The following is a 72,089-nucleotide window of genomic DNA, read 5'->3' as shown; positions in this document are numbered from 1 at the left end:
AAATACTTAGTTCCTGAACTTGGTGATTCAGATAGCAGGAAGCCCAATGTAGCTTCCTTCCAGTTTCTATTCTAAGCCATCCGTGGCTTGCTTCATATTCTGTCCCAGCAGGACTCCACAGAGGCCAGGATTTTGCCACTTTGGACCATTATAAATAAAATTGATCAAAATACCTCCTACAAATCATATGACACAATCGGGAATTAATAGACCTTTTATTAAATGATTACACATCATACTTAAACATATAAAACTGCACAATATAAAACTTTAAAACATGCATATAAATTGATATAAGAAGACACTTATGAAGTCCATACAGTCCAGTTTATTTACCTGTATTTATTTACGGGATCTTCAGGGAATGTTTCAGGTGGAGGAAAGGGCTCTTGGTCAATGAGCCTGAAGACTGCATGGCAACCTTTGCCAGCTTTTGGCCTGAAAACTCAACTTCTTCATTTGAGATAATTCCTGTTTTATATACTTTCATTTGAGATATTCCTGGTGTATCAAATGAAACAAAATCTATGAAATACCAGATTCACAAAAATACATTTTGAATATTGAATGTAGATAGATGTATTTAAATCTTTCCTGCTTTTTGCACTTTCATAACATATTCCGTTCTTTATTTTTCTACTAATCATGATGAATTTACAGTATCTCAGGGCCTCATTTTTGATATCTTAAAGCTGGATTTTTAATAAAAATCTTACTGAATAGGTAACACTTGTTTCCAAAAGCTATGCTCACCTGTCAATGATTCAGAATTCGTCTCTGTCATCCTCCTGCTACTTAGCATTCAGTGTCCTCTACTGCCCTCCTCGACTCCACCAAATTTCTCTTAGGTCATGACAGTGGCATGGATTCTGCTCTTGATGCTTTCTTCCACTTTCCTGTCAAAATGCATTTAAATCCCAGTCGCCATGAGTATTTTTATGAGCTGCTTCTCACTAGAGTGATTACGACTGTCCTTGAATGTGGCTTAATGTTTGCCCTCTGAAAGAATTTGTATTTTAACAGAGAGCTTCTGAATACGCAAAACCTTCACCCCAAATAGTCAATCTTTAAGGGATTTCGGGCACCAACTAGAAAAGTAATAAGGGCACAGACTGATCTATTTGTATCTGCTAATAGAAACATGGATTTTCGTCTATCAAAAAGTGATAGAAATGTCTATGATTAATGTTTTCTTTCCTATGCCACATCATGAGGTGCTTGCACATGGTTTTATGCTTGACTTCCCATTGGTAAGGATAAAGAATCAAATTATATTAGAGCTTGTTTTTGGAAACCCAAGGGGTACATATAGTTAATTAGAGATATGCCCTGTGTTTATTTTCCCTTTTTTTTCCTAAGGGATGTAAAAAACATTTTCAATAGTATTCCTTCTGGAAATCTTATTTAGCCAGTGGGTAATTTCCCAGTGTTCTAATCAATTTAAATTGATGCTTTTAGAACTGTAAGCTTAATATTCATTCTAGAGTCTCTTTTTACTTAGGTAAAATTCTCAAATTGCTAGTATAAAAAGATATTTCCTTTTATTAAATGGGATTCAACATCTCCTCACTCCTGTAGCTTCAGTTCAGAGACATGGATTTAAAATACATTTAGTTTATTTTGGCCACGTTAAGTGGATCTGCTTTTTAAATTTTATGTAATTATGACACATGTTTTATTGATTATTCTTTCATAAAGTGCACAATAAAAGAGGCTGAGTATCAGAATAATTCCATATAATTTCACATGCTCCCCCAATGTTTTTGCAGAGCTTAAATCCATAAAATTGTTTTGAAGGATTTTAATTTCCTTTTTTTTTTTGTTTGGCAGCTGTCCCATGTTTCGAAAGAGCCATTTCCTGGAACTTTGTCAGACTGTTTTTACTGGCTTATCTATATCTGTATTTTCTTATGTGTGACCTTATTATATCCAAGGGGAGGTAGCAATACTGAAGTCAATAATATTCTTCATAATTTCATAATAACATACATCTTTTGTTCTTTTATTTCTATCAACACTATTTTTTTTTTTTTTTTGAGATGGAAGTCTTGCTATGTCCCCCAGGCTGGACTGCAGTGGCGCTATCTCGGCTCACTGCAAGCTCCGCCTCCCGGGGTCATGCCATTCTCCTACCCCAGCCTCCCGAGTAGATGGGACCACAGGCACCTGCCACCGTGCCTGGCTAATTTTTTATATTTTTAGTTGATACAGGGTTTCACCATGTTAGCCAGGATGGTTTCTATCTCCTGACCTCGTGATCCGCCCACCTTGGCCTCCCAAAGTGCTGGGATTACAGGCGTGAGCCACTGTGCCCGGCCTGTCAACAACATAATACTGTCATTCAGTGCTATTCATTTGCCAGTTTCCAGGATCATAGGTGTAGGTTGAGTGTCTGGGTCAATTTGTGCTGCTTTAACAGAATACCATAGTGGCTTGTACAACAAGGACTCATTTGTTACAGTTCTGGAGGCTGGAAGTCCAAGATCACGGTTCAGCTTGGTCAGGTTCTGCTGAAGGCTCTCTTTTGGGTTGCAGATGTCACCTTCTTGCTGTGTTTTCACATGGTGGGATGGGGGAGGGAGCTTTATGGGGTTCCTTTTATAAGGGCACTAATTCCATTTATGAGGGTTCCATTCTCAAGAACTAATCACCTTCCAAAGGCCTGACCCCATAATAACATTACAATGGGGGTTAGGATTTCAACATAAGAATTTTGGTGAGACATAAAATTCAATTTATTGCACTGAATATTTTTATAACAACCTACTTACTCCCATACAACAGAGGATGCATGACTTCAGGTTCTTAGCATGTATGTTTATACAGAATGACATGAGGGACTTGAGATTAAGAAGGGGTATCAGTTAAGACTGCATTTGGCTTCATGTCATAGAAACTCAACTCTAGAAGCTTATCTGAATAGGGTTTTCTTTCTCTGCTTTTAAAAGAAGAGTAAACTCAGTAACCAGGGCTAATCAGCTGCTCAAGAAAGTCATCAAGCACCTGAGCTTCCTCCTAGCTTCCTGCTCTGCTATCATTAGCATGTAGTTTTCACCCTCATGATTGAAAGAAAAGAGCTCCTCCTCCAGTCATTCAAGGGAAGGTGGGCAGAGGGCATAAGCACAGCTGATTTAGTCTTTTGTTATCAGGAAAGTAAAAACTTTCCTGGAAATTCTATTGAGTCCATATTTGCTTGTATGTGGTTGAGAAGGACTAGGTCACAGAGCTAAGGCAATCTGGAAAGGCATGTTTTAAGTTGGTACATTGCACATTTAACCAGGATTATGTTAGAAAGGAAGGGATACTGGGTAGGCAAAGCAGTGTCTGTCACAAAGGGATTTAGGGCAAAGTGAGTGTATGGAAAATAAAGCATCCCTGATCTAAAGGTCAGTCCTGAAGCTACTATGATGAATAAAGAGGGTGTTTCCATGAAGTAGGAAACACCTGAACCAGGTCACTGCAGGATTATCATCTCACCATGATTTTGAACTTGCTGATGCAGAAACCTGAACTATAGACACATCAGTGGTGATACCAGCTTTAGGATGTATGTTCACCTGAAGCTGCAGAGGCAGGGGAACACTGGAAAGATACTTTATTTACAATGAGAATATAGCTAACAAGTGTTTCAAATATTGATGCTTACTAACCAACCCATCTCTTCCAGTAGGTAAATGTACATGTACAGGCAAATAATTATTAGAAAGAAATCAAAGAGAAATCCAAGTTGGAAGACCTTGATAGCTAATCTAGTAGAACCAAACCATGGTAGCCTGTGCTTCCATCCTTCTCCTGTCCTGCAGGTTAACAGGGCCCAGGAGTAAAATACTGTGTCCCAGGCAGGGCAAGGGATATGCTGCTCCTATTTGTACCTCTAGCTTTCCCTTTACTGGCTTTAGGAGTTGACTGCTCTTTACTACATTCACATTCTTTCCTTTGATGTGTTAATATAGTCACTCTCCTTACCCTCAAGTCTTAATCTGGTGAATCAGTCAGGGAACTGACAGGAAACAGATGGAACAATTTACAAGGATGAGGGCAGGGAACCCACCAAAGGGGTGATGCACTCTAGAGCTAACCAAAGTAGAGAAATGTCACCACCCTCAGAGTGATGTTGCTTTGACTTTAGCTGTAGGTGAGGGGGGCCTGGCAGGAGCTGGGGACTTTGGTAGAGGAATATAGCCATAGCCAACCCATGGCCTGGCAGGTAGACAGCTGAGTTCCTGTAGACATCTGCCATTATCCGTATCAACCAGAAGTGAGGGAGCATGGGGAATCCATGAATACCATCCTAAGAGGCCTACCTCCTAGGGTACAGAGCAGTGTGGAGGAGGCTGGAGAGGGAATCTGGAGCGATCAAGGCTGAAAACCCAGCATCCCTAATCAATTGACTGTTCTATCTTTTCATGCTAATATCCATCTCTCTCCTCTGACCCAGTAGTTCTTATTCAAGGATCAATCATTTTCCTCCCTTTCCAAAGTGCTCCCTATGTATGGCATCTCAGTCCAGGGAACAGGCTGTTGTGATGACATCCTGTGTCTACGGTCTCTCCTCTAGGAGTTCAGTACTTCTCACGGTGGCCACTCAGCCCTCAGTTAGCTCACGATTCAATTATCTGCTTTATCTTTTTACCTGGATGCCAGGAAGCTACAGATAAATCTGTAGCTCATCTTTATCAAAGACACATGTTTTGCAATATGTATCTTTTAGCTTCTTTCCTGGCTCCATTTTTTTCTTTCCACTTTGTTCCTTTATTCCTTTACACTTTCTTTTAATGTATACACACATTTCTCATATTGGGGCATGAATATCTCTAGGTCAGGGTTTCTCAGCCTTAGCTCTGTGGAAACTTGGGACAGATAATTCTTTGTTCTGAATGGCAAATAACGTATCCTTATTCACAAAGTATTTTATTCATAGGCACTGTCCTGTGCGTTGTAGAATGTTTTGCAGCATCTCTGGCCTCTACACGCTAGAGGCTAGTACCACCCACCCCATAACAATATCTCCTGGCGGGGGCTGCGGGGGGTGGGGGTGGGGGCAAAATTTGCCTCTATTTTGAACCTGAATGAGAACCTGATTGAGGACACTCAATGAAGTGGTATATGAAGAGGTGAAGTAAAAACATGAGTCAAAATTGGCACCTCTCTTGATTGTGCCAGTTTTGCATTAAAAAATTGAGAATACATTTATTAAAACAGGTATGTTATAGAGTAGCCTTTACTACTACTACTACAACTTTTCAGAATAAAAGATCAAGAGCTGCAGGCGACAATCCTTGGTGTAAACACCAACAAATACATAGAACAAAGCTATCAGGTTGGATTTTTCTGTCCTTTGCAGATGTGTGACTATGGCAGAAGGTGCTGTAAGTGCTGTCTCCAATTCAGTACCAAGCATAAGCATCACTGACTCTGGAGGAAGACACTGGCACCAAACGTTTAGTAACTTTTCCACAGGCTTGAGGGATTGATTACATGAAGCTTTGGGAAATCTTCTGTCACCTTTCTGGCTGCAACTCAACTTTCTTCTCCCCTCACTCCTCCCCATTTGGGTGCAGAGCAGTCAGGCTACATCCAAGATTCTTTCTATCCCCAAGCATTTATATGTATGTATATATGTATGTGTGTGTATACATATGTGTGTATATATATGGTGATAAATGTATAAATATATAAAACACTTAAACATTTAAATATTATAAACTATTATACATGTTAATATTAAAAATATATGTATGTACACATACATATCTATAAAAACATTCTGCAGCATTAGCTTATGAGAGAATAATTTCTCTACTTCATTATATAAATATATGTAACAGAATGAGAGAAAATTTGTAGCACAATGAATTTCTAATGGAGGAAAATTGCAAGTGTCATTTTAGGTCTAGGAGCTTGACACAGGTTTAAACTGAAACAGCCTTTCTCACATATTTTCTTTTTTATTTACTGAACTTTCCTCTAAGTCGTGATCATTGGGGTTGTGGTTCTTACAAATTTAACTCCATTTTCATGCTCCATTTTAATAATCTGATATTTAATCTTGATTTTGGTTATCTATTGCTATATGAAAAAAACACTGCAAAATTTCATGACTTTCAACAATAATAATTTTATTATTTCATAATTCTATGTGTTGGCTGGGCTCAACTGGAAAGTTCTTTTGTATAGACTTGACCAGAGAACATCCTAGATGGCTCATTCACGTGACTGGCACGTGATGCTCAGTACTGGCTGGTTGCTGGGGCTCCTGAGTGAAAAGGCCACACATGCCCCATGCCTGGTGGTTTGGTTCTGAGAGAGGGTGTCCCAAGAGAGCTCATTCGGAGAAAGAGGAAGTGGAGGCTGACAGTCTTCTAAAAGACTAGAACCAGAACTGGCAGAGCATCACTTCTGCCTTCTTGGCTATGCAGTCACAAGGCCAGATTCAAGATGAAGAAAAATAAACTCCCATTCTCGACGGGAAAAATGATCAAAATTTTGTGGCCATCTTTAGTCCACTGCAACCTCCTGCTGGTTTTCAGAAGCACAATTTTTTTTGGGTGTTTGGGCCACTTTGGTTGTCATGATATTTGGTATCTGAGCAGCACCTCTTTCACTGATTTGGCCCCTGTCCCACTGAGTTCTTCTGCTTCAAAACTGGCTATTTCCTTTCCATTTTTCTGCCTTTATCTTGATCTTAGACTTTGTAACATTTCAAACCAGAGGCTACACCTCATCTTTGATTTCAGTTATCAGGTAAACACGAGGGTGTGTTTACTCATCTGCTCTAGGAAGTTCTCATTGTCTTCTAATAAAATACGTTCATTTTCCATAAAACCTTCCAACCGGGGGGCAGGAGTGCTGTGACTTTAATCCATAATCACATCTTAGGGTACAGGTGTCAAAGAGCAGTTTTTCAAGTGGGGAGACTTGTGTTTGTTTTATCTGGGTACTCCCCCACAGTTTAAAGCCTAGTTTTTTTGCCTTGCCCCTCTCCAATCATTTTCTTGACTTAGCAAGTGAATACTTAAAAGGCGCTAAGGCGATGAAGATGGAGGGAGTGAAGTTCTGGGAAGGCTGGAGGGGTATGCAGATTTGTAGGGGTTATAGATATCATGTTGCATCTGTGGAAATGAGGATTCAGAACCAAAGGTGGGTAGGCAATAAATGTGGATGTGTGGATGTTTCCTGAGGTTAGGGAGGAGGACGGGATAAGGGTTACACTGACTACACATCAAAGTTTTTCCAGGATATGTATTATGTTTTATTGTCCAAATATAATGCTATGGTGTTCCTTATAGCCATGAACATGTCACCTATTTGTATGATTTAACTCCCTTATTTTTGAGGGTCAGGCAAGGCAACCTGTTATTAGAGGAGAAAATGATGGTGTATATATCTAGGTTTTATTAAAAATCATTCCCTACCGGTGGCTTATAGTTATTTAAATTGTTTTCAGAGTTAAATTAATAAGATTTTATTTTGGTAATAAAATCAGTATGATGGCCAGAAAGAAGATATGTATGTTTGGAAAAATTGGAAATATCATTTTTGAAAGAAATGTGACAATGCACATATATAACATCTTGCGAACGGTATTGTATATCACAAAACCTGCTCACAGCAGAAAAACTAGCCATCACTTCTCACAGTCAATGAGAAGTATAAATCAAGGACATAGCAGTAAGCTGTGATGCCCAAGCCTCATGGATACATTTTCCTAAAGAATAATGCACTAAAAACAAAACTACATGACCAAAAAAAAGCACTAATTGCAAATCACTGTGAAACAGTAGCAAAAATCTTTATGTTGTGCTACTAGTGATAGCAACAGGAGACAGTCAAATACCTAGGCAGATAGAGGCAGGTCCCTGGTGAAACCTCACATCCAAGCTAAAGACAGTTTAAAGCCTGAAAGCCAAGCTACAAGTTAAATTCTCAGACCAGATTGAGAACTTGTCTTCCTGTTTGGCACGCTTTCCTCTGACCCCCACCCTTCACCTATTTTACATATACCTACCCTTTCTAATTGGTTTTCTACACTGTCGTGCCTGCCTTTGAGTGGTGTCTTCGCTTAAACCTTTTTTTGCAAACTCACAAACCAATCAGTATGCACTCCCCATTCTGAGTGGATAAAAGCCCCAGGCTCAGTCACACGAGAGGTGATTTTCCCACTTTTGGGTAGGGGAAACAATCCCAGCATTCCCTCTTTGCTGAGAACTTTCCTTTCCCTTAATCAATTCCACTCCACTCACTCTCCAGTGTCTGTGTGCCTAATTTTTCCTAGTTGTGAGACAAGAACTTGGACCTAGCTGAGCTAAGGAGCAGAAAGACCACAACACTAGGCTACTTGTCCCAGTTTCAAACTATTATCAATACCAATTGAAAGCAATCAGCTGGGAGTAGTAGCTCATGCCTGTAATCCCAGCACTTTGGGAGGCCAAGGCAGGTGGATCATTTGAGGTCGGGAGTTTGAGATCAGCCTGGCCAACATGGTGAAACCCCGTCTCTACTAAAAATATAAAAATTAGCTGGGCCTGGTGGCGGGTGCCTGTAATTCCAGCTACTCAGGAGGCTGAGGCAGGAGAATCGCTTGAATCTGGGAGGCAGAGGTTGCAGTGAGACGAAATCATGCCACTGCACTCCAGCCTGCGTGACAGAGAAAGACACCATCTCAAAAAAAAAAAAAAAAAAAACAATTTTTTTTCTTGGTCCCCAAATCTTAACATTTTTTTTTTCCAATAGGAATTGGGTAGAAGCACTATGTCTCATTATAACGTTACGATAATTTTTTAAAATCTGTTTTAGTAATATATTTCAATAAATGTATGAGTTAGTGTAAAAGATCTTGAGGCCGATGTCCTTCAAAGTTGACCAATGATGTAGCCACTTTTCTTGATTCTGAGTATAGTAGGATTACTCAAAGTTTTGTTGGCCTGGCAGCTGATAATGTTAATGCTAACTCTGGAAGTCCAGAAGACATAGGTCAGAACATACAGTTGTTTGTGAATATTTACACTGATATTCAGGTTTTAAAAGAAATATATTCTAAGTGGTTTTGGTTCAAAGCAAGAGAATACTGAAAACAAAGTGCCACATCTTTCACTATTTTACTGCATCATCATTCAGTCATTCCTTCATTCAACCTACCATGTTTCCACTCCCATTCCTTCTCAATACTAGAATTAGCTTTTAAAAACAACCACACGACTTAAAAACCTCTACTCACTTATTACAGACCACGGGATAAAGTCCAAACTCCAGGTGCTGTGCATGAGGCCCTTCTCATACTGACTCGGTTTCATTTCATTCTCCAGTTTCATTTTTCATCCTGTCCCTACTACATGCCACAAGCTTGAAGGCCACACGCTTCAGTATTAAAAATGCAGATCCTTAGGTCCTACTCAGATCTACAAAATTAGAATCTTTTGGAGGTGGGACCCAGGAAACTTTTTTTTTTTTTGAGACGGAGTCTTGCTCTGTCGCCAGGCTGGAGTGAGTGCAGTGGCGCGATCTTGGCTCACTGCAACCTCCACCCACTAGGTTCAAGCGATTCCCCTGTGTCAGCCTCCTGAGTGGCTGAGACTACAGGCGCGCGCCATCACGCCCGGCTAATTTTTTGTATTTTAGTAGAAACGGGGTTTCACCATGTTGGCTAGGATGGTCTTGATCTCCTCATCTCGCGATCCGCCCGCCTTGGCCTCCCAAAGTGCTGAGATTACAGGCATGAGCCACTGCTCCCGGCCAGAATCTGCATTTTAACAAGCAAACCAGATATTCTTACCCAAATTGAAGCTTGAGAGTCACTCACTTGCCTTGATACTCTCAGCACATTGGTATACCTTTGTGAGAGCTTCTCAAATAATTAAACATGTCAGGGCATACATCATAATTTTCAGGCTAGAAAATGTCACGGCTATTATCTAAAGAAGAAGGAGTTCCTCCCAAAGAGGAGGGTCTGATCTTCCCCTAGAAAAAACTGCATAGGTGTAGAAAAAAGACTGTAATTCCACTGGCTCAGGGTGGAAGGAGAATAAAGCCTCGGGCGCTCTCATGTGTCTGTAAGAACTTCAATCCTTCTTTCATGGTTTATTTCCAAATGTCCTTTGCTCATGTTTCACTAAATATCTGCACTCCCACCAAGAACTGAGGCAGCCCGAGATGCGAGGTACCTCCCACCTCTGGACCCTATCTAGACCGCTGGGTTCCACTCTCCCCAGTTAAGACACAATGCTCCAGGAAGCCTCCCCTAATTCTAGGTCATAATGTATCACTTCACCCCTCGCACTCCCATCCAACTTCACTTACGTGATTTTCTCATGTATTTGGGATGTAACTCAAACGTCCTCAAGTCCCACAGCCTGTGGGTGCAAATGCAGTCATGTTAGCGATAATACCTGAATTATTATCTTGGTATCCTTTTTGCCCCAGGAACTCCACGGCTGTCTTCTTGTTACTGGCTCCAAAGCTAACAGTAAAACCCCTTCACACAAATCGTCCTTTGGCTACAGACCTCAAGGTCCGTGCCATCTCCGCAGGAACCCTCGTGGGGTTGGCGTGCACAGTCCCCTTCGCTGCGCGTGCATCCCTCTCCGCTGACAGCCACTGCTTTGAACTCCAGAGGTGTTAAATGGCTTGGGAACATAATTTCAAAATTGACAGTTGGATAAATACCAGAATAAGCACCAGAAGATGACAGCGGAACCAAGGCTCGAGATGGGCCGGCTGACACCACTGGGCGCTGAACCTGGCTGGAAGCTTCCTGGCAGCGACAGCGAAAAGGGAACACCTGTCGTGGGGGCCCTTGTTTCATGTCAGTAAGAAGTAGAGCAACTGCTAGACGCGCTCCAGAAAACCCTGGACGCACTTGATACATCCCAACCAGCAAGCTCAAGTACCCTGCGAACCTGGGCGCCCGCCACCCCCAGGGCAGGCAGCGAGGAGCTCTTCAAGGGGTAAAGCGACCCCTGTGGGGCCAGCGCCCGTCCTCTCTCCTGCTATCCGCGGGCACCCGGGCACGCGACGACTCGGCTGAATTAGGGCGTCCTGCAGCTCCCGGGGCGAGGAGGAGCTCGGCCTTTCTGTTCTGCCCTCAGAAGGGAGAGGAGAGGTGGTCCTGGAGTGGGAGTCAGTTCAGGCTGCGGGCTGTGCCACGCGCGGAGGTCCGGGGACCCCACCCCCGCCTCCCCGAGGCCCGCCCCGCCCCTTACGACCCGACCCTGCAATCCCTCTGCGCGGGCTTCCGGCCGCGGCGACCCCGGCCCGCGCTGTTGCGCTAGCTAGTTCGCTGCCAGAGGTCTCGAGGGCGGCGGGGCGGGGCTTCGGCGGCGGGGGCGGGGCCTCCAGCGGGCGGGCGGGGTTTTGGCGCCGCGAGGTGGCGGCAGCAGAGCGGCGCAGAAGGGAGGGGGCGGCTGGCCGCGCGGAAGGAGTGAGTCACCTGACCGCTGCCCTCGCCGCCCGCCAGGCGCTCTCGCTGCAGTCAGTCGGGCCGCGCCGCGCCTCAGCTCCGGTGAGTGGCTCGGCAGTCCCGCCGGCCCTTCTCCGGGAGGGTTGGCGCGGTCAGGGCCGCGGGCCTGTGAGGGGAGGCCCGCGGACAGGTCCGGGGGAGGCGCGGGCGGGCCGGGGGCGGCTCTTTCTGGGCTGGGCGGGGCGCGGGGGGCGCGTAGCGGGGCTCGCTGGGGGCGCTGGCGGCCGGGATTCTGGAAGTGGCCGCGACGCCGGAAGGGGCGTCCCGTTGGCGCCCGAACCCCCTGCACGGCAGGAGCTGTTGTTTACCCGCGCGCGCCGTACTTTACCCGGGGCGGGCGGGGACTAGGGGCCGCGGGGTCCCTGCCCCACCCCCGCTCCCCGCCCTCAGGCGCCAGCCCAGCCCCTCGCCCGCGGCCCGTCCGGGCTGTGACACATCAGCACCGCCCTCGCGGCTGGGGCCCCGTATTGTCCTCCGCCGCCTCCCACCGCTATGCCCAGCCTCGCGTCTACTCAGCCTGGTGCCTGTCGCGCGTGGAATCGCGTAAGAAAAGCCGAGTTTGTGCCTGGGGAGAGAAGGCCACCGTGCTGAGATGGATTTAGCGAAGACTGGTTTTGGGGACCGGAGATCCCAGGACTCCCTTTGTTGGAGTTTTGCCCACGCGTTGTAATTAAGCCTCGCACAATATGGTGAGAGTGGGCGTTGATTCTGGAGACACCAGCTTTGTGCTCGTGTAATGTAACACGAGTGCCGTTGCTTCCTCATTCTTACACGGCAGTTTCATGTCATTGAGTAGAATTGTGCGGAATGCTTTTATGGAGTGAGGCTTCTGCGTTAAACTTGTTTTGATTCCAGGTAAAGTGTAGTAGTAATTGTGAAAGAACGTGTATGGGGAAAACGAGCTACAGTGTCAGGCTTGGAGGAACAAAGAATGTTTTGTAGGATGCTTTGCTTTTTGGAAAATTGTATAGGGGTATGGACTGTTACCCATGGAGGATGCTATGGGAATTTGGTCACATATTTGAACACACTTTACATCAGAGGGTTTGTATTGAATGCAGTTCAGAAGGATAAAGGGTGGAAATCCCAGATGTGTTAGTGGCAGAGCACTTGAGCGCTTCACATAGCCAAGCAGAGAAATGGGAAGAGGCTTGCTTCTTCCTGGTCTTTGGGTAGTGGTGCAAGGGCTGGGCTGGGCTGGGCTTGGCTTGAAGGCACTTGCCACTTCTGCCTTTGGACATCTTAAGGAAGGTTAGGGAAGAAAGGCTCCTGGTGAGTCAGCTTGGAGTAGGGTGGCTTTGGTGTAGTGAATCTTGTATTGCTGTTTAACCTATGGTTCTGTCAAGTGGTTTACTATTGTTCAGTATGTTGGTTGATTAACAAGGTAGGATGACTCTTTAAAAAGTTGGGTTGCTGAGTCATTCGCCCCAGCTTGAGAGGTAATTAGAAACAGCTGGTGCAGATACTCATCACATGCCTCCACTATAAAAGGCCAAGGAGCGCTCTAGAGGGGTTGCTTCAGAAGGCTGAAGGGGACCCAGCTGGGGTTGTTTTGATCCAGTTTATCGGTGGGTGAAGTGGAAGAGCACTCTTAGGCAGTGGCCAATAGCACTGAGGCGGTGTTTAAACCCAGAGTCTCGTGACCTGCTGTCTGAGAAGAAATTTGCGCTGGAGAGAGCTGAAACTGGGGAAGAAATTTGCAGCTAGGGGTAACCCAATAAAAAATATTGTAACAAAAATATTTGCTACTCTTACTGGACTTAGTTTCCTTTTTGTGGTTTTTGTTACGTGGTCTATACATTTCAAGCAGTGAGCTTAATTTGTGCTTCATAAAAATTTGGTTATGAGTACACAGAGGGGACTTGCTGTTTCTCAAGACCCTTGGCTTTTCATGCATACACAAGAAGTTTCAGGAGTCAGAAGAGGGTAAGCACAGTATGGGTGGAATTAACAGGTCTCATTGGGTCAAGTCTGGAAAGAGCTGTTTAATGAATGGCCAACCATAAATACCTGTCTCATTGTCTTGATTGTGTGACACTACTGCCTTTACACCTGGTGTCATTGCTTCTTGCTTTAAAAAGGAGCACACAGCCCAAATATTTATGAATCCTCATTGCAAACAAAGTTTAGGAATGGGCAATGTAGAGCTGGGAATTTGACCCTTTGGTGGAAAAAATGATTCCTATTAATGATAGTTTATTTAAAACATTTTATATTAGGAAAAACTTTTTTATATATAAATATAAATTTTTATATTTATTTTGTTCCTTTATGTCTGGGACTAGAGGAGATTAGAAATTATGAATATTGTAAGTATTAGGGCCTCTAAGGTGGGGTACAAGGAGTTTCATGTGGAAACACTATATTAAAACTTTTAAAACCTTCTATTTAATATAAGAAAGACATTAAACTTAAAAATACAGACTAACAATAGCGCATTCATATTATATAATGCGCGTGCATGCCCTCCACCCGTTTGTTGTTGGGGGAACATAGCCTGTTAACCACTGTCAATAACATTCTTTCAGCAACCGGAATGCTTGTTCTTTTATGGTTTCCTCCTAAGAGTTCTTTCATACTGTCCTTAATATTCCATTTAAGTTTTATTTTATAGGTAGTTCTCTTGTCTGTATATTTTACTTTAAAGATTAGAAGTTTGAGTGTAAACTTCTTGTTACATTGTTGATATTGGGGATGGAAATACAAAAAATACAGAATTTCATTTGGTAACCTGTATTTTGAATTTGGAGACAAGCTCACTGGTTGGTTTGTTTAAATGTTTGTTATCTGAAGTGCAGTGAAATGTAAAAAGGTGCAATGGAAATACTCGAAGATGATCCACACATTGGAGTGTAGTATGTATATAGAGTGTAATATGTATATCACACATTCTGTAAAAATTACTTTGTACTGTCACTCCTCGAAGTCTTGTTTTTTTTGTATTTTTTTTTGGCCAAGCTTACACTTGCTTAATGAAGATTAATAAGACGACAGATTCAGTGAATCCCTTGGAAAGTAGCATTTATTCTGAATATCAACCTCCTGCTAGTGCTGGTGGCGGGTGGCGGCAGTGAGGGTAGTATTTACCATTCAGTTAAATCTCATGTGCCATGTGGCTTCTACACACCTGTACTGTGAGAGATGATGCTCAGAATAACAGTTGCAAAACCCTTTAAAATTACCACGTGTCAGAGATTCTCTTCATTGTGCTGATCTCTCTATGACTTACGTTTTAGGAATCACCACCTCTTCTAATTTTCTGACTTATGTTCTGTTAATGAGAGAATTGTCTTAACCCTAAAACCTGCACTCCCTGAGCATTCTAAACAGGGTTTATTTTATGTGGTGGAACGATGATTTTTGAGATTGTTTTGTTTTAAAATACATGTCAAATGAGGTAATGTACTGATGGCCAAGGTATGGGTAATTTGAGTGCAGTTTGCCAGAATCCACACCCCTCAGGACTGCAGATAAAACATTGACTTGTCACACTAGCCTGCAGCCCAGGCACCTGACTTACACAGTGCATTAACATAACTGAAGTCTGGGTTTGATCACTGTACGGTTGACAAAAGAAGCAGTAAGCAGAATGGTTAAAAGTAGATCTGGAGCCAGACTGCTGAAGGTCAGGTTCTGGTTGTGTCACCCACTTTAAAGCCTTGGGCAAGCCCTTCTGCCTGGTAACTGGTACCTCATTGTTTCCTCTGTAAAGCAGGGATGGTGATAGTAGAATCTTTATCAGAGAGATTGTTGTGAGGATTAAATGTGTTAATACGGGGTAAGTGTTTAGAACAGTGCCAGCTGTATGAGAACCATCAATAAGTGTTAGGTGTTACTATCTGTTGTTCAGAATCAGGGAAGTACTTAGTTACACAGCAGTGTTTCGTAGCTGCTGAGAGCTGATTTGCCGCCATTGATCACAAGTGAGACTGAGGAGTGCAGCGCAGGTTGCTGCTACTGGAAAAACAACTCGGGGAACACTCTTAACGTTAAGTCAGTAGCACCATCTCAAACATACATTCAACTTCTGAGGGCAAGGAACACAGGACATAGCTTTTTACTTAAAGGAATCTTAGTCTCAGCAGAGTGCTTGAGGTAGTCACTAACCAGTTAATTGAAACTGGCTTTTACGAAATCAAAACACTTGCTATTCTTTCGCTAGTCTTTTCCATGTTGTAGTTGACATTGTGGCCTGGCAGCTTTAGTAACCTGTCCACCCCTCCCTTCTTGTTAACACCAGAACAGAACTAGCTTCTCAGTACATATTCCTGGGCCCTATCCAGTTTGTTGGAAACATTTGGAATGTAAATTTGTATGCCAATTTGTTTCTTCTAAGTATTATGTTTTCTTTAGATGATATGCCCATACTAATACAGAAAAATTATCCATGAAATGGATATGAATACAACGGATGTATTTATCATATAGCTTTTTGTACCTGTTAGTAATTCAGAAAGGTTGTGTTATTGACCATTCTTTGAACCAGAGTGTAAGTTTCCTGATGGTGAGAATCTGTGTCTTTCTGTTTTATCTCCTATGGCACACTGAATATACCTTGGCTGTGTTTCTTTAATAAACTGTTGGTTGCTGAACTGGGTGGTATGATATGTGTTCATTCTAGTTCTGTGGTTTTGAAACTTGGGAATGTTTAACAGATTAAAGGAGAGAACATCGTGTATTGTACCTTGTAAGTGTACACTGAGTTAAAATTCTTTTGATTGTTTAGCTTTCTACTTTGTTTTTTATCATTGGTGTGATTATTGAGAAAGCAGCTGGAATTAAGTAATTCTAGTTCATCTCCTAAGATAGATATGAAACTTGTCTTGTGACTTATTTTTACCCATAATTGGCTTAGAATTGAATTGAGCACAATATAATTTGGTTTTCTAGATGTTAAATGTCTTATACGTCTAATACTTTGAATATCATCACTCCTCTAGGGCAGATTCTTCGTTTTATTTAGGATCAGGGACAGGTTAGAAAATATTCATTGGAAAATAAAAGCTGTCTTGAAGCAAACATGAGGAAGAAGAAATAGTGGTAGCCAGAATCTTGGTTGTTAATGACCAGTGTAGGAGCACAGTGGGCATGTAGTGAAATTGGCTGGCAGCTGGTTCCTTTCTCAATACCGGCACAATTTAGAAAATGTTACATTAATATAGCTGAAATTTTGTGCAGATCATGTTATCTGAAAAGTAATTGTAAACACTTTTCTCAATGCCTTAGGAAAGTCATCGTTCAAGTTAATATTTTTGTAACAAACTATTCCCAGTTTTTTTTTTTTTTTTTTTTTTTTGAGATGGAGTATCACTCTGTCGCCCAGGCTGGAGTACAGTGGTGTGATCTCAGCTCACTGCAACCTCCGCCTCTTGGGTTCAACCAATTCTCCTGCCTCGGCCTCTGTAGTAGCTGGGATTACGGGGCACTCCCCCCACCATGCCCAGCTAATTTTTGTGTTTTAGTAGAGATGGTTTTCACCGTGTTGGCCAGGCTGGTCTCGAACTCCTGACCTCAAGCAATCCACCCACCTCTGCCTGCCAAAGTGCTGAGATTACAGGCATGAGCCACTGTGCCTGGCCCCTAATTATTCCCAGTATCTATCAGGTAAAGTTATTTTCACTTTTTAAATTTATCATTTTTTTAGATCAGATCGGTCATAGTGGACAGTTGCACTCTACTTCCCCATCCTTCGTTAAAGTGGAATTACACTAAAAAATGCTTTCAATTCCTTTGTAGCCTGGACATTAGTAATAGCCTACCTCCAAGGCTATAGAGTAAATAGTATAGTAAGGAAAGTGTCCCTCCCTCCGCCTGCACACCTTTTTTCCAGTTATCTCTTCTTTTTATTGACTTATCTGTCTCCAGGACCCTAGGGAGGTATTTTTGTCCTAAGGAGGTGAACTCCTCAGGGTCCTATTGGATGGTCCTATCCATCCAACTTCCTCTTTACTGATATCTTCATATACTTAATGCCTTATTCCTTTTCTAAAGTGTGCCAGCGTCTTTTGGAAGTCAGCTAAATTAGTGCAGTGGCTCATCCATCAGTTTATTATAAAATGTGTAACTATAAAAGATTGAATGATTTATTAGGTTATGATTTCATTAATGTGTATTTTATATTTAAATATTATTTTAAAAAACGTACAGTGGTTATCTGATGTTGGCGCAGACCTCTTCAATTTCCAGCGTACCTGATGTCTCTTTATCGACTGTTTTTCTGAGGTATATTTTTGGCCTGGCTCTGGGTACTCACCTAGGTAAGAGTCATCATTCAGGTTAAAAGAAGTAAGAAAAAAAAAGCTTTTGGCTCTTGTAATCTTTTTTTTTTTTTTCTTTCACATTAGCAAGAGACTGTTGAAGTAAAAAGCATTTTGCCCAGCTGACTCGGGTTCTTTGCTGGCATGCCTTCAATTTCAGTTGTCATCCAGAGAAGTCAAAGGAAATGCTACTTGGGGATGAGCATGTAGTTATGATTAACTTTCCCTACTTCATTGTCTTTTGGTGGTAAAGGACTGTCACAAGTGCTATTCAAGCTGTAGGTATATTTTGAAGTGTGTTTTGTCTCTGAGGGCCTCCTGTCTTTGGACTAGTTTATCTTTTCCAGACCCCAGAAGGGCTGGGCCGCCTTTTCTTCTCTGAGCAGGTTGGCAACAGTGGTCACAAATAGCGGAGGAGCTGAGATTCTAGAGAGCTATGCTACCACTGCTTCTCACATGCCAGTGTGGAAACAGCCTCTTCTTTTTTGTTGAATTAGCTTGGAACAGCTCTCTAATCTCTGATAGTGAGGAAGAACTGTGTTTTTAAGTTTCAAGGCTAAGGCCCTTTGTTCTCATTTCTCCCTGTTCCTGCTGCTGTTCTCCCCAAACTCACACAAACACATATTTAACTTTCGGTGTATGTGGACAATAGGGTTGCTAAATTCATTTCAGTATTTTTGGCATTCCTACATGTTAGGCATTTGGTTTACATTTAACTTATGAAACAAATATTTAGGCTTTTATAAGCTGGGAACTTTTCCAGATACTGGCAATAATGAACTTTTCAGAAGTTACAGTCTAATAGGCAAACCATTCCCATATCATGCTATAGTAGCAACATAGTAAAACATGCTGTGGAACCATAGACTGTTAGAAGCCTAAGTTTTGGGAAATCAGGAAAGCCTTAGGGATGTTTAATGATGAATGCATAGGTTAGTGGAGGAAACAGCTTGTTTCAACTCAATTTGAGAAGCTTAGTTGTGAATAAGAGTAGAGAGATAGATTTTAGTAGGGGGAAGTTAGGTCAGGAAGTGTGTGTGTGTGTGTGTGTGTCTAAAAATCCAGTCAATGGAAAGGCAGTGTCCTTGTTTTGTCCTTGGCAAGTTCCTCTTATGGTTGCAAGATGGCTGCCACAAGTTCAAGTGTCACAAGAAAATATGACTAAGTTTCCTGGAAGAAGAGACACTTTTTTTTTTCCTAGCTTGTTTCTATCAGTGAGAAAAACTTTCCCCTAAAGCCTCATAGTAGATGCTACCCTATCCCTCTCTCCTCTCTTCGTAGGTCATCATTGCACACCAGCCAGTGCCTAAATGAGTCAAGGTCAAGGGGAATAGCACAGCTGTGATTGGCATAAATGGATTGTGATTCATCTTAGGTTGTGACTGGGGTCTGCTTACTGGGAAGTTGATGGCCTCTGGTTGAGAGAGATATGTGAGCACAATCAGGGTTTGGTTAGAAAGTGAGGGGGTGAATGGTATTGTGCAGTTAACGGTGACATCCTTGTCTACTAGCCACCACTACACATAGATACAAACTTCTGAGGAGAAAAATAAAATATGCTTGTCTTTGGATGTGGAATTTTAGGTGACTTTTTTTCCTTTTATATGCCATTTCCTTCTATGATCAAGTAGCACTTTTACAATCAAATCAAATCAATGGTTTATTTAAAAATTATTTAAAAATTGAAAATGCCAATTTTGCCAATAAATATATATAAAAGAAAGAAATTTTTTTCAGTACTTTAAACATTTCAAAAGTTCCCTGCCATTGTCTTATTCCTTTCAGGGAGAGGAGAACATATAATTATATCTGGTAGTTTCTGATTATGTGTATACCAAGAGGACTACTCTGTCCCTCAGTCGATAGTGCACACCCACCTGTGGTCTATATGGCTTGCACCGAGTGCTGAGGCCAACCTGGCTCAGATAGAACGGTTAATTCATTGGCTAGATGGGTCAGGATTCTTTAGAACCCAAATTCTTGAATCAGGAGTACAAACAGGAACATCTTCCCTTCTCTACACACTCATTCCACTCCTCGAAGGGAAAGCTGTACCGTGGTTAGCTTATTAGTCATTCTTTTCAGACTTCAAAATTAATGCCACCTTAAGTTTATACAGTATTCTTGTAGTACTCCTAACTTTTCTGTTTTGCTGTATGTGTACATTGTAGAAAGATTAAATCAAGCTAATTAACATGTCCATTACCTCACTTACCTTTGTGTGTGTGTGTGTGTGGTGAGAACCTTTAAATCTACTCTCTTAGCAATTTTGATATACAGTAGGCTTCTCACCCACTGTTTCACTTTCAGCAGTTTGTTACCCGTGGTCAAATGAAGTCCAAAAATACTAAATGCAGTAGATATTTTGAGAAACATCACATTCACATAACTTTTATTACAGTATATGGTTATAGTTGTGTTTTATTATTATTAATCTCTTATTGTACTTGATGAAAAAGCATAGTATATATAGGGTTCGTTACTATCTGCAGTTTCAGGTATCCACTGGGGTTCTTGGAATGTATCCCCTGTAGATAAGGGGGACACCTGTGTGTGTTGTTACAAGTATGGTCACTGTGTAAAAGCACTTTTATATTTCATTCTTGTTCCTTCTCAATCCCAGGTTTGGGTGCTTCCTGTGCTGTGAAACACAGGCAGACAAATAATGTAAATCCTAAACACTTGAGTGTTGTAAATTTACAAAATGCAAAGTAATTGCTTAATGGTTGTTTCTTTTTGAGAGTAACAAATAGACTGTGATAAATGGCCAGAATAGGCTTCTGAACTGGTATTATTTTTTTGGATAGAATTTAGAAAGACTTATACTACCAATGTAATTTTTGTCTCAGATAAATGCAGTAGTATTTACCTACTTAGTAGTTCCTTAAATGCTATTTAAACTGAGATATATTTCAGCTTTATTTATAGGCCACATATTGTTCCTTATTTGGCTGAATCTTGTGGTTATCATATAATGAAAAGTAGTTACTGAGATCACTGGTGCAAAATCTGTAGCTTGGAAATCTTCATTTTAGAAATAATTATTTTGACTCTCAAGTTAAATAGTGAAAAATAGACTTACGTTTTTAGTTTTAGCTATGTATATTGAGAAACTGTGGCCCTATGGTGGCTGTTAGGGATTATTGGATTTGGTTGTTTTTAAATAAGGCATTTCAATTTAGTATCTCTACTTGAATAAAACAGTTTCAGATTTGTGATTCATGTGATATAACGATTGCTGTACGGTAACTTCTGCTTTATTTAATTAAAATTGTTAACATTCTTTTTATACTCTTAAGCACCTCCCCCCACCCCCCTTTTTGACTCATTTTTATTGTGAGTTGGTGTATAATTAGGAATTTGAAGAGCACTTTTTTTGTTTATTTTGTCTTTTCAGTTACTGTGCATACTGTGTGTGTCAACTCTTAAACCTATAGGGGGTCATTTTGGCCATCAACTAGTTTTAGGGCTTTCACCTCCTAAATAATACGAATTATGGTTATAATTTTTACAGTTTGAAAACAAGATGGCATCTGAAGAATCTTTATTTCATTATGAAAATAGTACATGGATGCTTAATCCTCTATATTGAAAGTAACTCATAGTGAAATACTTTCTAGCGTTCTTTTCTTCTAGTTTTCCATATGTAATTTGTATAACTATAGACCTTGATGATTTAGGTTGAGCACAGTTTAGTGTCAGGTTCCTTTCAGTGATGCATGAGATTGGTTATATAATCTAGTGAGTGTTATTTAGAAATTAATTCACCAGACCCTGATGTGGTGGCTCACGCCTGTAATCCCAGCAGTTTGGGAGGGCGAGGCGGGCAGATCACCTGAGGTCAGGAGTTCGAGACCAGCCTGGCCAACATAGTGAAATCCTGTCTACTAAAAATAAAAAAATTATCTGGATGTGGTGGTGTGGTAGTGCTCGCCTGTAATCCCAGCTCTTTGGGAGGCTGAGGCATGAGAATCACTTGAACCTGGGAGGCAGGGATTGCAGTGAGCCAAGATTGCACCACTGCACTCCAGCCTGGGTGAACAGAGTGAGACTCTGTCTCAAAAAAAAAAAAAAAAAGCCACCAAATACTGATAAATAAGGGGAAATTTGTTGTTCCACAAATGTCCATTTAATCTGTTTGTCTAATAGCGTTCGTTCTCATCACACACAGGATACTTGGGGTATGTCTTGTACTCCTTGTTCTTCCATCCCTCCTCAGTTTTACCTATTCCTCCCCTACATACCACTTGAGTTGTGTAACATGAATTGAAATGTAATATTTGGACTTGGGAGCAGAGAGCTTTTCAATCTTTAAATTATTGCCCTTGTCAAGGCTGTAGTTTCCTTATCTGTAACAGAAGCGGGTCATCCTGGATGAATGTGCTCTTTTAATTGGAAATTCTTTAGGTCTGTGAAATTAGCAGTTATTTTGGGCAGACTTGTGCAATTTTAATATTTTCATTTTATCTTGAGATACTTATTAAGCTTAACTGAATTTTTATTATAGGAAGTGTTAAGCCAGGTAATTTACGGAAGACCACACAGTTGATGATACCAGTAGAGCGTTAATCTGATTATTCAGGGCTGCTGGTAGCCTTAAAATAACCTAAACCTTGATTTCCTGTTGTCCTTAATAATTCTGTGTGTTCAACACTTCATATTTTTCAAAGAGCTTCGTGAGACAGATAGGGTGGGAGCTACCTACTTAGGCTATCTGTTCAGTTTCACACATGCGCATTTGCCCTTGTTCACGTGGCTAGACTTGCCTTGATGGGTCTTTCCTCCTCATTTTCCTATAGCAGGGTTCTCTCATTTTTTTTTTAAACACCAAGTCTTCTTTTTATGTTAGGTTTCTATAAAATTTAATTTATTCTTTAGTAATTTATTGTGAAGAATCTGTTAAGTTTTAGAGCCTTACCATGTAGTGACAAACCAATTGTCTGTAGGAAATATCTGCTCTAAAGGGGGAAAACATAATCGGCAATCTTTGGGAGATTTCAGTCAAAATAAATGTGAACTATTTTTTTAACCAGGGCACATTTTTTGTTTGTTTATAGTTATTTATTCCAGCATTTTTCTGATTATGAAGTAATATGTATTTATAGTTAAGAATTTGAATGCAGAAACAAAAAAAATAAAAATTAGCTAGATCTTACCATGCTAATATTTTAATAAATATCATAACAAGGCATGGTGATGAGGGTGGCAACCAAGATTTCTGGACCTACTGAATTTGTGATGCCTGTTAGACATACAGGTAGTAATTTGAGTGTGCAGTTGGCTGTATGAGTATGAAATTCAACAGAGAACTCAACATTGGACCAGATACGAATATGAGAGTGTTCAGCAAGTCTGTGCAGTAATCATGTCTCCACTGTGGGTCCAGATGTGTTCACCTAGAGAGTGTGTGCAAAGAAGAAACTAGAGGATCCTGGAAGCCAAGTGAAGACAAGGTTTCAGGAAAGGAATGATCAACCTGTTAAATATTGCTGAGATGCTGTGTAAGAAGACTGAACATTTGCCATTTGGTGATGTGGAAGCTGTTGAGCTTCACTAAATTGTTTCTATGGAGTGGAGGGCAAAGGCTTGTTTGAGCGGGCTCAAATGAAATTGGGAAGAGAGTGTGAGTATAAATGGTTCCTTTTGGAAATTCAGTACAGGATAGTAAAGAATTACAGATCAAGGGGTATAAGGAGGGTCAATAAATTTTAAGAGAGGATCCACTATTCATCAGTTCCATTAAAGGCAAATGCAAAATTTTATTATTTGCTTAGTTTTCTGGTGGAAGTTCAATAGATTTCATCAGATTCTGTAAGGCGGAGAACCGGTGCTTTAGTGATTTGGCGGTTCAACAGCTCATTTTTCTGGAGGATACCCTTAAATTTTTAACTGATTTAAATTAGTATTTGCCAGTATTAAATAGTATGTATAACATCGTACCCAAACAAGATGTCTTTCTGTATTTTTTTTCTTTCCATCTCTTAGTTCTGTTAAAATCATTTCAGTTCAAAATTTTCTCTCTCAAATGCCTTTTCTACTTGAAGACTCCTAAAAAGTTACACTAATACTTGCAACCAAGTTATCAACAATTTACATTTAACTAAGTTTTGCTACTTTTGTTTACTATTTAAACATTTTAAGTTTGTTTTTAGTCAAAGTAATACATGTTCTTGGTTTTTTTTTTTTTTTTTTTTTTTTTGGTACAGAGAACAACCTTATCTGCTACACCTCACCCCCTAATTCTGCTTCAGAGTTATGTGCAATGTTTACTGATTTCTGCTATTTAATTTTTTTGGTGGATACCTCTGTCTAAGATGTTTATATCTCATTTTATCAACCTAAGACATTATCTGTTGACTTACTGTGGACGATGATTTCCTTTACTATCCCCCCACGTGTATTTGTAATCTTATTATTAATTCCACTTCTACTCTTGATCACCTCTGCAACTCCAGCTCTAAACATTTTTTTTCTATTTCTTTTTCTTGTCTCATTAATTGAAGGCAGTGCCTTTTGACTTTGCACATTGTAAGTTGTATGGAAATACTCTTCCCATTCTCCCTGATTCTGTCTCCCAGCCTGTTTTATTTTGTCAAGGTTAATAGTATTTACATTCTATGCTATAGTTACAATTAAGTCTCCCATTATTTGTCTATTCTAAAAGTTGAAAACCAGTTAGCCAGTTTTGTTTGTGTTACAGCAATGCTGTGTCAATACTGGGCACTGAGCTGAGTAGTGGAGTCTTGTATTTCTTTCCCTACAGTTTCAGTGCTGCCCTGTGCTACTCAAAAAACATTTCTAGCATCAAATTCAAATAATAGCTGATGATTATTAAGCACTCATTATGTGCCAGACATTGTCCTAAGAAGATTAAATATATTATTTCATTTGGATCTCCCCCAAAAGTACTATTCTTGTTCCTAGATTGCCAGAAAAGAAAAATTGTCACAGAGATGTAAAGTGACATGCTCAACTAACAGTGGAGTCCTCAAGTTATAAAGTGCTGTTAATATTTTGTGCTGTCCCACCCATAGGTATCCCTAGAGCAGCTAGCTGCCGTTTGACAGTTTCTGGAAAAGTCTTTATGTCCTTACTTGTGCTCCCTGATAACAACTCTCTCTTTATCTTCAGCCTATGATTGTGGGATTTTAGGGGTATCTGAGGTGTAAGTATTTAGAAACTGGTGTAGACAAACCTTGGAGGAGGCTGAGTTGGGAAATTTTATGCGTTGGGGGAATTTTCATTCTTTGCTTTTTTCCCCTCCCCTCTTTCTTGTGGGAGCCTTAAGTGGGATAGTAACAATTGCACCCGCCTCTCTGCCCATTAGTTGCTCATCTTAGAAAATCTACAGTTAACATCATATTTAGTGGTGAAATACTTAACACTTTCCTTATATGGGAATGAGATGAGGATACCCACTGTCACCACTCTCACTATTCAGTCATTGCAATAAGGGAAGAAAAAGAAATAAGCATAAGGGTGGGAAAGAAGTAAAATTGTCTGTGTTTGCAGATTACATGACTGTGTGCCTAGAAAATCCTATGGAATCCACAAAGCAGCTATCTGAACTGGTAAGCAAATTAAGTAAGGTTGCAGAATTCACAGTTGATATTTAAAATGATAATTTTGTTTTTACACAATAGCAGCAAAAAAAAAAAAATGAAGTTAAAAAACCCAACTCTATTTGCAGTAACTATAAACATTAAATGCTGAGGAATAAATTTAGCAAAAGCTTCACAAGCCCTCTTTAATAAAAAGATCATAATAATGCTGAGATAAAGAATGCCTACGTAAATGAAGATAGATGCCCTATTTATATACTGGAGGACTCAGTTTTTTAGATGTTGGTTCTCCCCAAATTGATCTATATTTTCACTGCAGTCCTAATCAGAATTCAACTAGCTCTTACGGTAGAATTTGATAAGAATTAAAAAGCCCAGAAGAATTAGACATTTCACAAAAGGAGATATACAAATGGCTAATAAGCACATGTAAAGAGGCTCAACGTCCATTACTGATCAAGAAATGCAAAGTAAAACCACAGTGAGATACCACCATACATATTAGGATAGGCAGGATTAAAAAGATGACAATACCAAGGGTTAATGAGAATGTAGAACATGGCTGTCCAACCTTTTGGCTTCCTTGGGCTGCATTGGAAGAATTGTCTTGGGCCACAGATAAAATACACTAACAACGATAGCTGACGAGCTACAAAGAAGAAAAAAAAAAAGTCCATGCATGATTTTCATGCTATCTACCACCACAGATGAAGCAAAACAGTCCTCACATTCAAAGGGATGGACACGTCTTATGTAGCGCATTCTCATTAATTGCCATACATTGGAATTGTCATACACTGCTGGTAGCAAGATGAAATGATACAGTCATTTTGGAAAACTATTCAGCAATTTCTAAAAAGTTAGACATGTGCCTGTAATATGACTCAGCTCTTTTACTCCTAGTTGTTTACCCAAGAAAAATCAAACACGAAATATATGTCCATGCAAATGTTCATCAAAGCTTTATTGCAATAATCCCAAATTGAGAACAATGCAAGGGTACGTCTTTATTACAGCAGTCCATCAGAGTCAAATGGATAAACAAATTGTGGCATATCCATGTAATGGAGTGTTATTCTGTAATATAAAGGAACATCTGAGGTATGCAACAACATGAATGAACCTCAGAATCATTAAGTGAAAGAAACCCGAAGAGTACATAATGTGTGATTCCATTTATATAAAAAGAAAATGCTCATTAATCCATAGTGACACTAAAGCAAACTATTGGTTACCTGGAATCTAGCACAGGGAAGGGCACATGTCACTGCCCTTGGTGGAAGGGGTGTGTGAAATTTTGAGGACTGATGGAAATTTCTTTGTCTTGGTTGGAGTGGTGGTGGTGGTTTTATGCACATATACAGTTGTTAAAGGTCATTGTATTGTATGCTTTAAATAGATATGGCTTATTTTATATTAAATCATACCCCAAAGTTGCTTCACAAATAGTGACTGACAAATGCATGACAGAAAATATGTATTCAGTGAATAAGCTTTATTGATGTGGACCAATTCTAGTTACTAGTTCACATTTTCATAACAGATAACAATCCTATTCAGAATCAAGTAGCAGCCAAATATGTTAAGCAAATAAAAGACTTCATTGTTTCTTAAATTCTTTGTAGTAAAAAGGTATAACAGTGGAATCTGTTAGTCTTGTTTTGGTTCTGGAGCTTGGATTTCCTATGTTCCTTCTCATCTTTGTTCCTGTGTTTACTTCCAAGCTCTTCTAAACTTATGACCCAGAATTATCAAAGTTGGATTTGTTCGTTTGGGAAGTAAAACACCATTTATTTTTGATCTCTGAAGTAGTTTTTCAAACTTCTCTAACAGTTCAGACTCCTCTCCTCTAAGCTTAACCTTAGTTTCATAATTTCAAATATGGGTTTAGATCCAGCAACTATAACAAAAGGTCCATGACTTAACTATATGGTTTTTAATATTAGGAAAAGTCAATGAAAAATATTGCCTGTATGGGACCTCACATGATGTTGTAATAATCATGAGCTGCAATAATTGTAGTGATTGCCTCCCACCCCATTTTTTAAAAAGCAGTGGCATCTTTAGTTACGTAACAGTTTTAATGTAAATTGCCAGGTTATTTACTCGTCTAACAATGTCGTCATTTTTGGTGTTGCTATAAGCTCCTCTGCTACTTACCTTAGTTCAAACTTTTTTTTGTTTCCCATTTTCATTCAGCCTTTTCAAAATATATTTGTCGGTGTACCTTATCCAGTAATACTTAAGGCTTTTCCTAAGGCTGAGAGAAATAACTTTAGAAAATGTGATTATCAAATCACAGATGTTTAAGCAGTTATGATATTTAAGCCTGTAAACGGTTAAAGAAAATAACAACTTGGTCACGGAGTTACTCTTCCAGGTGCTCCTGGCAGGCGAGTCGGGTCTTGGGACTTTGGGAAGAATGTTGTCTTAAATCACTGTCCTGAATTAAGTTTCCACAGACTTTTTGATGTTAAGTTTTTTTCAGAATTATAGAATGATGAAGAGCCATGTCTTTAGAAAGAATTTTTCTTATGGAAATATCCACCTTAAATTTAAAATCATTTTAAAAATAAAGACCCTTAAAGGAGAGTCAAAGGTATAGACACAGGATACTGTTGGATCTTTGCCATCCACTTGAAACATTGAATATAAGGTTCACCTAATTTCAGAAGAACACTCAGACTTTGGGTATCTTAGGTATATTGTAACAGAAACTGACTGGCTTAGGGGATTTTGAAGCTTGGGCTTAGGGAGCTAGGAAAGATGTCATAGTAAGAGGAATTTGCCTGTCTTCTGAGTCATTGAAGATCCTGCCCTGAAATTGAGTGAGGTGAAAATAATTGACAGGTTGATGAAGGTGATGTTAGGCAGAATTTTCAAAGGTGGAAATTCCCAACAGCCACTAGAAATGGGAGAAGGCAGGTTTTGAGGAATGGACTGGGCTGCAGGTCACGGCACTGCTTTTATAAAAAGGCTGGAACTTGCCCATATGCACTGTTCCTGATGTCCACTGGCCACCACTTGTGGCCGGCCACACACACACACACACACACACACACCTTGACTAACAGAGAACTGTTTGTGAAATAATTGTTATCATTAATTGAATATTATGGTTAAATGAAAACTGACCAGGAAAGTAGTTTTTGTTTGAAGATTTACTTCAAATAAATACCTTTCCAGATATCCACACTCCTGTGTAAATTGATTATAATGATTATTATTATCTTTTTTACCTAGAGGCGTCGTTCTCATTTTGAACATATCTAGGTTATATTCTTGAAGGGAGTCTTTTATTTGTGTTTTCATGGCACTTAGTGTATCATGTGGCACAGCTAACACTTGTAGGAAGAACATTTGTCATTGTTCAATGAAGATAAAGTGTGGTAGCCTTTTTTAAAAAAAAAAAGTTTGCAGTGTTATTTATTGTACCCTTCTACATTGAGAATTAAAACACAACATAGTCCATTGACTTGAGGTAGATAAAATTCCAGCTCTTTTGCACACACGGAACTTTATAGAAAGTTATCTTCTGACTTTCTGTTACATGAACTATTGTAGACCTGGTTTCATGATCAGGTGTTCACCTTAGGTTTTTAAAAGTTTTTTTTCCTTTAAATAAATTATCTTTAAAATTATATAATTTGATAAAGCCACAGCATCTTGTTTCCTGTATGATTTTGTAAGCAAAAATGTCAAGTAGTAACTATCAAAACTTAAATTATGTGCATTCAGCAGAGAGCAGAAGTTATTTCCAAATTGAGGTGTAGGAAGCTTTAAAATGCTTATTCATCATTTATCAGCACTAGTGAATGAATTGGCAACTTCCAAAGGTCATCAAACTTTTATTTTGAATGATAACAATGGTATTATTTCTAAGAATATAGAAAAATGCAGGCATAACAGGAATCTAAATTTAGCATTAATAAGTTAATAGAATGTTAGATTCTGGAAGGCTGGAGTGTTTTACTTTTTAGATTTGAGAAATGTTAGAAAGTGCATGATGGATGTTAGAGGACGTGAATGTGCCGTTCTTGTCTGATGTAGTTGTTACATAGTTAAGTTATTGGGTAAAAATGGATTGCTGACCACTTAGATGGTTTCCAGGGTTAGGAGAAATGATTTTCAGAACACTCTTCTGTAGTGCCTCATGCTAATGAAAGCAAAGGGCAAGGTGTTTTCATTACTGTAGGTCGTCTGTATTGGCCATGTTTATAGTTGCCAATCTTTGCACTTTTTTGGCCTGTCGTGGCAGGTATGTTTTTGACTTCAGAGGGATGAGCTGGCCTCTTTTTTGCCCCTCAAGGCTCTGGAAAAGCTGTCCAAGAAATTTTCTCTGAATACTTGGCTCAGTGGCATTGTTCCACATATGTTGGAATAGGTGACTGGGCTGTGTTTGGAAGAAGATCTAGATTGGGGTCCCCAACCTCTGGGTTGCACAGCAGGAAGTGAGTGGCTGCCCAGTGAGCATTATTGCCTGAGCTCCGCCTCCTGTCAGATCAGCAGTAGCATTAAGTTCTCATAGGAGTGTGAACCCTGTGGTGAACTGTGCATGTGAGGGATATAGGTTGCACAGTCTTTGTGAGACTCTAATGCCTGATGGTCTGAAACAGTTTCATCCTAAAACCATTGCACCACCCATCTGGGGAAAAATTGTCTTCCATGAAACCCATCGCTGGTGCCAAAAAGTTGGAGACTGCTGATCTAGATAATCTCTGTTTTGTTTCTGTATTAAAAATAAGAAATTATTCATTCAGCAGCATGTACCTCTGTTGGACCAGGTCCAACAGGTATGCTTGGGTTATGGCAGAGAACAAATCAGACAAAGTTGTGACATTTAAACAGAGAACTAAAAGGTGAGGCGTTAGCTGGCTAAAGAGTAGAAGTCCAGATAGTGGGCACAGTGTGTGTGAAGGCCCTGAAATCAGTAGGAGCTTGGGGCCTGTGGAGCAGGAAGGTGGAGACAGGCTAGAGAATAGCAAGAGAGGGGGGCAACGGCTTGAGATAAGTCTGGATTAGTGGATGGAAAACCCAACTACATAGGACTTGAGGACATGTTAAGGATTTTGAAGTGATCATAAGCCATTTATTTGAAAGGTGATACAGAGTTTTTGTTATGAAGAGAATAATTGGAGGGGATCAAGAAGGGCTTTAGGGGTATAAGGCTTTTGTTAATATTATCACCACTAATAGCAGCTAATATTATTTGTTGCTGTAGACCAAGCACTGTGCTGTGAACTCTTTTCCCTCCTCATCTCATGTAAACTTCAGAACATCTCAGTGAGGTGGTGTTTTCTCTACTTTGTAGATGAGGGAACCAAGACAGTGAGGTTAAGCAACTTGGCCAAGGTCGTATAGCTAGTAAGTGACAGAGCTGGGATTTGAATCGAGACAGTGTAAGATTGTAAATTCTGAGACTCTAAATCCTGTTTGCCACCGGGCCTCTATTTGTCAGTGCGTAGGTGATGGGCCATTAGTGGGTCTTGAAATTGAGTGGATCACAACTGGGATTTAAAAAAAAATTTGAATGGAGTAGAAAGTATGAGACTACTTGCGTGTAATAAGCATAAATATTATTATGTGAAACTTTATTTTATATAACTAAACTTGCACATTTGTGAGCTTGTGAGCTGTTACAGGTTAAACAGCATTTTTCCAGGCAGGAGCTGATGATGGCTTGGATTAGAATTGTGCTGATGCAGATGGAGAGAGGTGGACCTCAGTGTGAAGAGGCAGAGGCAGCAGGACTCAGTAAGAGATTGAATAGAGGTGTCCAGCTGAGGAAGGAATGAGGAATGAGTTCCAGATTTCTTGTGTGAACAGCATCAGTCATCGTGCATGCTGTGCTCAATCCACTTTAAGGGAGACTGATCCTTCTTAGAGGGGTCCTCCTGGATGGCTGTTTTACTATCTGAATCTCTAGTTTCTCTCAGCTGCAGCTGGTAGGACTTGGGATTGGCATCTCGCCCAGGGGTGGCAAATCTGTAAGCTCGCTCTGAACCCATGAAATGATGTGTTACTGAAAACTGCCTAAACAGATGCTGAGCAAAGAATTCTCTGGAATTTGAGGTGAATAGCCAGCTGGTGGCAGGGTGAGAAGCAGTGGGCCACAGATGTGTGTAGTTGGGCTACTAGCAGCTCTAGGGTAAAGGTGTAGGAATTATTTGTGTGGAGTCACCTTGAGATCCAAAGAAGCTTTAGATTTCAGTGTCTAAGGCCCGTAGTCATTCTCTTTCTGAAGCACAGGTCCAATTTTTTTTTTCTTGTTTGTGCAGTCCATTTCCTTATTCTCAAGCATAACCTTTTAGTGATATCTGGGTCCCCACATTACTGCAGTGAATCTCCATACTGTGCGTTCAGCGAGTACTAACTGGAGACAGAATGATGGAGTAGTTAAAAATGTCTGGTGGCAATTCCCCTTTTTTGTCTTACTGGTCTTTTGATGTTGGCCAAGATACTTCTCACTAAGCCTTGGTTTCCACATCTGTAAAATTGGGATGATAGAGGAGCATCACAGGGCTGTTTTGAGGCATAAATGAGAGAAACTCTAGCTCTTAGCTCAGTGCCTGGTGAAGAATTAGAGCTTAATAATCTTGCCATTGATAGTTGACATCTTTAGGATAGTCTCTGGAGAGACTTAAACGCGTTCATTAACAAACGCTATGGGAAGGAGCCAGCATAGAGGGAGAGGTTGCATATATATGAGACAGGGTGTTAAGAGAAGGTATTGGATCCCAGAGAAGCAGGGATGGCATGGGATTAAGAGAATACGTTACAGATTGTTTTCAACCGAAGAGGGAACCTGGTGGAGGTAGTGGGAGGACTGTTTTTTCTGAGGTTGGGTCCCAGTTATGGTGATTTACTGGGAGAGATGCTGATACCAGGAGGAGAAACGTGGCAAGGTGGAAAGCTGTTACAGAGAACAGGAGACAGGGACATACCAAAAAACTGGTAAACAGTACCGAGAGCCTGAGACTGCACATTGTAAATTTATAGTGACACCAGTCTGCGTGTTTCTACAGTGTTTTCTGGCAGTGCTGTGTTCAAAAGAATGACGAGCTACAAAAGTAAGATTAGTATAGTTTTTAAGGGTGTGCATCCGAGATGCCAGGAAAGAATAAGGAGGCTGGGAGCTTGGGTACAGGGCCATAGTAGGGCAGGTGGTCAGCCATGGAGTCCGGCTTGGTTGGGAGGGCAGTGTGCTCTGGGTAGGGTATAGTCTTGAAGAATGAAGAGGGCAGTGGTCTGTGTGTGGTGCCACCCACAAAAACTTCTTTGATTGATGGTTTTCCCTATTATTCTTTACACTAATTCCTTGTTTTGATAACTGAAGTATTAAGACTAATTGCTAAAAATAAATTTATACTCTTATGGGCCAAAACTGGAGTTAGTTCTAGTGTTCATTTTTGAAGTTACCAGTGATTTCGTGTGGTATGCTGAATCAGTAAATAAGTTGTGATCCTTAACCTTGGGACTGAACTTCAGTAGTCCTTATTTCTCCTTTCATTTTTGTTTGGAGTGTGTAGCAAATCTGAAAGCAGTACCATTTACTCATTCACTGACCATTTGAGGGCTTCCCATGTTTCAGGCAGTAAGGTGTCAGGAGAACAGAAGTGAATGACGCAGGGATGATACCATGAGGCATCACACGGATAAAGGCCAATAAGCTTCTCACAGTATCATCCCTTCTGGCCTTAGGGTGCTGGAAGAAAATATTAGAACTTCTCTTTTAACTTCTTACTTTGAACTTCTGTGTTTCTCAGAACATATATATCAGAATAGTAGCACGTGTCTGAAAAATATAGATAAGCATACAGGTATTGGGGGTACTCTTGTTTTTGCCAATAGCGTGTATGTGATGAAAAAATATTTGGAGACTATTACATGTTAGTATGTATTTTTAAAAATTTAAAATTATAACTTTCTTATTTTTAGCATTTTGAGAAAACCTAGTTTTTGCATGTTATTAATGAGGTAGTTTTACCTACCTGTATTTGTAATGTGAAGTAAATCTTACTGTATAAAAAGACTTATTACCAAGATCTGGCCTGACACATTTCAGTCATTTTCTTCTTTGTGTTGGAGGATCTTTACCTTTGTAGAACAGTGTCCTTTGTTATAAAGCACTAAATTCACTTGCCGTCTATCGGATGTTGAGGAATGGGGCATGGAGAATGTGGAACAGCACATGCCTGTTTTATCAGATGTTGAGGAATGGGGCATGGAGAATGTGGAACAGCACATGCCTGTTTTACTATCAGTCTTATCCCAAAGTGTGACCTCCGGGGACCCTTCTTCTCACCTCTCTGGCTGTCTTTCCTCCCCTCTCTGTCTCTCAACTGTCTCAAAACAATAGTATTGGGATGCTACCAGAAATTCCCTGCTCCCATCTGTTTGCTCGTAGTGGGTGGTTTCTCAGTGTGTAATGTCTCACTTTCAGAGAGCCATGAAATCCTTGGTTCAAAAAGTTCGTCCTTCCCTCACCCCAAGAATCTTTTCCCTAAAATTAGGAAAACTGCTATCAAGAACCTATTTTAAATGAAGTATATTGAATAAATGCCTCTAGGTTGTTCCTCTGGAGGTTTTTTATTTTCATTTTTGTTTTAATGAGTGTATATTTTAATCTATATTTGATACTGATTTTTTAACAAGATGTTATTTAAGTGAAATCTTACATGTGTGTTTGCAGGTTGATGACAATTAGAAGCATGCTTTCCCCTGAACTTCCCGACAACACCTGTTACGCAGAATGTCTCTGAGTGAGAACTCGGTTTTTGCCTATGAATCTTCTGTGCATAGCACCAATGTTTTGCTCAGCCTTAATGACCAGCGGAAGAAAGACGTGCTATGCGATGTCACCATCTTTGTGGAGGGTCAGCGGTTCCGCGCTCACCGGTCCGTGCTGGCGGCATGCAGCAGTTACTTCCACTCGAGAATCGTAGGCCAGGCTGATGGAGAGCTGAACATTACTCTTCCAGAAGAGGTGAGAGATCCATGTTTCTGGCAATTTTAATTTACTTTTAAGTTTTTTATGGTTCATAATGTTAAAAGTAAAGCACAGTCTCCTTGTCAGGTGGCTATGGAGCATTTCCAAAACTATGGAGTTTTTTTTTTTTTAATGTAAAATCATTAATTTTGAATGTTGGTTAACAGTATTGAGCAGTTGGATATAACATAACACCCACTGTTATGTTATTTTTGATGAAATGACCAAATCAGGACACACCCAGTGGATTATAGGCAGTTGGAAAAGTCATGGTTTTGAGAGTCCATGCTGTGTGACGTTGTCTTCTAGAGGCCCTTTCCAGTGATCAGCAACTGTAGCTAGGTGCGTTAGTCTGTTTTCATGGCGCTAGTAAAGACATACCTGAAAACTGGGTACTTTTTAAAGGAAAGAAGTTTAATTGACTCACAGTTGCACATGGCTGAGGAGGCCTCACAATCATGGTGGAAGACGAAGGAAAAGCAAAGGAACTTACATGGTGGTGGGCAAGAGAGAACTTGTGCAGTGAAGCTCCCGCTTATAAAACCATCACATCTCGTGAGACTTACTCACTATTACGAGAATAGCATGGGAATGACCAGCCCCCGTGATTCAGTGAACTCCCATTGGGTCCCTCCCATGACATGGGAATTGTGGGAACTACAATTCAAGATTAGATTTGGGTGGGGACACAGCCAAACCATATCACTATGTTTAGGGTTGTATAAAACGTCCGTTTTCCCAAGACATCTCCTATTTTCAGGCATTCCATAAGTGTTCTGTCTCCCCTTCTTTCTTTCTTGACTTTGTCTTTATGTATTGATTAGAAAAAATAAACAGTGTTATGTCATTTTTATAGAGCCTTATTTTTACATATATCTTTTTCCCTGGTCTGCTATGGAGCTCAGGCTAACAAATGTTTGGGTCCTTGTTAATGTCCTGCCTTTAAGAGGAACTCTCGTTTGGGTGGGGATGTGCTGGCTATGCTGACTCTTAGCAGCATCCCTTGCTTTATTTAGTTAGTAACTGCTATTAGCAGAGTATCAAAGCTGTGGCATTGGGACACAGATAGAAGTTAGGAGGAATATGGAGAAAGAATGTAGAAATTCTTTGTGTATGACAGGTCTGTGTGGGATGTTCCCAGTTGGATACAGTTGGATAAACTGTAAACTAAGTCTACAGTTTAGCTTGTTGCTGTCCATGCCTACTTCTATGAAACTGCAGCTACAGTTTTGGGAACAGATAGGTTGTCAGTTTTGTGGCAGAGGTCAGAGTCAATGGTGCAATACCAAGAAAATGGTAAAAAAGGCCAACCTGTGAACTGGCCATTGTTTTAAAAAAAGACCAACATATTTTATAATGGAGATATATTAATTATGGTTCATATTTTCAAATTATTGAATGAGACTTTCCAAGTAAAGCAAAGTTTGATTCATGGATTTAGGAGGAAAGGTATGTGCATACATGCATGTATGTGTGCATTCATTCTTTCTAATGTGTAAATCATAAGTTTTCAAATATTGGAAGTGTTTCATTATAGTGACAGTGTCAAAATACCTTATAACTCATTGTCCTAAAGACCTTTTTAGATTATTTTAACTAATTTAAAAATTTTAATTGAAATTTTTATTGAGTGTATTAGAGTTCTCCAGAGGGACAGAACTAATAGGATGTGTATATATATATATATATGAAGGGGCGTTTATTAAGGAAAATTGGCTCACACGTTCACAAGGTGAAGTCATACGATAGGCCACCTGCAAGCTGAGGAGGAAGAAAGCCAGTAGTGGCCCAGTCTGAGTCCAAAAGCCTCAAAAATAGGGAAGCCAACACTGTAGCCTTCAGTCTGAGGCCAAAGGCCCAAGAGCCCTCGTCAAACCACTGATGTAAGTCTAAGAGTCCAAAGGCCAAAGAACCTGGCATCTGATGTCAAGGGCAGGAAGCATCCAGCAGGGGAGAAAGGCGAAAGTCAGAAGAGTCAGCAAGTCACCTATCCCACCTTCTTCCTTCTGTTTTGTTCCAGCCTTGCTGGTAGCCGATTGGATGGTGCCCACCCATATTGAGGGTGGGTTATCTTTCCCAGTCCACTGACTCAAATGTTAATTTTCCCTAGCAACGCCCTCACTGACACACCCAGAAACAAGACTTTACAGCCTTCAATCCAGTCAAGTTGACATTTAATATTATCACCTTGATGTTTTCATGTACAGATATAAGAAACAGTGCAGAGTTCCTTTTCACTTTGTCCAGTGTCCCCCATTGATAACATTTTGCAAAGTTGTAGTGTAGTATTACAACCAGGATATTGATACAGTCCCCCATAGGGTTCAGATTGCCACAATTTTGCTTGTACTAATAATGTCTGTGTGTGTGTGTGCGCACACTCGCGCATTAAGTTCTATATAATTTTATCCCCTGTGAAGGTTTGTGTATCCACCACCATAGTTAAGATGCTCAGTTGGGTGCAGTGGCTCATGCCTGTAATCCCAGCACTTTGGGAGTCCGAGGCAGGCAGATCACCTGAGGTCAGGAGTTTACCAGCCTGGCCAACATGGCGAAACGTCTCTACTAAAAATACAAAAATTAGTCAGGCGTGGTGGCGGGCAACTGTAATCCCAGCTACTCGTGAGCCGAGATTGCACCACTGTACTCTAGCCTGGGTGACAGAGCGAGATTCCACCTCAAAAAAAAAAAAAGATACTGAACTTGCCAACACACAAAGATCCCTTTTGTTGTCCTTTTATAACCACAGACATCTCCTGCCTACACTCCATGCTCTCATTCCCTTGCCCCCTTTCTCCATCCCTAATCCATAGCCACCACTTACCTTTCTTCCTTTTCTAAAGTTTTGTCATTCTAAAAATGTTATATAAATGAAATTATGCAGTATATTACCTCTTAGGATTGATGTTGTTTGACTTAGGTGAGATTATCCAGGTTGTGTGTATCAGAAATTTTTTCCTTTTTATTGCTGAGTAGTATTCCGTAGTATGGATGTACCGTGTGTGTGTGTGTGTGTGTGTGTGTGTGTGTAGCTTTTCACCTATTGAAGGAAATCAGGCTAATTCCGGTTTTTGGCTATCACAAATAAGATTGCTGTAAACATTTGTGTACTGGTGTTTGTGTGAACATAAGTTTTTATTTCTTTGGGATAAAAGACCAGGAGTGCAGTTGCTGAGTCATATGGTAGTTGCATGTTTACTTTTATAAGAAAGTGTATTTCAAATTGTCTGTACCATTTTACATTCCCACTAGCAATATGTGAGTGATTTAGTTTCTCTGCATTCTCATTAGCATTTGATGGTATCATTGCTTTTTATTTGAGCCTTTAAAAAGCCTAAACATGGTTTAGCATGTTTAGATTTTTAAGATCACAAATATTATCTTGACCACTCTTATAAGAACTCAGTGGTTTCAAATTAATTTTGTACTTTTAACCCAGGATAGGACTTTCTGTGTACTTCAGCTGGTTCCATTTGCCTCTCATTTTAAGAGGCAGGTGTAATGTAAATGTGCAGGTTTCTACTTAAAAGTTTTGTTACTTTGAGTTCATGAATTTTTGCTGAAACAGTACTGAGGCATGATTTCTATAACTTCTCCTAGATCACTTTAAAAAATCTGTATCTTTAAAACTTTTACTGTTAGGACAGTAAAGTTAATAGTTACCAGTTAGTATGCATTTACCATGGATCAGGACTTTGTAACTTCTTTACAGGTACTGTTTTATATCCTTAAAAGTTCTGGTTTTGCAGCTGGTAGCAGTTGGGGTTGTTTGGAATACAGTGGCCATGTGGAGCTGGGCTAGCAGTAGGCTCACTATGTATGTGTGGCAGGTCGTGTTCATCCTGCTCTAATTCATAGATGATTTTTTTTTCCACTGTCATGGGAAACTTGTAATGTCTTAATGTCTTTAACTTATGTGAGTAAACCATAATTCATGTGCAATTAAGAGTGGACTCTATAAAATAGTGTGTGGTCGCTGTGAAAAGCATGCTTTTCCAGGATCCTTTCCTTTTCCATTTCTTAGAAGAATATTTTTTCTTTAAATTAAAGTACATATTTTATCATTGTCACAAATAAGTTACACATCTATTTCTCTTCCACTTATCTCATTTTTATGTACTAGACAGCTTTCAAATGATGTGTTTTTTATTTTGTGTATCAACAGGTGACAGTTAAAGGATTTGAACCTTTAATTCAGTTTGCCTACACTGCTAAACTGATTTTAAGTAAAGAGAATGTGGATGAAGTGTGCAAATGTGTGGAGTTTTTAAGTGTACACAATATTGAGGAATCCTGCTTTCAGTTTCTGAAATTTAAGTTTTTGGACTCCACTGCAGACCAGCAAGAATGCCCAAGAAAAAAATGCTTTTCATCACACTGTCAGAAAACAGATCTTAAACTTTCACTTTTGGACCAGAGGGATCTAGAAACAGATGAAGTGGAGGAATTTGTGGAAAATAAAAATGTTCAGACTCCTCAATGTAAACTCCGCAGGTATCAAGGAAATGCAAAAGCCTCGCCTCCTCTACAAGACAGTGCCAGTCAGACATACGAATCCATGTGCTTAGAGAAGGATGCTGCTCTGGCCTTGCCTTCTTTATGCCCCAAATACAGAAAATTCCAAAAAGCATTTGGAACTGACAGAGTCCGTACTGGGGAATCTAGTGTCAAAGACATTCATGCTTCTGTTCAGCCAAATGAAACGTCGGAAAATGAATGCCTGGGAGGAGTCCCGGAGTGTAGAGATTTGCAGGTGATGTTAAAATGTGACGAAAGTAAATTAGCAATGGAACCCGAAGAAACGAAGAAAGAGCCTGCTTCTCAGTGTCCAACTGAAAAATCAGAAGTGACTCCTTTCCCCCACAATTCTTCCATAGACCCTCATGGACTTTATTCTCTGTCTCTTTTACACACATATGACCAATATGGTGACTTGAATTTTGCTGGTATGCAAAACACAACAGTGTTAACAGAAAAGCCTTTGTCAGGTACAGATGTTCAAGAAAAAACATTTGGCGAAAGTCAGGATTTACCTTTGAAATCCGACTTGGGCCCCAGGGAAGATAGTAGTGTTGCATCTAGTGATAGGAGTAGTGTGGAGCGCGAAGTGGCAGAACACCTAGCCAAAGGCTTCTGGAGTGACATTTGCAGCACCGACTCTCCTTGCCAAATGCAGTTATCACCTGCTGTGGCCAAAGATGGCTCAGAACAGATCTCACAGAAACGGTCTGAGTGTCCCTGGTTAGGTATCAGGATTAGCGAGAGCCCAGAACCAGGTCAAAGGACTTTTACAACGTTAAGTTCTGTCAACTGCCCTTTTATAAGTACTCTGAGTACTGAAGGCTGTTCAAGCAATTTGGAAATTGGAAACGATGATTATGTTTCAGAACCCCAGCAAGAACCTTGCCCATATGCTTGTGTCATTAGCTTGGGAGACGACTCGGAGACGGACACTGAAGGAGACAGTGAATCCTGTTCAGCCAGGGAACAAGAATGTGAGGTGAGCAGGAGTATGTTCTTAATTCATTGTTTTAATAACTATTAATTGGGATTTACTCTGGATCAGCTCCCTTTGCATCGTTAGGGATATGATCAGGTTCAGGGAGTGGGGAGGAAACTCATATAAAGTTAATTTTAAGACTGTGCGATGGGGCTGGGTGCAGTGGCTCACAGCTGTAATTCCAGCACTTTGGGAAGCCAAGGAGAGGGTGAATCACCTGAAATCAGAAGTTCGAGACCAGCCTGGCCAACATGGCGAAACCCCATCTCTACAAAAATTAGCTGGGCGTGGCGACGGATGCCTGTGCCTGTAATCCCAGCTACTCGGGAGGCTGAGGCAGGAGAAGCACTTGAATGTGGGAGGCAGAGGTTGCAGTGAGCCAGGTTTGTGCCATTGCACTGCAGCCTAGGAGACAGAGCAAGACTGTCTCAAAAACAATTTTAAAAAGACTGTGATAAATACTAAAAGAGATAGATGAAGTTTGAAGAACTTCTGTGTTCGTTTATTTCCAGTAGATGTATTAACCATAAAGTAGGTTCACACATTGGCTGTGTTCACATGTCGGCCATTTAATTGTTTAAATCAAATGCCATGCCACAAGACGGAAAAGAATAATGATTCTATGCTCATTACATGATAACTCCCGGAAAAATGCAGCATATATTCAATCTTGCTCATTGCCAACAAGAACCTCTAGACCTGGGACATGTCCCTGAGCAATGGTTTAACAGTGATTAGTTGTAGGAATGTGGCTTCTAGTGGAGTAAAGTTTATTGGATCTAGTTTTTCATGGCCATTGATTTTTAAATTTTCCTTTGGCCATTTCAGCTATTGATGAGTGTCTTAATTTAGCATGAATTACATGTAGCTGGTATGATCAAAACAAGCTTGATTTGTGTATTCTGTACATAAAAGTTTGTATTTGTTAGCTCCCTTCAGTAAAATATTACTTATAAGTCCGATAATGATAAGGGCCTGTTCCTTCCAAAAATATATTATTTAAAATGTTTTTTCTTTGTTTTTATGTTTTATATGATTTTGTTTGCCTTTCAATAGTTGACTTTTCTCTTTATAATCGCAATTTACATTCTTTTTAAAAATTATTTTTCTATTTTATCCATTGCATTTTTTTCCCCTTTCTTGGGCTTTATTTTTTTTTAATTGTGATAAGAATACTTACCACAGAATCTACCCTTATAATAAATTTTTAAGTGCATGATGCAGTATTGTTAAGTATAAGCATGATATTCTACAGCAGATCTCTGTAACTTATTCTTTTGTAGCTGAAACTTAACCCATCCAATTGCAATTCCCCCTTTTTTCCCTCTTCTCAGACCCTGGCAACCACCATTCTACTCTCTGTTTCTATGAGTTTGACTGTTCTGTCTACTTTGTATAAGTGAAATCATGTTGGATTTACTCTCCTCCGTGTCTGGCTTATTTCACTTAGCATGATGCCTTCCAAGTTCTCCATATTTTAGCAAATGGCAGGATTTCCTTCTTTTTATCAGGCTGAATGGTATTCCTTTATGTATGTACACCACATTTTCTTTATCCATTCATCCATCCATGGACATTTAGGTTGTTTCCATATCGTGGCTATTGTGAATAATGCAGTAATGAATATAGATGGGAGTGCAGACTGGGCACAGTGGCTCATGACTGTAATCCCAGCACCTTGGAAGGGTGAGGTGGGTGGATTGCCTGAGCCCAGGAGTTTCAGATCAGCTTGGGCAACATGGTGAAACCCTGTCTCTACAAAAAATACAAAAATCAGCGAGTCATGGTGGCATGTGCCTGTAGCCCCAGCTACTTAGGAAGCTGAGGTGAGAGGATCGCTTGAGCCCAGGAGGTTGAGGCTGCAGTGAGCTGTGATTGCACCACTGTACTCCTGCATGACAGAGATCCTGTCTCCAAAAAAAAGAATATGTGTAGATGAGTGCAGATATCTCTTTGAGATGCTGATTGCAGTTCTTTTGGATAAATACCTGGGAGTAAGATTGCTGGGACATACAGTGCTATGATTTTTAATGGTTTGAGGAACCTCCATACCATTTTCCATGGCAGCTGCACTATTTTCCCACAGGTGTACAATGATTCCAATTTCTCCGCATCCCATTCTTTGGCATTTTCTTTGGTTTCGTAGCTGTTAGATGACACGGCTTTTGAAAGAGGCTTAAAAAAAAAAAAAAAAATCTTGGCTTTGGAAGGAGATGGATTGGTGATTAAGAAGTAGTATGTATGTTTGGGTTATATATAGACTTTTATGACATTATAAATGTAGCATTTGGAATTACTACAAAAAGAATATTAAAAATAAAACATTTAAAAAATTTTTAAACATTTTATGTAACAAATATCTATAAGCTTAAAAGGTAAGCTAAGTAGGTTGCCAGACTGACCAGTGTTTCATTTACATTTTTGATAATATAATTAAACCCACACAATTTTGTTTTAGAAAAGATTTTCTTTTTCCAAATTTAAGTATGTTGAAATGACTTTAACATAGTTATAAAACTTTTCTAACTTTTTTTGTATTGGCAAGAGACATGTATTAGAGTGATTTATGTGAGGCTATCATTTTCTTGATAGAAAAATAAATTTTCTGAAATGCTGTAGAAATTAGTAGCATAATTATACTAACATAAAACCAATGCTGCATAGTCATTTCATTCAAAAAATAAAATAGGTTTTATTTTTGGGTTGAGTAAAAAGTCTGTATTAACATGCAAAAATAAAGTAAAATAAAGTAAAAAAAGTAAAAAAAAATGTTTAGTAAAATAAAATTGTGTTTACATTTTACATGTCAGTATTTGTGTTAATGTTTGATTTGCTGAAAAAAAATCTGCTTAATGTATTTGTCTTTTGAAATAGACCATAAATACAAATTAGATTATCAGTGTTTATTATAATTGATTATATAGAAATTGGGAATAGAGGCCTATGTTTTCTTTAATGTAAAGTAAGTTCTCTGAAAAACCTAGATGTATACCTTCATCTTCCTAGGTTTGAGTATAATTATAAAATACAGCAATAATTAGTAATATTTATTTCATATTCTAGGTAAAGCTGCCATTCAATGCACAACGGATAATTTCACTCTCTCGAAATGATTTTCAGTCCTTGTTGAAAATGCACAAGCTTACTCCAGAACAGCTGGATTGTATCCATGATATTCGAAGAAGAAGTAAAAACAGAATTGCTGCACAGCGCTGTCGCAAGAGAAAACTTGACTGTATACAGAATCTTGAATCAGAAATTGAGAAGCTGGTAAGTGTACAAGTTTCTTATTACTATTTAAATTCTGCCACTTTCTTTTTTGTCAAGGAAATAGTTCTTAAATTTCTGGATCAAATATAATGCTCATTAACATATGTTAATATGTATCAATTACCGTTTTATCATTTTTACCATGATATGCTACGATATGTGAGTGTTTTTTTTTTTTTTTTAAAAAAAGGTTTTCAAATTAAAAATGACTTTATTGTCTACCTAATCATTAGTGGTTGTGAATAAAGAAATTATAAAGCACTTTAATTTCTCTGTTTTGTGTCTATAGGAGCTAATATTCCAGATGTTAATTTAAATGAACTGTGGACCTGAATAACTTGTTTTAGTTGATACCAAAACCAGACCAACCAGGATCTTTCATCTAAGGGAAAAATTCTGATAAGATATGGTGATATGAATTGAAAATAATAATATCTAATGAGATCCTAAGTGAGAACAGTGCTTGCTTTTGAATCTTCCTTTCTTTTTCTTTTTTGAAATGGAGTCACTCTGTCACCCAGGCTGGAGTGCAGTGGTGCGATCTTGGCTCACTGCAAGCTTTGCCTCCTGGGTTCATGCCATTCTCCTGCCTCAGCCTCCCGAGTAGCTGGGACTACAGGCGCCCGCCACTGTGCCCGGCTAATTTTTTTTATTTTTTTTATTTTTAGTAGAGATGGGGTTTCACCGTGTGAGCCAGGATGGTCTTGATCTCCTGACCTCGTGATCTGCCCGCCTCGGCCTCGCAAAGGGATTACAGGCGTGAGCCACCATGCCCGCCTGAATCTTATTTTCTATTCTAGCGTCAAGACACAAATTAACTGAAAAATTGATTAGTTTACTCCTCTGTTTCATTTTTATGTTGGTGGAAGGAAGCATTGTATGAAAGAGGACAACTGTGATAGTACAGGCCAGCTAAAGCTAAGATACGGTTAAAGATAGCAAGGAAACAGCCTAGAAGTAGTAAAAGCATTGCTTGAATATTCAATTTTGTGTCTTTGTTAACTGGTGAAAGTTTAAAGTTGGGATTGTGGCAAGTTTTCAAGCATGAAAGTTCTAGCTATGAATGGCAATTAAACAGCAACAATTTAGGGAAAAAAAATTGTGCCTCCAAGAGAAGTTGAAAAATAAAAATTTATTTATATATTGTACATATACTTTAAAAAGATAAAAAATCATAACTATATTAAAGAGATGAAGCATAACTAAATAAAAAATAAAGGAGGAACCAGATGTTTTACAAATAGAGGCATGAGAGATGTTTAAAACAAACAAACAACTGATACGATATTGCTGAATAGTTAAAATTGTTAAAACCAAGGAGGAAAAGTTTTGAATTCTATAGTACTTAGTACTTTTGGAGTGTATATCAGTAATACCTTTAATAAACACTGGTTCTTTCTTACTCAGTTTTGAATTAAACCCTTACCTGCCTTTAGACGGAGTATAGCATTTTGAGCTTCAGTTATTATTCTGTGCTGCAATACAGAGATGCTGTTTACACTGTTAGGTTATGTGAAGCCAGTGGAATGAAATCTACATAAAATTGTACTACTGGAGTTCTTAGTTCTGCTTCTTGCTCTTTCCCGTCTGCCAGTTATAATTTATAGTAGTTCGTAGAGTTTATCCAGTTTTCTTACTCTAAAAATAAAAATAAAAGCGAAACAAGACTGTTCTAGTTTATTTCGTAACTTTATTTTATAAATGGATACTAAGCAAACATGTTTGAGAGTAGCTATCATCCTTTAGAACAACTCTGTTTCTTGGCTCACAGGTGTTATTTTTTTGATACAAATCAGACATTGGTTTGCTAGATTATTGTTATTTTTACTAAATTTCAGATAGCTAGGATGAAGAAGCCTTGCTATCTTTGGACTTTCTGCTCCCTCTGCCTTTCCTTCTTAGGAGAGAGGTGGCAGATACAGTGGTTAAAATTGTGGGCTCTGAATCAGATGCTTAGTAACTTTGGGCAGGTTAATTTCTCTGTGACTTGTTTTTTTTTCATCTAAAAATAGGATAATACTAGTTCCTACTTTATAGATTAGGTGCTTATTTTGGGGAGTTAATTGAGTTAATACTAATCTGAAGAACTTAGAACAATTCCTGGCACATAGTAACTACTCAATAAACATTACGTAGTATTATTGATTTTCCGTTTTCTCCTTTTTAAAAAATTTTTTTATTTGGTTTATCTATTTACTTATTTTTTGAGATGGAGTCTTGCTCTGTTGTCCAGGCTGGAGTACAGTGGCATGATCTCGGCTCACTGCAACCTCCGCCTCCTGGGTTCAAGCAATTCGCCTGCCTCAGCCTCCTGAGTAGCTGGGATTACAGGCGCCCGCCACCATGCCCAGCTAATTTTTTGTATTTTTAGTAGAGATGGGGTTTCACCGTGTTAGCCAGGATGGCCTCGATCTCCTGACCTCGTGATCCTCCCGCTTCAGCCTTCCAGAGTGCTGGGATTACAGACGTAAGCCACCGCGCCTGGGCTCTATTTTCCCTTTCTTAATTGACCTTCCTAATGTCTCTGCCTAAACTGTAAACTCTGTGTTTGGTGTATTGCTTTTGTCATCATAGTAAGGTTTCTTTCATATGGCCAGTGAATAACTACTGGTTAATTTTCAGTACAAAGTAACATTTGTTTCTCAGCAGTTTTTATGAAATCGAGAATCAGAGTGGTCAGTATCCTGTTTAACTGTTACATTAAATTTGGACTCTTTGGCTTCAAGAAACAGACTCTTGAGTGAAGAATGAATGAATGAATGAGTGAGTGAGTGAGTGAGTGAGTGAGCGAGTGAGTGAGTGAGTGAGTTTGTTGTAGGGAGATAGGTACCTCTCATTTAGAAGCCAGAGAATGGAGCCAGGCCTCATAAATAACAGGGAACAAAAGTGGAAGACTCCTGGGAACCCAGGGACTTCTCTCTGCACCTTCTTCGCTCTATACCCGAGAGTGGCTTTTTGTGCCACTAAGTGCACATGGGAAGGGTGACTGTGGCACAGTGCCTGAATAATTTCACTGTCCAGGGACTAATCCAGTCAGAGACTACTGTTTTAGTCAGTTCTGAATTCCCAAGGAGAGCATCTTACTGGCCTAATTCACTCAGGTATCCTCCTCTGTGGCTGGAGAGCAAGAACAAAATAGAAGAGTCACGACCTTCCTTTCTGGGCAGGCACAGCAGACATCTGATAGTGTCTCCTGCACCTAGAAAGGCGCCAGTCTGACTTCCAAAATAACCGCAGAGAAGTCATGTTGGAGTTTTTGTATCAGAGTGACTCGTTTGTGTTTCATCTTCTTGAACTCCCTACTCAGTCCTCCACACTACTCTCAGTTCTAGTGATTTCTATAGGCAAGCTCCAGTTGCAGCGTGAGGGGTACATTACAAATTTCTGTCCTGCGTAGGTGTCTTTCTCAGGTAAACATAAACAGAAGATGTGCTGCTTATTAGCTAATAAGAATAAGAAAGCTGGCTCATCTAGAAGTAAAAGAATTTGACGTTTAAGATATTTATTATGGTAAGAAGTTTACTTGGACCCTGGTTGTTGGGTGATGTTATGGATCTTGTCTTTTGTAAACAGAAAACTAGGAGAGTTACAGTCAGAAGTTTATACTTAGTAGCATGGAGAGTTGAGAATACAGAGGACGGAATGTGAACAGGTATTTGTGTATATTTTAATCTCATTGAGATGTTACTTTTTGAAAGTAACATGGCCAGTAGACAAGCAGTATTCTTCGTCTTTGTAGTCTAAACATTATAACAAACCTATTTAAGGGAAATTGCTTGTTTAATAATTAAACAGCCATTTGCACATAGTGAATGACTGGTTGGCTTTAACATATAAATAGATTCACAGTATTTATTGCCCTGGTCTGAAAATATTCAGGCAGAGGGCCCTATATTCTAGTCAGTTTGGTCTTTGGCTATTGGCTGTTTGTTTTCCTAGAGAGAAATCTTGGAACTTTTTGCAGTTTGTCCTGAGGGTAGTAGCATAATAGACTCTGGATGGATCAGCATGTGATAAAAGGGGTTTGATTACAATAGAATAATTATTCTAAAATGTTTGCAAAGTGGGTTAGTATTATAATCATGTATAAAGGAATAAAGGACACTTTTATAGTCTCTGTTGGGACAAAGGGAGATGTGAGTTAGCATTCATTAAATAATGTATTTCTCAACAAGAAGTTCTATCAGAGTCTAATAGAACCTTTGAAGAGAAAGTGCGTATTTATTTGGTGGAAATTGATGGTATTGACTTTAGGATTTATTTTGAATTTTATAGTATGTTAGAGGTTAAGCACTAATTTAGCATTGCTTTTACTGTAAGGACTGAATGTACATAATGCATAAGCCAGTAACATGACTTTGTTTTTCTTTTTTTTTGAGGCGGAGTCTCGCTCTTTTGCCCAGGCTGGAGTGCAGTGGCGCCATCTCAGCTCACTGTAAGCTCCGCCTCCCGGGTTCCCGCCATTCTCCTGCCTCAGCCTCCCCAGTAGCTGGTACTACAGGCGCCCGCCACCATGACTGGCCAATTTTTTGTATTTTTAGTTGAGACGGGGTTTTGCCATGTTAGCCAGGGTGGTCTCAATCTCCTGACCTCATGATCCACCTGCCTCAGCCTCCTAAAGTGCTGGGATTACAGGCGTGAGCCACCGTGCCCGGCCGACTTTTAAAACTGGTAATTACAGTCTTTGGATTCAACTTCTGTTCATGTGTTTGGCTTATGAAGCTCTTGTCTATGTAGCTTTCTTTACAAGGTTCGAGTTTATTCTTCTGGAAGATTAATTCAGAAGTTAGAAAATACACATATCTCTGATAACCATTTTAACCTCAGAGGTAACCCTGAAATGAAGGGAGCCTTGCTTTTTGCGGGAAAATATTTACCAAAATGTATTTCTTTTAGAAAGTATCAAATATTGTTTTTGATACCAACTTATAAGTGATCAGCGATCAGAATATTCACAAACGCTCAGGGTTGAGGGGTTCAGACACCATTTTATTTCATTACCTTTGTCCGTTATGATGGCACAGAAGTAAAACGACCTCATCTGTTGTTAGTGATTTGCATTTTGTGGTGAAGATTATATTTTATTAAAAATAAACCTGTTCACAACTAGTCCCAATTTACTGGCTGTTCTACCAAAGTGCACCCCAGTGACCCTTCCGGAACCTGCCCTCTGTCATTCCATGTTGTCCTTGAGCAGCATTTCTTGAAATGTGGTGTGTATCCCATTGGCATCATAGTTATCTTGGGTGCCCCTTAAAGGTGGACATTTCTTAGTCTATCCCAGAGCTGTCGTCAAGGCCCTGGACCATGCATTTTATACAAGTCCGAGATAAATTTTATGTACATTTTAAATTCTGAGAATTCACTGCACAATAACACTGAGGTCGGAGGGAGGCTCTGGAGACAAACGACTGGAAAGCTTGCCTGGCCACTGGGTAACTTTGTAGCCTGGGGCAATTGCTTAACCTCCAGTACCCACATTCCCCCATTACTAACATGGGATAAGAGTAATAGCCACCGCGGGGTTGATGCAAGGATCTGATGAGATCAGGGATGGAAAGCTGTTTGTACTGTCCAGCATGTGTTCAGGGCTCAATATGTATTAGTTGTACTTTAAATAAAAGTGGTTCTCTATTCTTTCTATAAGTGTTTGCTGGTCACCCTACATGTTAAATGTTGTGCTTGGTACCAGGACGTCAGAAATGAGTAAGACATAATCCTCGCTTACTTACAGTCTCATGGGGAGCCAAGTTCAAGTGTGTTCATTTTTTCTTGAGCTTCATGTCAGCACCCATTCTAAAAATTTCAAGCTTTCAGAAAAGTTAAATGAATGGTACAATAACTGTATACTCTTCATGTAGATTCTTTGATTTTTGACATTTTGCCACATTTGCTTTATTTCTCTATCTTGGTCTTTCTGCCTCTGTCTCTCCACCTCAGATCATCTGTCTGTACCTGTTGGCTTGTCCGTCTTCGAATCTCTGTCTCCATCTGTCAGTCTTGGTCTTTGTTTAACCCCACTTGCTTGATCTTGGTCTCTCACCCCTTGGTGTCACTGTCATTCCTGTCCTGCTGTCTTGCTGGCTGTCATTCCTCTCTCTGGCTCTCTTCCTCTCCTTTTATTTTCTGAAGTGTTTGAAAGCTACCATATTATGACACTTCATCCTTAAATGTTTAAACATGCATCTTCTAAAAAGAGGCATTCTTAGATATGACTATTATCTTTATTATGCCTGAGAATATTAACACATCCTGAATATTATATCTAGTTTTTATTCAAGTTACTCTGATTTTTCCATCTTTCATAGATGCTTTTTTTTTTCCAAACGAGGATACAGTCATCATATAATGCATTTGATTAAACCTGTTTAGTCTCTTAATCTAAAGTGCTCTCATTGTTTTAATGACAATAACTTTTTGAAGTATCCAGGCCAGATTTCTCATAAATGTCTTACTTTAAGTATTTGTCTGATTGCTTCCCCGTGGCTTTAAGTCATTTCTCCATCCCTTTATTTCCTGTAAACTGGAAATGTTTGAGTTGAGGAGACTGAGTTTAAACATTCACTGGTGTTGTCCTTTATACTGTGTCACCTAGGGAGGCAGGAGGTCCAGTGTCAGTGTTGTCCCATGTAGGTGGGTGGAAGTACCAAATTGCTCCATTTTCAAAGTAGTGTTTTTTCACCCTGTGTTGCTTAGTTGTCTGTGATGTGTTACTTGGGCACTTTATAATTATCCTATTCCCCAGTACTCCTGCATCTTTTAGAATACGTTGATGACCTTTACTGTGATTACCATGATTACAAAATCATAATTTTTCTAATTCTTTTATTCTATTTGCATTAGTCAGTATTCCTCATTAAAAAGGATTGTTCTTCCTTTCTCTCTCTTTTTTATTTTTTTATTTTTTTTGGAACAGTCTCACTCTGTTGTCCAGGCTGGAGTGTGGAGTGCGGTGGCATGATCTCAGCTCACTGCAACCTCTACCTCCCAGGTTCATGTGATTCTCCTGCCTCAGCCTCCTGAGTAGCTAGGACTACAGGTGCCCACCACCACACCTGGCTAATTTTTGTATTTTTATTAGTGATGGGTTTTCACCGTGTTGACCATCCTGGTCTTGAACTCCTGACCTCAAGGGATCTGCCTGCCTCAGCTTACTAAGGTGGTGCGATTACGGACATGAGCCACCATGCCTGGCCTTTTCTTCTTTTCTCTTTTCCTTCCCTCCCACTGTTTGGAATCCCTGTGGACTCATGGATTAATTTTTTCTGATTCAACTTGTTAGAATAAGTAATAGTCATTATTCTTTTTGATGTTGACATTTTTCAGATTTGGCCAGGAAGAGCTCGTTCAAGCCAGCTCCTGTCCTGCTACCATAATCTCACTTTTTAACCTCTGTTGTTTCAAGATTTGGAATCACCCATTTCTTTAAAACTCCTGTTTTTTTTTAGCAGATATGTTGGACTTTGGAAAGCCTACCTGCTAAAGGAGTATTATTCCTTCTAGGCCTTTTTCCGTGGACAGAGCTAGGAAATATATGCGTCTGTGTATAAAATAAAGAGTTCATTACATCATGAGTTCATATATATCAGGCTTCAGTAAATGAAAGTAAAAAGTACATTAGAAATCCTGAGTTTATGTAGTATTTCCAGTCCAAATTTAACAGTATAGAGCTTTTGTCTTCACTTCTTTTATATGTTTATGTTTAATCTCTCATCACTTACAGGGAAAATTTCGGCTCCGTATTGTTTCCTTTATTCTATAATATACAGTAAGTTTTCACTTAACATGAAATGATGGATAATAAAACCAGTTTTTTTCCTCATCAACTTTATAATGAAAGGATGTTGAACAAAGAACAGTTGGACACAGGGTGGGGAACATCACACACTGGGGCCTGTTGTGGGGTGAGGGGAGGGGGAGGGATAGCATTAGGAGATATACCTAATGTAAATGACGGGTGCTGGGCGCTGTGGCTCACGCCTGTAATCCCAGCACTTTGGGAGGCCGAGGCGGGTGGATCGCCCTAGGTCAGGAGTTTAAGGCTAGCCTGGCCAACATGGTGAAACCCCATCTCTACTAAAAATACAAAAATTAGCCGGGCATGGTGGCGTAAGCCTGTAATCCCAGCTACTCAGGAGGCTGCGGCAGGAGAATCGCTTGAACTCAGGAGGTGGAGGTTGCAGTGAGCTGAGATCATGCCATTCATTGCACTCCAACCTGGGCTACAAGAGCGAAACTACATCTCAAAAAAAAAGAAAAAAAAAATGACAAGTTAATGGGTGCAGCACACCAACATGGCACATGTATACATATGTAACAAACTTGGACCTTGTGCACATGTACCCTAGAACTTAAAGTATAATAAAAAATAAAGGCTGTTGAACAAAATGTTTGAGGACCTGCTGTAGGTTGTTTCTCTTAAAGTCAGTTTCCAAGAACCTGTCAATGATTTTAAGTGAAGGCACACTGTATAAAAAGTAAAAAAAGTTACAATCAGTATTACTGTTAACAGTAAACAGATTGAGCAGAATTTGAGATTTGCCTTTTTTTGTGCTTACATGTTTCCCAGTGTGAAGCTTTAAAGTTATTTGAAATATTTGTGTTACCAATTTGATATACAATTAATTTTTTTTCTATTTATATTACTGGGATTTCCTCTACATTTTTCGAGACAGGGTTTCACTCTGTCACCCAGGCTGGAGTGCAGTGGCACAATTAATGACTCACTGCAGCCTTGACTTCTGGGATCAAGTGATCATCTCACGTCAGCCTTCTTAATGGCCAGGACTACAGGTGCGCACCATCATGCCGGGTAATTGTTTTGTTTTTTGTCAAGATGAGGTTTCACTGTGTTGCTCAAAACTCCTGGGCTCAAGCGATCCTCCTGCCTTGGCCTCCCGAAGTGCTGAGATTTTAGGCATGAGCCACCATGCCTGGCCTACATTTTTTATTTATTTTTGAATGTAAAACGTTTATATGGCTCAAAAGTTAAAACTATGTTTTAAAAAATATATATTCCAAATCTTGATCTCATCTTCTCCTTATATCCTATTCATAGCTGCTTCCTGCAGGTAACCACTTTCATTAGTTTCTGGATTTTTTTTCCCCTGTATTTCTTTTCTAAAAGCATATTAACATTTTATGTCTACTTTTATTATCCATCCTGCTGCATAGAAGTATTTTATATCCATTGTTCTGTACTTTACTATTTAAACTTAAGAATTGATTTCTAGGAAATATTTTTTCATTCGTTTTCCAGCTCCATAGTACTCAGTTGTGGCTGTAATACAATTCAAACCAGTCTTCTGTGGGTGGACATTTGGGATCCTGCAGTGAATAACTGTATACTGTTGTTTCATGTTTAAGGAGCTGTGTCTCTAGGACACATTCCTAGAAATGGGATTGTTCTATCAAGGGTAAATACATACATAATTTTATTAGATATTAACAGATTCTCCTCCATAGGAACTGTAATATTTGGCCTTCCATCAGCAGTATATGTGTGTCCGTCTGTCCACACCCTCAGTCAAGATTTGTTGTCAGCTTTTGGGTTTTTTTCCAGTCTGATAGTGAGATACCATGATATCTCGTGGTAGCTTTTATTTTTATCTTATGAGTGAAAATGAGCATTTTTGCTTATATTTGTCAGTGCCATTTGTAGATTTCTCTGAACTGTCTATTCAGAGGTTTTACTAAAGAACTATTAGTGACCATTTTCTAACAGTGAGTACTCTTTACCCTATCATAAAATTGTCACTCATTCTTTTGGTGCCAAATTCTTCTATTCCATATCTTTATTGGGTGAGTTGTATTTATAATCTTTAAAAAATTATATTTGAATAAATATTGTCCACTAGCTATTCAAAATAAGGATTTAGAGATAAAGGTTTTTTTTGGTTTGTTTTTTTGTTTTTTTTTGAGACAGGGTCTTGCTCTGTCACCCAGGCTGAAGTGCAATGGTGCAATCTTGGCTCACCGCAACCTCCATCTTCCAGGTTCAAGTGATTCCCCTGCCTCAGCCTGCCCTTGTAGCTAGGATTACAGGTGTGTGCCACCACGCCAGCTATTTTTTTTGTATTTTTATTAGAGACAGGGTTTCACGATGTTGGCCAGGCTGGTCTCGATCTCCTGACCTCACATGATCTGCCCACCTCAGCCTCACAGGCGTGAGCCACTGTGCCCAGCCTACTAAAGGTTTTTGGTTGATATAAAATCCAGAATGGCACCAGAATGCCAATTTTATTCCTTTTTAAAAAAAAGTTCTGTAATTAAAGGTGCAGCACTTCAAACATGATTTATACAGTTGTTTTTATAGGAAAATGGAAATATATTGTAGGAATAGGTAGCAGGATGCCAATAGTGACTCCCACTCATGACTATAAGTAGTGACTTTCGGAGATATCTTAAATACTGATGTCATTAAGTGATTAACTTGAATTACTTGTATTTTACTTTTAGTTATTAAGCTGACTGCTATTATAGTAGAGATGTGTTTTAAACTTAGAATGAAATGGAAACATTAGCTAACTGCTTAGAAGCTTAGCTGTGTGGGAGTTAAAGTACAGGGGAACAGATGGGAACATTTAATTTATAGAAATAATTCTGATGGAGTTCTAGGGTTGTACCTATTTGTTGTAGTTGTGAAGAAGCAAGCCATCTTGTGTACTTAAAGAATGATGTCATCCCTAATTTAGTGGGGTGGGAGGAGTGAGAGTATTTAAAGATCATGTGGATATTAAGATACAGAAGTCATAAAATATTTGTAATCATAGTATCTGTAGGTTAAGTAGTGGTTCTAATTTCTGGGAGGAAGCTCAAGTAATCCTTATTTTGTTTAACCATATTTAATTTAAAAGACCAACCAGCAGTTGAAATTTTTCTATTGCTGTTTAGAATAGATTCATCCCCACTTTGGTAGAGGAATCCGTGGCTGAATGTTGCTGTGACTGAAAAAAGATTATTTCTCACTTTCTACTGGAAGCTTTATTTCCATCCTCCTTTGGATTGGCTTCCAGGAGACCATAAAAAGAAATGGGTGTTGATTGCATTTAATGGTTCCTTCTGTGAACAAGCAGTAGGTGCCATTCTTGCCCTTCCGGTATCTGCAGACTCATTTTATCAGAAGAGTGCAACTGATAAACTTTGCATAAGAGAAAATGTACCAGCCGAACATTGATTTTGGTTACATATACTTAACACACTCTTTCTTGGCCTACATCTATTTAAAAAAGAAAAAAAAAAAAGAACTTGTATATAAAAATCTGAGCAGATTGGAGAATACTTTGCCATATAAAAATTTAGTATTTTGTATTTATTGTATATTTTCTCAAAATATTACATGGCTTTAAAATATTTTAGAACTAACAATAATTGGATTCATACATAATTTTGTAGTAATACTTTTGTATAAAACCATAACAGTACTTTTGTATAAAGCAAAATTCATTTTACTCTTTTAGTGACTTTTGTGCATACAAAATTAAAGGATGGCACTTCTAGATTAGCACTATGAACTAACTTGTCTCAAGGTTAACTGGCAGGCTCAACTCTCCAGAACCCTCCAATGAGCAGAAAGCAAGCAGAACAAGACTGACTTGTTGAGAGTTGTGATAATTTTCACAAGAAAAACCTTTTGACTTTCTAGCAAGTGTTTGTTTACTCTTTTCTTATAAATACCTTGATTATTTGGTTTCCTGGCTCATAATAGATTAGAAGCAATAAAATGTTAGAACAAGAAGGATGAGATGGGACGATAATAGAAAAGACGTGCTATCAGCATTGATAAGTGACATGGACAGCAAGGCAGGACCCAGAAAAACTTTTGAAAAATTCTGTGGTAGACTTTCTTATAGGGGTAATAAGATTATAACAATAACAAAAATAGTAATTAGCAAACACAAAATTCCCCCTCGAATTCTCCACACTTTAGTAACTCACCCAGCAGCTGTCTCTAGGCATGTTAAACTCAGTCCCATCCCTTCAGTGGGTTTGATGTGCTTAAGTCAGGAGAGGTGTTGTGTGGATTACATAGCTGAGATTGCATGTTGGAAAACATTTAGCACAATATCTGGCACAGAGTATCTGCTCAACAAATGCTGATCATTAGTTGAATCTTGCAATGCTTTTGAGTCTCAGTAGTTAAGTTATGCTAACTGTACTTTTACTTTTTTCTTGTTGTATCTCATCCAAAATGTCATCCATACCTGTTATGTACAGTCTGTAAATCCAGAAAGCTCCGAAAACCATATAAGTTTGTCACAGACTCTTTTGACCAAAAAACTGCCCCAAATTGACATTAGAATGCATAGTCTTTATCCTACTTTCTTCATTATTTGCTATTTTATGTTTTACTTAGAAATGTAAAGATAGTTGATAGTGAAGTGCTGCCCCAGACCTGCTAGAGAAATTATGTGTGCACCCATATATACTATCTTTCTAAAACCTGAAAAATGCTTTATGCCAAAATACATCCGCCCCAAGAGTTTTGGATGGGACATTCTGGGCCTTTAGTATTTAATGTGTAATTGAATGGAATTGCAAGGATAAACTCCATGTGATCTTATTTGATGAGAAGACACTGTATATTATTTGATCACCTTGGAAATGTTGATTGAGCTAATAAACACAAGCCATTGTGTTCTCTTTCCCCACTTCACAGCAAAATGAAAAGGAGAGCTTGTTGAAGGAAAGAGATCACATTTTGTCAACTCTGGGCGAGACAAAGCAGAACCTAACTGGACTTTGCCAGAAAGTTTGTAAAGAAGCAGCTCTGAGTCAAGAACAAATACAGATACTCGCCAAGTACTCAGCTTCAGATTGCCCACTTTCATTTTTAATTTCTGAAAAAGATAAAAGTACTCCTGATGGTGAACTGGCCTTACCATCAATTTTCAGTTTATCTGACGGGCCTCCAGCAGTGCTGCCTCCTTGTGCCAGAGGAAACAGTGAGTCCGGCTACACGCGGGGGCAGGAGTCCCAGCAGACATCCACAGCCACCTCTGAGCAAGCCGGGCCTGCGGAACAGTGTCGTCAGAGTGGTGGAATCTCAGACTTCTGTCAGCAGATGACTGATAAATGTACTACTGATGAGTAAACTTGCATTCACTTCCTTCAAACCATCTAATTTTCTACTGAAGTTTTGGCAGTGTCTTGAAAGCCTAATATGACCATCTGTTGCTTAACAATATTGTTTTTCCCTTTAGTAGTTTGCCATAAGGGAATTTCTCTTAAGTCAACCATGATTTCTCCTTGATTTCCGCAAGAGACAAAGAAACGATTTTGCCTCCTGGATATCAGAAAAATCCATGTGAAAATGTAGTAAACCTTTAAAACTCATGTTTTACAGAATAATAACTCTAGTAATAACTCTTCTTGCTATTCAGAACAAGTAGGAGAATGAAAACTGCAGCATATCAGACAGCAATTTAACAGCTTGAAACGTCTACAGATAGTTCCTACTAAAAGAAGTGGCCTGCAGAAGTTTAATAATTTGACATTTTTGTAATATTTTAGATTGAAAGAAAATTTCTGCCCAAGCAATGCTAATAGAGTTCTGTTCTCAGCTGAAACAGGGTGTCAGCTACTGGGAATATTTTTGTAGAGCTGCATTGTGAAAAATAGATGGTCTTACCTGAATCTTAGGGCTTTGCTCTTTGGCTCCTAAAATCAGGTTTTAAGCTACATTGGGAAGATTTCATAAACAGGCAAGTGGTTGGCCTAAGATGGGGGCTTCTTCTCTTCAGTATGGACTCTAGAAAGTCTGGCTGCATAAACAGATTAAGTGTCACTTTCCCTCTTTTTTTCCCCCCTCTTCAGTCTTTACCATATCTGGTCCCATCATGGACTTCCTGTTTCCTGGCGTTCTTGTCCCTTTGGAAGAAGAACTAGGACTCAGAATACAGTGGCATGAGTGATCATACTGGCAGCACTATCTCAGGCTCCCTAGAATCTGGAGAGCTTACCAACATGTGAAGCTGTCCACTTTGCCACCATGGGTGACCAGTGCCGGAAAAGCAGACATCACGGGGAAAGAATATTGCTTACGTTTTACCAGGAGTGCAGTTCATTTTTTCATCCTGTTTTTGAAGTCGTATGGTTCACTTGTAAAAAGCATTGTTACAGATAAAAATGTATTTGCAGCAACTCTGCAGGTTTGTGAAATAGGATGAACTCAATCTTTTCCTATTGTGGGTTTGCATTTGAAAACCAGGTTTAATCCTTGCTCTCCTCCCCAAATTTGGTGTGGTATAAAGACACACAAATCATTTTAACTTGGGCATTTAAAGATCAGTCTTAGTGTTTGTTCAGTCCTGTTACAAAATAGATAATTGAGCACCTATCGCAAAACATTTTGCAGTGACTTTTAGTCATGTTGGAGTTAGATTTGTTTGAGAGTCAAATGAAAGCTATGGATCTTCTCAGCAATTAAAAAAAATGCATATATTCACATTCACAGAAACGTTGGCAGAACCCAGTTTTAATGGTGCAGAGGAGTAGTTTATAGTGTTGATTTCACCGAAATCAGAGGACTGAAAGAGACACTTCTATGGACTGCATCCTGAGCCTAGTGCAGGGCTTGTCTAGCTAATGTGGGCAACCACCACCCACTGGGTATGAAATCTGAAGCAAGTTGGCCTTGCCTGTGAGAGTATATGGGGACCAGTCTTCATGTCTTGGAGTAATTTGTCAAATGTTACCCTTTTTGATCAGGATGTAGGGGGAGGATATTGCTAGTATATTTTCAGTAGTTTGTATGTTATCTCTGTTATTGACTTATTTGTAAGAGAAAATTAGTTGGACTTGTTTATTTTCTAGTAGCTTTTATAAGTACACTCAAGAATTTGTCAGGGAGAATAATTCTAATAATGCGTCCCATACTGCAAAAGAATTTGTGTGTGTGTGTGTGTGTGTGTATATGTGTGTGTGTATACATACATATATTCTCCCCATATAGGTATTTCTTTGATACTTGTAATTTTAAATTTCAACTTCACAATATAAAATAATGTAAGAACTTGTGGTTTACAAAATGTAAAATCTTAAGCCAATGGAACCCTTGATTTCCTACCTCAGTGTACACTCAACTATTGGTCGTATCAGTTTGTGTATGTGCAAATGTCAAATAATCTTTTGCTTTAATTGCTACTGTACTTGCTTTGAAAGATTACTATTTTATGATAAAACGTAGTTGTCTCCAGAGCTTAAATATAATTTGTAAAGCACTTGGTTTAAATTTCTCTCTACCTATGAACAGTTTAGCATTAAGGGTTTCTATTAATGACATATAATTATTGGCCAAGTGTAATTTCTTAAAATTTAGCATTACTTTAAATAGCCAGCATGTAATACAAGTAACTACACTACCTCATAGCTACATGATTTTCAAGTTGTAATGCAGATGGACAGATAAAAAAGATTTTATCTTTGTCTTTTGGCCATAAGTGGGGAAGTTTTCTGTATATTGCATAGCATTACACATTTATGCCTATTTTAACATTAACTTCTAAAGAAGTTTTTTCTAAGAAAATGTTTCAAGGCAATATTTTTTTTGAGGCTGCCGAAGACAAATGACAGGATTATGAGTATACAGTGTATGCCTTTTCCTTCATGCAGAAGTTTGAAATGTTTTCAGTTTGTATATTGCATATTCACATGATCATTGTTCACTATTTTATGAACCGGCCTTCTCAATGCGTGATGATTTTTTTAAAAAGCTGTTATGTTGAATTCAGTAAAATAACATTACCTTATTTTTTTTTTCTTACTCATTCTGGAACTATAGCAAATAATTTGTTAAATTGTCATATTCAGAACAAATGTAGATACAGTCTTGGTTCTCCATCTGTAATTTTTTTTAACAGTTTGCTATAGCTTACTGCTTAACGAATTTTAAATAAGGAATTAAGTATGTTAGATGCAGTAGACGATACAGGTTGCATGTGGACACTCAGCCACATTAACAACTTGGGGAAAACAATGGCAACGTTACAGTGAATTCTCAGGTGAACTTTTTTCAGTTATAAAACATCTATTTTGAATTTGTAAATATTTTAAATGTTTTATTAAGGCATGTAATAAACTATTCTTTGAAACTTATTGGGTAGAATGAAAACTTAAAGCCATAATGGTAAAAGGTGGCATACTGATTATAAAAGAAACAGAAAAACATTGATTTTTTTTGTATCTTTCATAATATTTTCTAACAATGCAATAAAACCACTAAACTTCTATGTCCATATTTTACTGAGACCACGTTTCATTAAAAGCATACTTTCATAGTATTTAATTTACATTTTCTTCCTAATGTTCTTACCCAAATGTACCTGAACTATAAAATGTTAGATGTTGGTGATAAATTGACAGTTAAATAAAATTCTCTAAAATTGCTTCTAATTTAATAGAATTGTACGTTCTATTTTCATTTTCTCACCTCATGTGGATTTACTCAGTTTAGTCTTTTGATCGGTAATTAGTATATCTGAATTTGCAGGAGAGACTCTTTCCTTAGTTGATAATCATGCCTGGAAAAAAAAAATTCCAGCATTCAGGTGTTTTAGGAAGCACAGATTTTAGCTTTGCTTCTGATTTTACATAATTCTAGTTTGGATAGAGAAGTATAGGGACTCTTAAGGGGTATTATCTCTATCAGTCATTAAGTTTTAAAAACTTAATCTGCCGAGTCAGCTCTTTGTATTCTATTCAATTTCCAATCAGGCCCCTCTGACCAAGCTTTGGGCAGCTGCTCAGCGGTGTTGGCCATCCAGGGCAAAGTCTTCTGGTCTAGTCATTGTGATTCTCAGCTGGGGATGATTTTGCTGCCCGGGGGACACTTGGCAGTTCCCAGAGACAGAAATCGTGGGGGCAGGATATAGGATATGGCTTCTAGGGGCAGAGGCCAGGACAGCCCTCACAACAGTTACCCCACCCAGGGTATTGATCAGGCTGACATTGAGAAACCCTGACTAGACCAATGATGGAATCAAGATGACTTCTAAGAAAGTGCTCAGTTGTGTGAGGTAGTGTGATGGCTGCAAGAGTTCAAAGGAGACAGGATGAGAAACGTGGGATTTCACCGAGCTTTGAAAGGGTAGTCTGAAAAGGGAGAAGGATGGTTTCTGGGGAGAGAAGGCCACCTGGCACAAATAAGCCTGGTGTGTTAAAGGAACAGAAGGAGGTTGTGTCACAGTGAGAGAAGGAGGAGGCCCCCACTTGAGTGTTCTTCACCTGTGGGTGTCCCAGCATCTTGCCCTACCCAGATTGACTTAAGTTACCAAAGGTCTGAGGTTAGACTGTAAGGGCTTTAAGAACAATAGAAGTATAAGTAGTGGGTATCGAGGTTTTAGAGGAAGGCCAATAAATAGCATCTTTTCCCTGGCCAGAGTTTTGAACCATTTAAGAAATTAAAGAGTAGGTGAAATCCATATCACTGATGGAACCCAGCTTGGAACCATGGCTTTCTAGCTGTTTAGCCCAGTGAACCTGCTAGAAGTGCGTTCTGGAATGAGGCAGACTTAATCCATCCACCGGTCACCTTGACCCACCCCAAAAGGGGCAGAGCTCTTAGAGGAGTGGAAAAATATAAATGGAGCAAATTCCACGAGTAAGGGGTGGGCTGAGCCAAGTAGACTTAATGACTCAAAATTTACTCATCAGAATCAGAGACGACTACAGCAGGGCCAGTGGAAGTACAAAGGCCAGAGGGTGTTTCTTGCCCTGGAGATTGAAACTAGGGAAGTCTTAGGGAAGAGTGTTCCCCTTTCACGCCCCCAGTTGAAGTTCTCTTGAAACATTGGCCCCATTGCTCAACCAGGGCTGTGACTGATGGCCTGGAGGAGGAGAGCAGCTGTTCCAGAAGGCAGACTTCCTCTCACCTTTGAGGCCACTTCCCAGCACCAGCCTTTGCAGATGTGACACCCTGGGGCTGTCAGTGAACATTTGGTCTAAGAAGGCTCTGGATCCAGCAGTGTACTAATAAGTAAATGAATTCAAAGGCTACTCTGTACCAAAGACTGAACATTTTTCCCATCCCTAATTATCTCCTACCTCATCATCCCATATAGCATATCAGAGGCCTTGCATTGAGATAAAATCCCAACAGAACATTCCCATAAGAAAATGTGTGAAAGTCCAGGAATAAAATGCTAGCAACATAATGATACCCAAATTTGAATGGTAGTTAAACTTCTATTATTCAACTTTTAGAGAAAAAAAAATCAAAGATTAAGTCCCTTTGGATTAAATCTAAAGGCATTAAAGTATAAAGGAACTAAAGCAAATCAAATTATCTTGTCCACCTGAGTTCCAAGTAAAAAACTAAGAAAAATAAATCCCAAAACTATACTGCCAGATTTCTCATTCAGATCAGCCTTGGCCAGAGGAGTTCTTGATGCCTTGGTCCAGTCGAGATTCTTTTCAAGAGGCTGTAGCTGGAATTGTCTTTAAGAGGGTGATTGTTCCTGCCGTGCTCCAGAAGGAACTAGGTTCGAGGCTGAGTCTCTGATGTGCTCACTTTAGAGTTAGAAGAAGAAACCGCAAAATTATAGCCTTGGCCCCACAACCACACTTGTTTTGAAACAAGCTAATTCCTAGGTACTAAAGCAGTCATCCCATACAACGCTGCTCCCACAACTCAGTACCTAGTGCTGCCAAAGACCATAGTAGAACCTCAATAGTATCTGGAAAAAAAAAATCTTGGTTTCAGCTGCCCAAAGATGCCCCAGTGTTCTGTAACTCACAACTTGTGATCCTAATTTCTATTGGAAGGACACTCAAAAAGGGCTTAATTTTGGCCGTATACACTGATCATTCCTGGGAGAAAGACCACCATTGCAAGACACCTTAATTTACATTTCCTTTTCCAACATGCTAAGTTTCTGGTACCTGGGACTGTTGAGTGAGGGCTCCCTCTAGGGAGCCCACATCCCTGTATACAGGCGTTTTCAGGCCTGAGCCACAATGGATATTTAGGCCTAAGAAAGTTACCTCCTAGGGATGGAGGAGGCATCTGAAATCTATCTACATAGATTTAAGCAGTCCAGAATCAACTATAGATGAACCACTTGGATCCAGGTTCCCTTCATGGTTCCCTCCTTGCGCCTGAATGCAGAATGGAATTTGGGGTGGCTGATACAGCAAGGGCCACAGTGGCCTGGCGCTACCAGTTAGAAGCTAGAACCTTAGAAGTAGTCTAGTATGTTGGAACCCAGCTGCCTTGAAAATAGGTGAAAATCAGTACCTATTATTTTTCCCAGCTACACCTAAAAGGCCTGTGAGGTCTGCTTTTCCCCTGGAAACTGCAGCAGTGGCATCTTGAGGCCGCCAGCCCTGCCAAGCACCTGCGGGCGCTGGGCCTTTCCCTGTGAAACTGCTGTGTTGCTGTTGATGGACAGGGGCCCACAGGCTGCTGCCCACATTTAATTTATGCCATGTTGCACCCACTTTCTAGGGCCTCTTGCAGTCAATGGGGAGTGTGGAGGGAATTTCTGCCAGTTGGGTTTAAGATCATGGGTAGTACATTCCAGAAAGTGGGTGTTGACTGACAGGCATTAGGGGAAAGCTAATGTAAGGATTTTCCCCATCGGCTTTCCTTGCCTCAGTTACCACTGAGTACCTTCCACAGCTTTTGGGCGCACTAGGTACTGTGTTCTAAGAACATAACTTTTCTTGGACAGCTGCTCTCATGGCTGGGGGTTGCACTGATTTCAAAACAGGTGGTGCAAATGCTGTGATAATCTTGTGAGTGTCTCATTATGAACGCTGAGCCACTTAGACTCTTGGCATTGAGCCAGTTAAACTCCTGAGTCCCTGAAGGAATTGCATCATGCCTGTGAGAGGCACCCCATATCTCTTCTGAAGTCCCTGCGCCTTTCACTTAAGATGCCCCCACCCCATCCAAGCCTCTCCAAAGGTCTAAGGAAACCAGGTAGGACTCCACAGAAGTCATTCTCTGAGGAAGAACACCATAAGCCACAACGATCCTCTAGATTCAATATGCTCACAGGCTGCTTTAGAACCTCTTACCCAGACCAACGTCACTCCTGTAAAAACCCACCTGGCCTAATACAAACCTCCACATACAATCGAAGGTAAAATGCCCCGGCCTCTGCTGCACCCCGTGGTTTACAAGACGCCTAATCACACGTGTCTCTTACTATCCAAACTCTGCTCTTCTGGTTTTGATTTTTTCAGTGTCTCTATACAATGCCGCCCTGCCAAATGTTGGGTTTCCAAAGGAACACTGCATATTCTTTTCTTGAGTTCCTGAGCTCTGAAGAATCTGAGAGAGAAAATAAAGGAATGGTAGATGGGAAACCAGAACAAAACCTCAGTTGCAGATAATGGAGTAGCTTAGCGTGAGAGCCTAGTGCAAACTCCAGAACGAGGCAAGTGGACCTCATCAGGTTGTTTCTTGTTACAGGAAGTAACTTTTCCACCCTTGGTTTCCATGTAAGGAGATTTTCCTCTGGGCAGCACAGCACCACCTATACTCCGCTATTCAGCATGGTGGTGTGGAGGCGTAGGGTGCTAGTGGTGCTATTTGGAGACAGGCACATCCCAAGAGGAAGAATGGCCGTGCAGGGCAGAGGACAACCAGTTATGTTCAGATTCATCAATCAGCCAGCACACTCCATCTCTGCACGGATGAAGGAGCAAGGAGGTTGAGGGAAGATCATGTTCCAGGGTCAGAGTATAGAAAGTGAAGGAAAGAATGTGGAAAGGAATTATGTGGAGGCAGAGTCTGGGTGGGGGCTTTGAGAAGCTTGCAAGAAGAGAAAGAGAAAGATACGCCAGAAGAGAAGCAGACTCCCACAAAAGCCACGAACTTGCCCTCTCATCACACTCTGCCACGAGTGGGAACATAGGTTCGGGTTTAAAAGCCAAGCCTGACCTCGTGTTTAGCTGCAAACACTTCTTTTTCCTCTTCCTCATCTCTATGATCCACATTATTCTTAAAGTATAAATGCAAAGATCATGGAAAATATTTAAAAATTGAGGACAGCACATTACCTTTTCATTTTAAAACAGCCATCTTCTAAAGCAGACACTATTTTCCTTCTCCACTCTTAGTTTATACTTAATCACTGTCCCGAAAGTCAGCTGTTTTCTAAAGAGTTAATTTCCTTCTTTCAGAGACTGGACTTAAATAATTTTCCAGATAACATCTTGATATGCTGGTTTCCCATGTGATATGAATCTCTTGGCAGTAGATCCTGTTAATAATACCCAGCACACTATATGAAAATATCCACTCTAACTTAAGCCTTCTAAAGTAATACCTCTTTGGTCCACCTCAGAAACTGACAGTAGTTTTGCTTTGAGCTATTAATTTCAGAGAATCTTCCTTTGTGAAATAAGCATGCTTATGTTTTCCTTGCTTTGATTTAAATAATAGCCTTAACTGTTGCGCACAGGACTATTACACCTTAAGTATAAGCTTTTCTGAAGAAAGAATTCCTTTTTTAAACACCGTGTTTTCATCTCATTTGAGCTTTTACTCTGGATTTTAGAAGACCTCATCTGCTATGCTCAACATCTGATATTTGAGGGGTTGTGTTTCAGTTTCCGTGGAAAATCTGATGGGCCAAGAAGTGTTCCATACCATTCTGAGAACTTTGGATACCTGCTCAGACAGCTCTGTTTCAGCTAAATGGTAACATCTGGGAGGGATCCTTAATGTGGAATCAAGGATGGAGTTTAACACAGGAATGAGGAGTAGAGCACGTAGCTGCTAAGATAAGGTAGGAGAATTTGGCTAGTAAAAGCACTTAATAGCCTGAACTTGTGTTCACTAGGGTTTGGGAGAGCAGATAGCTGCCAGCATACTTTTAATAGGGTGAGTATGAAGTATGCACTTAAGGACTAAAAGAATTGCACAAATTTAGGCAATGACTCAATTACAAATCCAAGCCCTTTCAGAAAGTACAGGAACTGTGGGGAGGAATAGAAAGAACATAAACCTATGGTGAGACAGACCTAGTTCTTTTTTTTCTTTTTTGAGGTGGAGTCTCGCTTTATTGCCCAGGCTGGAGTGCAGTGGTGCGATCACAGCTCACAGCAACGTCTGCCTCCTGGGTTCAAGCCATTCTTCTGCCTCAGCCTCCCGAGTAGCTAGGATTATAGGCGTGCACCACCACATCCAGCTAATTTTTGTATTTTTGGTGGAGACGGGGTTTCACATGTTGGCCAGGCTGGTCTCAAACTCCTGACTTCAAGTGATCTGCCCACCTCGGCCTCCCAAAGTGCTGGGATTACAGGTGTGAGCCTTCGCTCCTGGCCCAGACCAAGTTTTGAAGCCTGGTTTTGATGCTTAGCCACAGTGTAGCCAAAGGAAAATTACTTAATGTCTCTCAGACAGAATTTCCTTACATGTATGTCTTTCATATTGGGACTTCTGGTCCTTGAGTTCAAAGTAAGACTGACTTCAAACTTCTACTCACAGTTTGTGAAAATTCAAATCAATTCACCACATATTTTTTGAATATCCTCTTTAATTTGAGGCAGTGGTTGGGGGATGATTCCTGGAGTGTAAACGTGAGTATTAGTGGCACGACTGGCTTAGAGTCCCGTGGTCACTCTGTCTTAGGTGCCTGCTTCCATCAAATTTGTTCAGTTTCTCGGTTGCCTTTTTCTGTGCTTTCCACATGGGTGATGGAAACATTAAACTCAACCACTTCCTCTAGTTCCACAAAAACAAATAAATGAAAGAATAGTTCGTATACCTCTGGCACTAGACGTTGATGAGTAGAGTAGGCTTTATTGAAAATTTGGGAAATACTGTATTTATATCACAGCAATACAGAGGGCTTGAAAGTGAACGTTGTTAGATAGCCCTGTCATAAGATCCTCCCTCCCTTTGGGGGATTTTCACAGGCTGCCCAACCTCACGTTGTCACTCAACCTCATGTTGTCTCCAAGCTTTATTCTGCCCCACTGGCTTCCTTCCTCCATCCTACTCCTTAATTGTCCCCAGGAGTCTCTCATTCCTCTCCCTGGAATATATGGAGCAGTTTGACTCTTCCCAGTCTCAGCCTCTGAGGTTGGCTTTTGACCATCTTCACTTATAAGTCCATACAAAGGCTCAGCAGAATAGAGAAGGCATTTCATGGAGCAGAATCTGCCCCATCTAAAAGGCAGCTCGTTCATTCATCCAAAAACAAAACAACAACAACAACAAAAAACAAACATCTGTGAATCCCTAGGGTCCTGGGTTCCAGGGATACGTATCCTTAGAGAGGAAAATAGACAAAACTCTCCGCCTCCACTGGCTGGCACAAATGGATAGTAAACAGAAGCATAAAGCAAATAGCATATTAGATAGTGAAAAGTGACGTAAGAAAAATAAGTACTAAAGAATGGTATTGCTTGCAGTTTTTTTTTGTTTGTTTTTTTGTTTTGAGACAGAGTCTTGCTCTATTGCTCAGGCCAGAGTCTCAGCTCACTGCAACCTCCTCCTCCTGGGTTCAAGTGATTCTCCTGCCTCAGCCTCCTGAGTAGCTGAGACTACAGGTGCGTGTCACCACACCCAGCTAATTTTTGTATTTTTGTATTTTTTTTTTTTGAGACGGAGTCTTGCTCTGTCACCCAGGCTGGAGTACAGTGGCACGATCTTGGCTCACTGCAATCTCCACCTCCCAGGTTCAAGCAATTTTCCTGCCTCAGCCTCCTGAGTAGCTGGGACTACAGGTGCACACCACCACACCCGGCTAATTTTTGTATTTTTAGTAGAGATGGGGTTTCACCATGTTGGCCAGGCCAGTCTTGAACTCCTGACCTCAGGTAATCTACCTGCCTTGGCCCCCTAAAGTGCTACATTACTGGCGTGAGCCACTGCACCCAGCCTAATTTTTGTGTTTTTAGTAGAGATGGGGTTTCACTATGTTGGCCAGGCTAGCCTTGAACTCCTGACCTCGTGATCCACCTGCCTCGGCCTCCCAAAGTGCTGGAATTACAGGTGTGAGCCACTGTGCCCGGCCGGTTGCAGTTTTTTAAGAAGTGGCAATGGAAGGTCTTACTGAGAAGATGTAAGAACTGAAGGAGGTGAAGTGAGTTCTAGTGGTTATACCGTGCAAATTATTTTTGACTTAAGTTACAAGTAAAAAATAGAGGAAATAACCAAGAAAAAAACAAACATCTATGAATCCCTTGTATGGTTGTAGTAAGAATCAAACAAAATGTATGGCAGAGTGTCTACCAGAAGGCCCCATGTACACAGCTAGCATGCAATAAGCTTTCATCTTCTTATATAGAATGGTACCATCCAATTCAGTACCCACTAGCCACATGCCACATGTCACCCCCTTCTTTTCTTAGTACCTTTTAGTCAGAGGTCTCCTCTGTCTTCCTCCAACTTGCCAAAATTCACCTCTATCTCTTATGCCGCATTTGAGAAGGAACTGGCTAAGAAGTGTTTTTGGAATTCTTAGCTGACCACCCACCTCCAGCCTACAGAGGTGGTTGAAAAGACTAAGAAGAAATTTTTGGAGAAGATAGAGAATTTTGTTAGAAAATGTGGTGGTGCTGGGACTCTAACCTTCTTAATCTTAGTGAGGGGGGGCTATGAGATGCCCACTAAAAAAGCCTTGACATGAGTCACCTAGAGTTTGGGGGACACAAAGGACTAGCATGTTATGCATAAAAAATATTGCTTAAGTAGATGGATGAAACTTCCGTGGCAGCAGAATAGAGTGGCATTTGAGAAGAAGTAGAATTGGCACTGGTGGGGGTCAAAGTTATAGGATTTCAGCCACCAGATGTGGAACCTAAATGAGGACTGTTTGAGGTCATTTCCAAGGGGATCCTATTCAGCAGGACTTCTGCCGGGGAGGGAGGCCGCTTTGAAAGAGAAAATCTGAGATTTACCCTCAGGTGCAGAAGCTGAGGGATTGCTCATGGTCAACCAATGGAGCTCTAAAAGATAAGCAGGAAGCTGGGTGAAGAGGAAGCATGTTTTGAGCCAAGGCAATTGCAAATGCAAAGGCTGAGGGATGAGAGAGGGCCTCTCATGGTTTATTTGTGGAACTGAAAGATGTTTGGTGTGATGGCATGCCATGTATGTGTGGCCAGGGATAATGAGGGCTCCAGGTTGGAGGAGTGACATGTGATGAGTCAGGAGAGGGGTGAGAAGAGTCCAGATCTTCTCAGGTATATGATAAAGTTTGACATTTATCTTAAGGACAATGGGAAACTTTTGAAAGGTGTGATATGATCAGTCCTGTGTTTCACAGTTTGTCTTGGCTGCAGTGAGGAGAATGTATCGTGGAGTGGGAAGAGTAGAATGGGAGATACCAGTAAGAAGGCTGTAGTCAGACAAGAAGTTAGGTGGGCTGGACCAGGGATGTGTTTGTGGGAAATCAGAACAGTGGCCAGATGCATGAAACATGGCAGAGGTGACTGACCTGAGGTAGAAAAAGAGCTGGTAAAAAAGATAGAAGAACCACAGACAATCCCCAGGTTCCTTTCTTGGACAACAGAGTGGAAGATGTTTCTGTTCAATGCGATGGTGAACACGAGGTCAGAGCAGGTTTGTGGAACCAGGTGTTAAATTCAGTGATGACCATACTTCAGGCGAGGCATGCTGTGTGGCACCCATGTGGTGGTTGACATGTAAGACTTCTGCTCAGGAAGAAGATTTGGGCCAAAGCTTTACATTTATGCTTTGGGCATACGGTCCACTTTTGAGGCTGTGTGAGAGGAAAAGCTTGCCTGAAAAGAGTGTGTGTGGTGAAAAGAAGAGATAGTCCAGGACAAACCCCAAAAGAATGCTGATGATTGGGAAAGAAGAACCCACAAAGGAGATAAGGAACACGAGAGGAGAAGGAAGATCAGAAGATAAAAATAGGCCAGGCTTGGTGGCTCACACCTGTAATCTCATCACTTTGGGAGGCTGAGGCAGGCAGATCACTTGAGGTCAGGAGTTTGAGACCAGCCTGTCCAACATGGTGAAACTCTGTCTCTGCTAAAAATAGAGAAGTTAGGTGGGTGTGGTGGAACATGCCTGTGATCCCGTCTACTCAGGAGGCCGAGGCATGAAAATCTTGAACCCGGGAGGTGGAGGTTGCAGTGAGCCAAGATCATGCCAGTGCACTCCAGCCTGGGTGACAGAGTGAGACTCTGTCTCAAACAAACACAAACAAACAAACACGTGGAAGAGCAGTGTCAGGAAGGAGTAAGGAGGAAGGCTTAAAGATAAGGATTAAGTGTCTCCCCTGGTGATGAGGTGGTCAACTAGACGAGGTGATAGGTGAGACGTAGAAAAGCAGAACCAGCGTAGGCAGAGATACTTGGCCTGCTGTGGCCAACAAATGTATGAAAAGGTCTTCAAACTCAACTAATAACCAAAGAAATGGAAATAAAACTAAAGTTTTATAGGTAAAGATTTAAAAGATTGTGGTAACTGAAGTCAACAATTTTGTGAAGAAATGAACATTATTCATTGAGAAGTAAACTGATACAAACTTCTTGGTGGTGGTTTGAGAACATCTAAAAATTATTATTCATAAGATTGCTCAAAATATTATAGATGTGGTCACGCCTATAAGCCGGGCACGGTGGCTCACGCCTATAATTCTAGCACTTTGGGAGGCTGAGGTGGGTGGATCACCTGGGGTCAGGAGTTCGAAACCAGCCTGGCCAACATGGCAAAACTCCATCTCTACTAAAAATACAAAAATTATCTGGGCGTGCTGGTGTGCGCCTGTAATCCCAGCTACTCGGGAAGTTGAGGCAAGAGAATCGCTTGAACCCAGGAGGTGGAGGTTACAGTGAGCTGAGGTTGTGCCACTGCACTCCAGCCTGGGTAACAGAGGAAGACTCCATCTCAAAAAAAAATTCTTATAGTCTAGTTAGAGGAATACGGCTAAAACTGTATTTAGTGGTGTTATTATGGCCAAAGGGCTTAGAGTAGGAGACTCCCTGTATATTGCAATGTGTTTGTATTTTAAGTTGTATTTGTTTTCCTGTGATAAAATGTACATAACACAAAAGTTACCATTTTAAGCATTTTTTGCACTTTTAAATGCAATTTAATGTCATTAAGTACATTTGCAGCATTGCAACAATTGCCACTATCCACTTCCAGAACATATGCATCATCCAAGCGGAAACTCTATACCCATTAAACAAAAATTCCCTTTCTCTCCTCCCCCAAGCACCTGGTAACCACTATTAGACTTTTTGTTTCTATGAATTTCACTACTCAAGGTACCTTATATAAGTGGAATCATACAATATTTGTCCTTTTGTGTCCAGCTTATTTAGCATGATGTTTTAAAGGTTCATCCATATTGTAGCATGCATCAGAACTTTCCCCCTTTTTATGGCTGAGTTATACTCCATTATATGGATAAACCATGTTTTGTTTATGCATTCATCTGTTTTAATGGTTTTTTAAAATAATGATGGGTTGTAATATTAATTACTTTAAAAATTATGGGAAAGTGTGTTTGCTGTTACAAGTAGCAAGAAGAAACAAAACCCACAGTATGTCTTTAATAAGGAATTATAAATAAAGTACCAATTAATTAGGTTTTAGGCAGTGGATGTAAGATGCAGATGAGTAAATTTAATGAACTACAAAGTGGGTTATGCGTGTTTCCCTATTGTCTCCTGTATCGCTGTGTATTCTTTTTGAAAATAGACAAAAACTGTATATATTTATAATGTACAACATATTTGATACATGTATACACCAAGGAATGGCTAAATCAAGCTAATTAACATAAGCATAACCTCACATACTTGTCATTTTTTGGTGATGAGAACACTTAAAATTCTCTCAGCAATTTTTGAGTGTAAAATATATTGTTATTAGATATATTTACAGTCACCATGACGTACAATAGATCTTTCTGTGTATTCTTATCTATTAGCTCTTGCATTCTTTCGGAGGTGGGGGTTTGTGTCCACTTTTAGGAGCCACAACTGATAGAAATCTGGAGAAGTCTCTGTAGGAAGACTGCCACACTGATGTGCTTCCCGGTTTCCATGGAAACGTTTCCCATCATGAAATAGTGACTTTGTATGGAGGAAGACTGCTGAATGATTCCAGGCCATAAGCACCATGTATTTAGGATTGCATTTTCTATTTTGGGAAAATGAAGGAGCATGGCTGTAGTTTGGGGAAGCTGATAGAATGTTCATCAGCTGCATCATCACAGAAGAAAGCAAACAAAATAAGGATGAGTTGGTCTGATCCAGTAATTCGTTGAAATTTTTACAAACTTCCCTCTCTAGGGTCTGAGTAAGTTGAGTATTTGTGAGCCCAAGGTGCAGAAAAACCTGTTGTTGCAGGAGAACTATATAATATTCGTGTCTACCGTGAATTCCCTTTTGGGTCAAGATTCCTAGTCTTCCTTTTTGCCTGGAATTCTGAGATGGCTAGAAACTTTGAAAACAAAGACTGTAGTCCTTTTGTTTGAAAAAGTCAACGTGTTTAAGTCATGGCTTATTAAAGAACACAGTCGTCTCTGTTGTGAGGAATCTGCCTCCTCTTTATGAACTGTATGAGGAAAATTGCTTTTAGTAGTAGGAAAGACTTTAGAAGTAGAAAGGATTAATAACTGTAGCAACTAGTTATAGTCACTTTGAACTGACTATGAAGATTTGAGGCCCATTTCTAACGACATTGACCCATAGAGAGCAATGAACTTCAACATTATTTCTGGCTTTGTTTCCAATTCCTCTTGAGCTTTTGCGTTAATCAATTATATATATTAATTTAATTATATAATAATTTATCTTGCATAAGTTCAATCAAGTGGCCATATTTAAGGCATACAAAAGGAGCAGGTTTTCTAATTATCAGCAATTTATTAGAAAATATCCTGATAAAAAAATTTTATATATATAGTGATGAAAACAAAACAGCCATTTCTAGGAATAATTCTGGTGAGAAATGGCTAGAACTTCGTTAAAATAGATTGAAACACATTTTTTGTGATATATAAAAGAAAACCTAAATCAGTGGATAACTGGAACACATTCCTGAACGGAAAGAAGTTTATTCGTTTGCTCTGAAACTAAACAATGTTTATTAGTTTACTCTGGTGGCCATAATAAA

General features: G+C 39.8%; 1 protein-coding gene across 5 annotated transcripts; it reads left to right on the top strand.

The window, feature by feature from the left end:
- Positions 1 to 11,440: 11,440 nt before the first annotated feature.
- On the top strand, positions 11,441 to 59,430 carry BACH1 (BTB domain and CNC homolog 1). Of its 5 annotated transcripts, none has more exons than XM_015133045.3 (6): positions 11,441 to 11,497; positions 25,225 to 25,283; positions 33,967 to 34,260; positions 38,429 to 39,763; positions 42,827 to 43,033; positions 55,692 to 59,430. In XM_015133045.3, the coding sequence occupies exons 3-6, from the start codon at positions 34,027 to 34,029 to the stop codon at positions 56,124 to 56,126; spliced, it is 2,211 nt and encodes a 736-aa protein (XP_014988531.3). In that variant the 5' UTR covers positions 11,441 to 11,497; positions 25,225 to 25,283; positions 33,967 to 34,026; the 3' UTR covers positions 56,127 to 59,430.
- Positions 59,431 to 72,089: the final 12,659 nt, after the last annotated feature.

The sequence above is a fragment of the Macaca mulatta genome, chromosome 3, assembly GCF_049350105.2.
Source record: "Macaca mulatta isolate MMU2019108-1 chromosome 3, T2T-MMU8v2.0, whole genome shotgun sequence".
In the NCBI taxonomy this organism is placed as follows: Eukaryota; Metazoa; Chordata; class Mammalia; order Primates; family Cercopithecidae; genus Macaca; species Macaca mulatta.
Note: the sequence above shows the minus strand (reverse complement) of the source record. Positions and strands in the feature narration are given on the sequence as shown.

Excerpts from the sequence above, each read along its gene's own strand:
- BACH1 (XM_015133045.3), top strand. The coding sequence starts at position 34,027 with ATGTCTCTGAGTGAGAACTCGGTTTTTGCCTATGAATCTTCTGTGCAT. Across the intron at positions 34,261-38,428 it reads ACATTACTCTTCCAGAAGAG|GTGACAGTTAAAGGATTTGA; the intron begins GTGAGAGATCCA and ends GTGTATCAACAG. Across the intron at positions 43,034-55,691 it reads AATCAGAAATTGAGAAGCTG|CAAAATGAAAAGGAGAGCTT; the intron begins GTAAGTGTACAA and ends CCCACTTCACAG.